Source organism: Thamnophis elegans, chromosome 5 (genome assembly GCF_009769535.1).
Source record: "Thamnophis elegans isolate rThaEle1 chromosome 5, rThaEle1.pri, whole genome shotgun sequence".
Lineage (NCBI taxonomy): Eukaryota > Metazoa > Chordata > Lepidosauria > Squamata > Colubridae > Thamnophis > Thamnophis elegans.
Window position 1 is genome coordinate 28439538 of NC_045545.1, and position 72089 is coordinate 28511626.

Sequence of the window (72089 nt, forward strand, 5' to 3'; positions counted from 1 at the left end):
TGGGCTATATTACATACTAGGCAGACATCTTAGCCATTAGGCCACAGGCTCTTATCTGTTATCAGCCAAGCCAGGGTGAAAGGTATCTATTACATTTTACAACCCCCAGTATGCCCAAATATGGGAGGAAGATCACTACTTCCATTCTCTGTCCTTCGGCTCGTCACAAGAGACCATCCAGGCAGAAACGGCTCTCATCAGCTAGCCATACCCTTACTGGGATTTGATGTTTGGGCATATCAGGGGTTGTGACACTAAATACATACATACATACATACATACATACATACATACATACATACATACTCACTGTGCAGAACAATTGTATTTATAGAGTTGAGCGTTGCAACTAGCTTGTGTTTTTTAAAAAATAGTTCTCTCTTGATTTGCATTCATTCCTGCCATATGACCTACATTTAGTTTAATAAAAAGAAGAACTAGGGGAGACATGATAGCAGTGAACCAATATTTGATGGGCTGCCAGAAAGAAGAGGGTCTTAACCTACTCTTCAAAGCATCTGAAGGCAGGACAAGAAACAATGGATTGGAATTTGGAACTAATCAAATAGAGAAGCAACCTGGAACTAAAGAGAAATTTCCTGACAGTGAGAACTATTAATTAGTGGGATGAGTTGCCTCCAGAAGTTGTGGGTGCTCCAACACTGGAAGTCTTTAAGAAGATTTTGAACAGGCATTTGTCAGAAATGAAATATGATTTCCTGCCTGCGCAGGGAATTGGACTAGAAGACCTCTAAGATTCTTTCCAATGCTGTTACTATGTTATCATTATCCCCAAAATTCTTTCAATCCTGTTCCACTTAGCAAAGGCACAAAATGTAGCATAACCCCACAAGGCTCCACCTTCACAATCACAGATGGATCCAATTTTGTTTCTCATGTTCTTTCCAGGGTGGGCTTCAAAAATTTCAGAAACAGGTTCTCTGCCCAGTTGCTGGGTGGGTGTGATCATGATGAGCATGTCCTAGTCGGCCTTCTGCACCACGGTGGGGTGTGTGCATGTTTTCGCCTTCCCCAGGCTCTGGAGATTTTCCTCGAGCCCTTGGGAGAGTGAAAACTGCCTCCCATGGGCTCCAGAGGCCTTCCAGAACTTCCTGGAGGCTTGTTTTCCCCATCCCCGAGGCCCTGCACTTACCTTGCATCCAAAAGGGGCCACATGGAGACTCCTGGGTGGGGAGGAGTGGGAGGAGCCATCCAGGGTGGTATTTGGAGGTTCTCTGAAACAGCCATAACATTAGCTATGGGTTCTCCCAAACCTGGGCAAACCCGTAGCAGCTCACCCCTGGTTCTTTCCCTCCAGTGTCATTTTTTATGAAGGGCACCCCTCTTGCCATGTCTGAATATAAACCAAACCATTGCTTTCAACTTGGAGATACTTCTCAACCCACAGTGACCATTTCCCATTGTGAAAACTAATGTTAAGAGGTACAAGATTCCAGAAAGTGTTGATGGGGAGGGGGTGAAGGATTTACTGACCACTTTAGTATACCACTCAAGTTCTTGATTAATGCTGCAGGCAGTAGACTGCCCTTTAAACACAACTGCTGCTCTAAATTCTGAGCTTATGTAATGGGAACAGAGAGAAATAACTCAATAAACAAACAAACAAATAAAAACTTGGGAAAACATTCACCCTGCATAATAGGGTGCCTGATATGTTACTTCTGGAAGAAATAGTTATGCAATGGATATCATTAAGTAGACTCCTTATTAATACAGTGACAAATATTTGTGTACATTTTTACCACACTATTTCAAATTAGTGAAACATAACTCATAGATTTTCCCTCCCCAAAAATGAAGAAATAATCAGTTCTAATTCTCACAGCTGGAAAGGACTTTATTTCCATTATACAACTAACTTTCTCTTCAGTGATCCATAACTCATGTCTGGCTTCCCACACTTTAATGAAATCCCATGGAAATAAATCTGGGAGGACCTTCTCCTGTGGGTCTGTTTTAGACCAGAAAACAGGAGGCACCTAAGGGGCTTAATCCCACAGAGATAAGTCTAGCAGAAGAAAAAGAAAAACATGCCAAACAACAACATCCATCTTCTGCCACATTATCACAATTTTAAAAAAACCAAGAATGTGGTACGAAACACTACAAGAATGGCTTTAGAAAGAGATTAAGTTGAAAGCTGAGAATGAGGTAGGAAATCAGAAGCTTCTTACCCTGTCTTAGTGGACATCCATTTTCTGCACTTTAATAATGACACTATTGTGAAAGAGCTTAGTAGCATTTGAGGATTCTGATGTTCCTAAGGATCTGTTCACAGCAGAGTGGGAGGACAGCAATACCCCCTTTCACTCCATGATTAAAGCAAAATTCTTCAAGACTTCTCTCTGCAGGGCTGCCCAACCATTTTCAAAACCTTCCTTGCCATGAACAGTCAAAATTGTGCATGAAGACTGACTCTGAGCCATTTAAAGCAGCTGTGTCATTTGCACAGCTCACTCAACTTCGAAGCTCATCCTAGTTATCTGTGCAGGTAATTGTCTATGCTAGGGGTGTCAAACTCAAGGCCTGTGGGCCGAATCTGGACCATGGGATACTTAGATCTGGCCCACGGGGCCGCCCTGGAAACAGTAAAGGACCAGCCCTCCTGAGCTCTGTTTTCACTGGCGGAAACACCGTGGGCCACCACAGGCACTCCTGACATGAGTAACGTTGTGCTGGTCATGCCTACCATGGTCCCCAGAGGTGAAACACAACCCTCAATGAAATTGAGTTTGACACTCCTAGTCTATGCATATTCGGACAACACTTTCATTGGGTCAACATGCATGCAAATTCAGACAGCTGGGGACAATCACACTCAGTAGGTTTTTTTAATCTGTTGGGAAGGATGCTTGGCTTGGGCTAACTTGCTATGTAAAACATGCCTTTCAAATGCTTTGCCCAGCCTTACTGCTCACTCCCTTGTCAGTACATTTAAGATTGCTAAACGTAGGAGTGCCAAAATGTAAGACAAGCTAGCACTTTATCAAGCATCCTGTTTCCCATGATATTTAACAATGTTGTCAACCAGACTTTGGTATTGGATTATTTTGGCCTGATGCCAGCAACCCATAGCTATAGTTCAACTTTAAAATTGATTCTTGAATTGTGCTCGGTCTGTCAGCTCTCTATATCCAGATTTATCTGGACAATAAGAGGCCAAAGCTCCCAACCCACAGCCCTGGGATTATAGTACAAGCAGAAAGTGCTTTGTGGCTAAAGAAACTCTGAACTGTGAATCTGGCCACAGAACAGGAGAAGTAAATAATGCTGCCACAGCATTCTTGTCCCTCTTTAGAGGTCGATTTTAAAGGCAAGGGCAGAGTATTCCATGAAACAAATAACGGAATAAAGTTCCCTCCAGAGGCCATCCTTTCCTTGGGGTAGCCAAAGGCAAGTAAAATCAGCAGAAAGCCCCAAGTAGCTGGGAATGGTTGCCCAAGAGTGACCTCTGCTGGGTTTAGAGAAACTGCTTTGACTTTAAGCCATGATCAACGTGCTGCATTTCCCTTGCTGATGTCACAGCACAAAAGTTTGATTTTGGGGAAGAGAAAAACTGGAAGACTGCAAGGGGAATGGGACCAAAGAGGAGAAGGAGATTAAAATATGTAAATAAAATGAATGGATGGCTTGTGATGTAAGATATAAAAATATCATTTTGAAATAGGCATACTACACCTGGGCTGAATGGCGAAGATCTTGAAGATTGTCAGTCATTCAGGTAGATGTAGGTATATCTGGGCTGCAGGTATAGGTATACCTGGGCTGCAAAAATCTGAACGACCACAAGAGGGAAACAAAGAGAAAGAATTTCCTGCCACCGGATGGTCATCCAGATCTTTTTCAATCCATATTTTAAAAGTAAGAAAAAAAATGCATCCTTTGAAAAGCCACTTGTGAAATTGCGAAGCTAATATGGCTATAAGTAATTTATCAATCTAATTTCAGCAAGTAATAGTGGACAGATACCTTCACTTTGTTTTAAAATGGATAAATGCCATTGTTTTCTCTAATGTGTCAAAGTACCTCCAGTCTGATCTTCAAATGGTGCAGTCATCGTAATCAGAACAGAGCTGAAGGGATCTTGGAGGTTTTCTAGTCCAACCCCCAGTTCAAGCAGGAGACAATTTGAGACGAATGGCTATCTAGTCTCTTCTTAAAAACCTCCAGTGATGAAGCACCCACAATTTCTGAAGCCTATGTCATGTCACTTATTTCAGTGCTGTTGTAACTTTGAATGGTCACTAAATGAACAGTTGTAAGTTGAGGATTACCTGTATATTAGACATGGATTCACACTTTCACACTTTCTCACTTTGGCGGTAGCTATTTTTCTCTTTGAAATGATATATAACCTCTTCTTGCATTATTGATCCTTAGTGTAATTACCCATTTAAAATATTGACCTTGAAATGTCATAACAAAGTAGACTTTTATCAGACTAAATCTGTTCACATTTGGATGAACTGTAATACAACCAAGCTACCAAGGGAGGAAAAAAATAAGTGGAATGACATATTTGTAAGTGGAGTAAAATATTTGTATACATCTACTCTGCAACACCACAATAGGTTTCCCACTGCTAAAACTCAACTCTTTTTGATTTGTTTCAAACAGAATCTACTGTCCAAGTTCTAAACACTGGATTCCAGTGAAGGTAGGCATGAGGGTTGAAAAAAAGGAAGGGCATGTATTTTTTTGGGGGGGAATGACCTTGCAACACAAGAGGAAGAGCTGGGCAGGCTAGATAACTGGTGTGTATAAGGTATCTCAGCCAAGAGAAGTGGGGAAGACATGGGAAATGTTTCAGAAGGGACCCTTCCTAATTTTCTACAGAGTAAAAGGAAAGGGGATAAATATTTCCAGATTCTGCAAATGTAATCATGCAATAAAGGTAGAGCTAGTACTCTTGGTTATATTTATTGTCTGGACAACCTTGCAGGGCTAACAAGATGGCCGTTATAGCAGTTGAACCAAAGACCTCGGGTAGGACTTCGGTTGCATTGCTGCAACCATCATCTTGCCTTTTTTTTCGCTCTCTATTCCCCTTGGGATCAGCAGTGGGATTCTCTTACCTTCCCTACTGGTTTGCAAATGTGAGCATGCCTTCTGTGCATGCACAGTGCTTGCGTATTACATTGGGGGTGGGTGGGTTGGAGAGAACTAGCTCAATACCACCTCTGCTCTGAATAATGACAATTCTAAATGTAACACTATTTTAAAAATCCATCTTGATCTGATGATGAATAGTATTTAAAGGTTTTCTCCAAAAACCTTGCAAAGAAAATTTCAGGGACCTTAGGAGTTAAGTCTGACTTAAGGCATAACTTTTCTTCTAATATGATAAAAAGCTTTAAAAAAATACTGAAATAAAGTTTTGGGGATTTTTGCTTCAGTACATTTGAAGGGCACCAGGTTAGGTTGGGCTGAATATATATGAATAGATACTATGCAATTCTCTGCAAATTAATAAAATTCTTTGCTTAGTATTATCTGGAATGATTTGCTGCAGTTGTGTAATATTTCATAATTTAGGGCCGGTGCTTTTCTCTTTTTATGTTCTTAGATCATTAAACAAGAAATTCAGAACCAATTTATTTAGAAGTCATACAGTGCTTACAATACACTTTTCTTTACTGAGAGATTTCCCTCCATTAATTGTTATTGGAAAGGACATGATTGTCCTTTTAAAAATGATTTATGAGTGCCAAGTCAGCCCAAGTAAATGGCTATGTCATTTGCTTGTGATAAAATATAACCCAGAGTGTATCCATCGTGGAGACTTTATTCTGAATGCTGCTTATCAAATGTATAACCAGAATTGGACTGAAGCTTGGGTTCAGCCACATTGTCCACAAATACTACCGGTATGTTAAGGGATCTGTAAATAAAAAAAGCAACTCTGTACTGATTTTTTAGAAATTGGAGCATTTTACACATTCAGATTTTCAAAGTCCACTTCAGCAGAAAATCCAGCCTTTTAAATTTCTTGAGTTGCAACTAAAAGTCTATACTCTATCCAATGATGTCTGTTGATTCTCCAGAAATTATTTTGGGGTATTTATGAAGGAAACTAAAGAATAACACTTGAATTCAAGAAGAATCCAATCTTTTTATCAAAAGGACAAATATGTATTGCGATGGGCATTCTTTTCCTTTACATCTCTGTGTAATATGTCACGAAGCATGTACAAAAGAAGCAGAATTTATATCACAAAGACATCATACATATTTTGATATGCGAGGCTTCTCCGGGACTTTGACCATCCACTCATGGCTACTGACTTGACTTTTTTAAAAAAATCCAACTTCACCCTCTCTTTCAGATAACCCCATTCACTCTCAGAAAGAACCTACATCTATCCTTCCTTCTAAATCAGGACCCAAACAATTCTCTCCAAAAGAATGAACCAAATAAAACATTTTAATGTCTCTCTCTGTATGTACATGTGTGATACGCACATGCACACACACTTAAACAGAAATATAGAAAGAAACTCTAAGGATAGAATAGAATAGAATGGAATAGATTGGAATGGAACGGAACGGAACGGAACAGAACAGAATTCCTTATTGGCCAAGTGTGATTGGACACACAAGGAATTTGTCTTTGGTTTATATGCTCTCAGTGTACATTAAAAAACAAGATACTCTCATCAAGAATCATAAGGTAAAACACTTAATGATAGTCATAGGGTACAAATAGGCAATCAGCAAACAGTCAATATCAGTATAAATTGTAAGGATACAAGCAACAAAGTTACAGTCCTGCAGTCATTAGTGGGAGGAGATGGGTGACAGGAACGATGAGAAGACTAATAGTAATAGTAAGGCAACCTTAGTAAATGGTAAGGATAGATATATTGCTACTATATTCTGTTGTAACGTTGCAAATGGCATAATAGAAATAAGCACATTCAATGATAAAACATGCAAATAATTATTAGTCTTATTTGCTTCATAAGCAAAACAAACAAACAAAAAACCATAGACCTAAAGGATATTGAGAAAGAGATCATATCATTCACATTTATATTTGGATTTGTGTTAGTAAAGTTTATCATTTGCCCATAAAATCTATTTATTTGTTTGTTTGTTTATTTATTTATTCCCTTGAAAAATGGTCAGAGGAAAAGACTTGGTTCTCTCCACCATATTCGTGTTATCTTAACATGGATTAGGCCATAATTTGACAGTAATAAGAAAATAAATACTGGAAGGGCAAGAGATTACTAATTTTACTAATCTCTGAAGATTACTAATCTCTGAAGTTGATTTAGATACTTAGGAATCTTCCAGCATCTTTCAGATGCTATCAGTTTAGTCTCAAGTCATAAAGTTCAAAAATATCAATAGGTCATTGTTTTTTAACTCAAAAAAACTATTCTAATGAAAATATTGGACATATTGCTAATGGAAAAAAGTTGTAAGTTTTTGATCGGTTTCAATTTCTAACTTTTCAGCTGAAGGTCTTAGACAGGGCATCCCACTTTTTAAATTCAAAAGTTATCAAAATATAGCTAGTGGCATTGTTATTATTCTTATTTTAATCTAGAAAGAAACAGATGTCCTTTAGGTGGCAAGTGAAGTCTTGGGTAATGGGTGGACTAAGTCCCCAATACCAAGGTTGATAAAATACAATCCTTGTGCTCACATAAAAACTGTTTCAAAACAAACGAATAACTTTTTACACCATGGTCTTGATTATACGTTAGCAAAGACAATCAGTGCTAATACAATTACATTTCCAGATAAAAATCATTAGCTTTTGTTGCAGAACTGTGGTTATTTGTTTCAATCTACCAGTGGTTTAAAACCCCACTCATAGCAAGCTGGTTTCATCTTCTTTTTCTATTGCCATTTCTTCACAAAATGAAAGATTATAGATGTTAGTTCAGGGATGGGCAACTGTGGCAACTTTACAATCTGTGGACTTCAACTCCCAGAATTCCTGAGTCAGCCATTCTATAGTTGCCAGCCCCTGTGTTAGTCCATTGTTATGTGTACAGTACTGGCAAGTTTTATCTGATCATCAGATAAATAATATTTTTAGAAGAGATCTGAACTCTAGATGTGATGGGCAGATGGTTTATAGCTGTCAATCTGCTCTTGATTATTCCCATTAAATGTCCATTCTGGCTCTATATTCACAAACAGAAGCAATCAAGAGATTGGGCTGGACTACCGTCTTTCACATTTTATTAGTTTATCAAAGTGTAAAATACAGAAATACAAAGGAAAAAAAATGAAAATAATGGGAAAATAGGGGAGAAAAAAGTGTGGATATGTAAGTTAGCACCCACCTCTCTCCTAGGAAAATGAAATATTTTAGGAAATATTAAAAGGACAGAATATTTTCCCTAAAAGGCAAAACTCACCCCCCCCCCCCCCGTTTGTCAATGGGCCATTAAGGCCTGGGCTATCTATTCTACATAACAAAGATCTACCTCCTTCACACAGAGCCGTAATAGGAATCCCAAAGCCCTTTCATTACATGAGTCAACCAAGCTTGGGACTCAAGACAGCCTACAGAGTTCCTACAGGCCCCATGGAGCCTGACAACCTATCAGAATACAAGCTCAAATTCAAAAGCCCAGAGAGAGTATAAAACTCAGGCATTCTCAGCATCTCCTTCCTTTTTTTTCTTCTTCACCCAAGATCTTGATGCATGTGATTCTTTCCATCATTAAAACCATCTTTCCAGACAGCCTCCATGTTTCCAGTGTCTTTCTTCCCACTTGGAACTGAACCAGGAGGACATTTCTTCCTACAGGTAAAAGGGTAAAAAGGAAAAAGCATTGACTTCAAACTCTTTTCAGTGCAGTATAATAAAGTAATAACATACCACTGCAACTTTATACTTTTACATAATAATATATGCTAGCCATTTCTATCCCAAGCCTATCCAATCAGCAAAATCATAAAACAAAATTTCATTCTTTCCCCACATCAAGCACAAAGTCCAAAGGGGTTTTCAAGCAGAAATAAAGTTAAATGTCTTCTTCTCTTTGATGAAATCAGTCAATGTAGCTATTTTTGCTAAATCCATCAACTTTTGAACCACATTTGTCCATTGTGGTCCTTCCATTTTTGTGCATATAGTATCATTGCTGCTGTCACCATATATAACATCAAAGTTCCATTTTTTTTCCAATTTCTCAACCCATTAAGTCCCAAAGAAAAGTCTTGGGCTTTATCTTTATATTCACTTTAAGGATCTTCTGTATTAAAATGTGAATCCTGCTCCAATATTTCTTTCCTGGGCAGGACTACCCTGCTTTCCCGAAAATAAGACTTCCCCAAATAATAATCCCAATCGGGCTTTTAAGCACATGCGCTAAAATAAGCCCTCCCCCAAAATATTGCAAACCAGCAGCAGCCATGAAGTGACCACGCTCACCGCCTCCTGCATTTCAAAAATAATAAAACCTCCCCAAAAATAGGGCCAAGTGCTTATTTCGAGGGTCAAGGTATTGGGGGAAACACGGTATTAGGGAGGAACATTTAACATTCCCAGGTTTCTTCACAATAATAATACGGGAAAATATTTAGATTATCCAGTTTAAACTATCAATTAAAAATACACTTGCTTAGTATCCATTTAAAGTTACAATTGTATGGGGGGAAAACACCATCATAAAATTCCTATGGCCACATGATCAACATTGGGGCAATTGGCAACCAGAATGTATTTACAATAGTTGCAGTGTCTAGCGGACATGTGATCACCATTTGTGATCTTTCCAATCAGCTTCCAACAAGCAACATCAATGGGGAAAGCTGGATTCATTTAACAATGGATTGAGTCACTTAACAACCATGGGGGAAAAAGCTTATAACATTGGATGCCACTCACTTAATGGCAATACATTTTTTCTTCCCAGCAGTGGTTATAAGTCAAGGACTACCTGTATGCAAAAAGGGTTTATTGCAACATGATTGTTTCAATCATTTTGAAAATGTGTATGTTCCTTTCATAAGGTCAGAACAAAACTCACTTGTGAGTAGGGGCCTTTTGAATAGTCTGAGTTGAGGAAGCAATTAAAACACACAATTTCATCCCCAGAATACTTTATATTAACCTTCAATTAGTCAAAATGGAATCTTCCAATCTCAAAACAATATATATAGCAATAGCAGTTAGACTTATATACTGCTTCATAGGGCTTTCAGCCCTCTCTAAGCGGTTTACAGAGTCAGCATATTGCCCCCACAGTCTGGGTCCTCATTTTACCCACCTCAGAAGGATGGAAGGCTGAGTCAACCCTGAGCCTGTGAGATTTGAACCGCCGAACTGCAGCTAACAGTCAGCTAAAGTGGCTGCAGTATTGCACCCTAACCACTATGCCACCTCGGCTCAAATATTGGCTCAAAGTTTTATTTTTAAAGTGAAATAAAACATTCAAACTATTGTAAGTTTTAATCTGATTAAAAAAACCTTCAAGATGCTATTTATTCATATTTGCATATTTCTTATCTGCACTAGAAGATATATTGCAAGGAATGGGATTTTTTTTAACAAAACAAAACACGGACTATATGCCATTTTTTTTTATCTTGCAGATCTATTGGGCTTGGAATACTCCAGTAAAACAACAGGATTGATTTTCTCAATTGTTCAATATTGCATATTGGAAGTTTGCATATATAAGTTTCAAATTGAAGGACAGCGAAATTTTAATTCATAAATTGACCCAAGATAAGAGCAGCAGGTTAATTTCTGCAAAGATCAAATTCCTCAGCCATATCCATAATGAATAGACCTTTTTGTTTGCAGAATTTCAAAATCTAGAAATATTTTTTTTAAAAGAACAAAAAAGAAAAAAATAACTCTTTCATAGTCAGAAAAGTTAGAATCAGTTTCCAAGAGACATGTAGCAATAAATTGCTAAACTCTTCATGTTATGATATGCTGCCTTGAGATTTTTAATATCAGTATGGTACACTTATTAGTTTTCCTAATATGCTAGGCTGAAATTCTAAGGCATTTGCATTCAAAAACATGATGTCAGCCTCTGTTTTGCTGCTTGCTTTAGGCTGCCGTTGAAACGGGGAGGGGGGCATTGTATGCGGGTGGGGAAGTGTCAGCACAGGAGTGACTGTAAAAGGGAGGTGTTCTCACCATCTACTGCCCATGCGGCAGATAAAGGATTTGCCACCAAGGCCAACTGTCCAGCCTGATGATAGTAATGTCTCCCACATGACACCTGTGGTGTGTACTGATTGGACTATGGGCTGAGGTTACCAGGGGGAGGGGGTTGGGTCACATATTGATACCTATGCTTATGCGCGCTTTTGCCTCAGACCTTGCTTTGCCTAGCTACTATCTACTCATGACCAGTAAAAGTAGTCTTAATTCTGCAAAATGGAGTTGAGTGGTTTCTTTCTTGGTTACTGAGCGAAGTAGCCCTGACACATTATTATACTTAATTATTGTATAAATGATATTTTATTTACTTGATCTCAGTTTTCCTAAAATTTGGTTTGGTTTTGGTTTGGTTTTAACTTTATTTGTATGCCGCCCTTTTCCCTGGGGGGACTCAGGGCGGCTCACAATTCAGGGGAAGGGAAGTACAAACAAGTTAAACACAGAAAGACAATACATCGTTAAAAAACACAACAGTCGTACTATTCAGGTAGGGTTGAAGTCTTTAGCCCCAGGCCTGTCGGGACAGCCAGGTTTTAAGGGCTACGCGGAAGGTCTGAAGGGTGGTGAGGGTACGAATCTCCACGGGGAGTTCGTTCCATAGGGTCGGAGCAGCCACCGAGAAGGCTCTCCTCCGGGTAGTTGCCAGTCGACATTGACCGGCTGATGGAATTCGGAGGAGGCCTAATCTATGGGATCTTATTGGCCTAGTGGAGGTAATTGTCAGTAGGCGGTCTCTCAAGTACCCAGAACCAATACCATGAAGGGCTTTGTAGGTGACAACTAGCACCTTGAAGCGCACCCGGAGATCAACAGGCAGCCAGTGCAGCTCGTGGAGGATAGGTGTTACGTGGGTGAAACGAGGTGCACCCACGATCGCTCGCGCGGCTGCATTCTGGACCAGCTGAAGTCGCCGAATACTCTTCAAGGGCAGCCCCATGTAGAGCACATTGCAGTACTCCAGCCTAGAGGTCACAATATATACATACGATGAAGCTATTGAATTTATATTGCTGAGGTAATTTATGCAGAGTATAGAATAGTTGAAAATCAAGAAAGGAATTTTGCTGATAAACTCTTGAAAAATGTGAGCTGATTAGTATAGCTGTCATGGGAGGGGCAGATGATGAACTGCATATTACAGTGTGAAAAAACTAACTTACGAACTTGTCTTCAGCATTTTAACACAAATCCGAAAGTATGGAGTTTAATTATGACATAACAAACAATGGAAAAATTAAGCCAGTTCTATCTGATTTGGGCGAACCGGTAGCGGTGGCGGCGGGAGGCTCCACTTACCCGCCAGGACATCATTACATCCCGTTTTTCATGCTGTATGCATGCATAGAAGGTCCTGCGCATGCACAGATGTGGTGTGTGCGAGGGCTCACATTTGCAAACCAGTAGCAAAAGTAGGTTGATTTCATCCCTGGTAACAAGGCATATTTTATCATTTTGGCATCATCGTGGCTGGTTGTGCCATAGATAGGTATGTGTCAGGCACAAAGAATCAGGACCAGAATCATGACTAAACTGGCACTAGATAAAACTTAATGGTATCCAAAGGGGGCTAGACTTTGATCGCTTTTAGGAACACAATGATTCCAATCTAATTCCTCTCTTGATCCAACCCCAGGCTCTTCCTCTTCTTCTCTTACAGTATGATGGGTAAATGTAGGCAAGGTATACACAATGTGGTGCCCCACATGTTTTGAATTAGAAGTCCCAGGATCTTATCTCATTAATCATAGTTGTTGGGTATTGAAAATAAAAAAAAAATCTTAAGAATACTGAATACGGAGGCACAAGGCTTCCTACCTTAGCAGGAAGAGAGATTTCACTGGAGAATTTATGTTGCATGTTTTTCTGATTTAAGTAAAAAACAAAAAAACAAAACAGAAGCAGTCCAAATTAATAAAAAGGCAGTGTAATATTTAATTTCTTCCTAAGAAATAAATACAATTTCTTGTGAAAAGTATTAAACTGAAAATATGTAGACAGTAGCACTCTTGAAAAGTAAGACTCAGAAGCTGGAAGACAATGCTCACAATTCTCTACTTTCTTTGATCTCTAACACAACACACATTCAACTGGAAATCTGAAGGACAGCTATTTGCTTAAATTCAAGATCCTAGATCAGGGGTCGGCAACCTTAAACACTCAAAGAGCCACAAAAGTCCTGGTCGGAAACCCCCATTCAATTTTGGAGCCCACCGGAAGTCCATTTCCCCCACCAAAAAATCTCTTAGTGTGGCGTCCTTTTTCCTCTGCCGACCAGAAGTCTGGTTCCCCCACCATAGAGTCTCCTCCTAGCACAGTGTCCTTTTTCCTCTACCTGTCGTAACCGAAAGCCCTATTAATTGTGGAGCCGACCGGCGACAGGGAGCCACAGTAGAAGGATGAAAAAGCCACATGCGGCTCCAGAGCCTCAGGTTGCCGACCCCTGTCATGACAATAGCTGCATTGGCACTGAAACAAAGTTAATTCAGCTCTTCTTCAGACTTCTCACTTTAAAAAAAAATCACTCCCAAGGCCCCAATCATTTAAGTGGATGTCTGACTCCCCTCAAGGATCTCATTCCGAACAGGAAACAAGTGTCCTTCTTCCCACCAGCTCTTGGAGGAAGATTGGTTTTCTGGTCAACCTTAGCTTTTCATTCTCTACACTATTGTTTCCACACATCGCTCATTTTTTTTTGCAGGGAGTGGGGGGAGCAGCATGTTTCTTTAGTATATAATTGCCTGCTACTGTAACCTGTCCTGTTTGTTTGTGTCTCTTTTGAAGGACTCCAACAAGGGTATTGGGTGTTCACCTTCCATAGAGTCCATTCAGGCTATTCCATTCTTTCCCCCAATTTGAGAACAGCTGCCTGTGGGAGCTATTAAAATTATTCTTTGCTTCTGATTTTTTTCTGCTGAATTTTAACGGCAGCTCCTTTCCTGGTGCTCAACGGAAGAAATGTGTCTTCTGTAAATGAAACACGTTTACTAGGAGTGTTTTAGAGCATTTATTGTGTGCCGTTTCATCAAGGGCATGCACAACTGTCCTGCTTTCCCAGATAAGGCAGGCTCTCTCAGATTCCAAAGTAACAAAAACAGGTCCAAGAAAGAGGCTGGCTGGATGAACAGATATTGGATAGGTCTTTTATTATGCCTGACTTCAGCAGAATATCCAAGGCAACGAGGGTGGGAGGGGGGCCGAGAGAGGAAACGTGAAACCACTGAAAGTACTGTCTGAGTTGTAGTGTCAGAGAGAAGGAGAGCAGACTACAGAGAAAGAGAAAAAAAATGCTTGAAATGTCTGCAAAATGTAACTCAATTATCGGAGATCAGCCATAACAAGGGAGGGATGGGGGGGGGAGGGAAATCGCATAAGACTGTAAGTGTAAGAGCTATAAGTACCAAATAGTTACATTGACTGCATTTATAACCAGATATCTTTTGGCAGGAATATCAAAGAGGCCCTCCACAAGGCATGAGATTCTGGGCTCAAATCCATTCACTCTGTGAATTAATTGACTTGGTTTGAACTCTGCTGTTTTCAGTTGGAGAATTCACTGTGAACATGTTGTACATATCTCGGATATCAAATAGCAAATGTTCTGAAGCCAGACACTGAAAAGAAGCCAGAAAAATTTTCATTAATCAGTACTGTGTGCTTGCTGAGAAAAGGAAATGGGACAACACCAAACATAATAAGGAAAACATCCCTACTATTTCTGTTGCTAACAGTTTCCCAATAATTGTTAGGAGTTTGTGTAGGCATGGACTGTATGCGGTAGCAGGAAAAAGAAAAGAAACAGGGAAAAAAAGAAACTATCTTTCCCCACTATTAATACACAGTTTCATGTCTAGGTTTAAAATTGCTTCGGGTTTAGGACTGAGGTAAAAGGAACGCACAACCAAATCAAGGAGATTATCCTCGATTTATGACCACAACTGAGCCCAATTTTTGGTTGCTAAGTGAAACATTTATTAAGTGAACTTTGCTCCATTTTATGACATTTTTGTGTCACAATTGTTAAGTGAATCACTACAGTTGTTAAGTAAATAACATGATTGTTAAGTGAATCTGGCTTCCCCATTGACTTTGATTGTCAGAAGGACATAAAAGGTGATCACATGGCCCAGGGAAACTGCAACTGTAATAAATATGAGTCTGTTGCCAAGCATCCGAATTTTGATCATGTGACTATGGGAATACTGCAATGGTCGTAAGTGTGAAAAATGGTCATAAGTCACTTATTTCAGTGCCTTTGTAACTTTGAACGGTCACTAAATGAACGGTTGTAAGTTGAGGATGACCTGAAAAGCCACTTGTGAAATTGCGAAGCTAATATGGCTATAAGTAATTTATCAATCTAATTTCAGCAAGTAATAGTGGACAGATACCTTCACTTTGTTTTAAAATGGATAAATGCCATTGTTTTCTCTAATGTGTTAAAGTACCTCCAGTCTGATCTTCAAATGGTGCAGTCATCGTAATCAGAACAGAGCTGAAGGGATCTTGGAGGTTTTTTAGTCCAACCCCCAGTTCAAGCAGGAGACAATTTGAGACGAATGGCTATCTAGTCTCTTCTTAAAAACCTCCAGTGATGAAGCACCCACAATTTCTGAAGCCTATGTCATGTCACTTATTTCAGTGCTGTTATAACTTTGAATGGTCACTAAATGAACAGTTGTAAGTTGAGGATGACCTGTACATTTTTAAAAATTTTAATTTTATTAATTTGTCAGACATGTGCAACATAACAGGTATAAGTATAAACATGCACATTAACAAGGGAAATGAATACAAATAAAGGGTGACAGTAGGACAGGGATAGAAGGCATGCTGGTGCGCTTATGCATGCCCCCTTTACGGATCTCTTAGGAATCGGGTGAGGTTCATGGTAGACAGTTTAAGGTTGAAGCTGTGGGGGTTAGAGGATGCAACAACAGTCAGGTAGAGCATTCCAGGCATTGACCACTCTGCTGCTGAAGTGAATGGAAACAATCCCATCAGTGGTGGGTTCCAGATCCCGTTGCAACCGGTACAGTGCAACGGGGCCTGGCGTCCACCACATTAACTCGCACAGAGCACGCATATGTCCTTACCTCTTGCGACGCCTCCGTGATGCTCTAGCTGCTCAGCGGAGCATTACGCAGGCACCGTGCATGCCTTGCGCATGCATGGAAGCACCAAAGAGCTCAAATACAGGTAAGGAGGACGGGTGGGTGGTGGGCCCTCTGGAGCACCGTACCGGAACGGTACCCGGTGCTCCCTGCAGGCACCAGTACTCCCATACCGGGACATACCGCCTGCAACCCACCACTGAATCCCATTCTTATTGCTTCTGTAGTTTCAATCCATGGTTCCATTTACTCTTGATTCATCTACCCATCACATAAGCAAAGTGACTTCTTAATTTCATGGGAGAAGACACTCCAGGAAATGAAATTCAGGTATATTTCCTGAATAAAGCCTTTGTCCAGTCTCTGTGTGTCTTAGAACATAGAATAATAGCATGGAAAGGGACCTTGGAGGTCTTCTAGTCCCACCTCCAACCCACAGCAGGAAATCCTGTACCACTAGGGACAAATACTGTCCAGTCTCTTCTTGAAAACCTCCAGTGATGGAGTTCCCACAATGTCTACAAAGGCTGTTCCACTGGTTAATTGTTCTGTGCTTTCTATATTTAAATGATACTGGAGACGTGACTTTGTTAAAGTGCAAAATACAAATTTTGATATTTATATTTATTTTCAGAAAATGTCTATTATGCGAGTGTTCTCACCCACCACCCTAAGCAAGGTTATTAGAAATAGCTCTCTGAATACAACACAACTTAATGAACTATCGCTAATGATGCAGCCTAAACTGTGTACATATGCTAGGAAAGTCATTATTTCTTGGCACAGAAGCCAATCGATTAAAAAAAAGGAAAACAGTTACGAATGAATCAAAGTTCCTGGCACTTTCATGAAGCCACATCACACACTCCCCACGATACTTTCCAAAGTTTTAAACAAGTTCTTGCAAAACTGCACAATTTTGGTCATCTCTGTTGTGAATTGAACAATGAGAAATGAGCTGTGTACCCACCAGCTGACCAACAGCAAAATTTAGCAACTTTTTAACCACCTCCTTTCCTGCATCATGATCAAGGGTGGGCTTCACAAATTTCAGTAACAGATTAGATTAGATTAGATTGTTTATTTGCCTGGTTGCTGGGTGGGCGTGGCCATGGTTGGCATGGCCTAGTCAGCCTCCTGCACCATGGCAAAGGCTCTGGAGGCTTCCCCAGGCTCTGGAGGCTTTCTTTGAACCTCTGGGAGGTGAAGTGCTTCTTCCAGGCACCGGGGGCCGGGGGCCCATTTTTGGTCTTCTGGAACTTCCAGGAGGCCCATTTTTTTCCCCTCCCCAAGCCTTTGTGTGGGCCCTGCACTTACCTCAGGTCCAAAATGGGCGATGTGGAGACTCCTGGGAAGGGAGGGGAGAGGTGGGTTGAGCCAGACAGGGGTTGGATTTGGAGGTTCTTTGAATTGGCCATAATGTTCGGTTCCCCCGAACCTAGGCTAACCCATAGCAGCCCACCACTGATCATGATGGTTCATGGAACAGAGGAATAGTACAATTGAAGGATATTGGAATAGTCCAGAAACATCACAGCTAAGGAAAGGAAGAGAACCAGACCAGCCATCCTGGAAAACCTTGTAGAAATAAGGATCTCCAATTAGAAGTAACTGAATTGGAAGGCAATTGGCTCACTGCCCTCCCCATCCCCTCCAAAATCCATCAGAATGGGAACACAAACATCAACATAGGAAATGATTAGATTAGGAATTCTGCACCTTTTTAAGATGTCGTTTCTGTGGTAATTATCTCCTTTGAATCCCTGTGCTTTTGTAACAGACTGGAAAGGGCTCTATTTTTACATGCCAGTCACTCTTGCCAATCTGTAGGAAACTAGAACCTCACTACAAATGGGTAAGATTTATTAGTGAAAAAATTATATAATGAACCGCTTAAGCCATCATAAGTTAGAATACTTTGCAGAACAGAAGAAAATAACTTTTATTGGCCAAGTGTGATTGAACGCACAAGAAATTTGTCTCCAGTGCATAAACTCTCAGTCTACGTACAAACAACAAGATACCAATAAGAGATTGTAGTAGGAAAGATAAGAAGGATAATAGTAATACAGCCATACTATGTACATGAATAAATATCCTTAGATATAAGACAGCACTGTGGTATTTAGGTGCAGCAGAATGATGACACAAGGGAGAAAAACTGTGTTTTGGCATGCAATGCCCTATAGCAGTGTCAATACAATTGTAAACTTTGCCACAGCACAGATGTACTTATAATATTTAGTAACTGGGAATTAGAATTGTAGAAGGCCAATAACTTTTCAATGTTGGCCACCAATTCCATCTCCCTAGTGTGACAATTCCTTCATTTTTTTTCTCCAGGATGTATTTCTTTATAAAGATTTTTTTTTATTTTTGAATAAAGACAACAGACAAAACACACACACACAAAAACACAAAATACCTGATAGTTGATTGGTGGAATTATGCATAATTGGAAATAGTGATATACAAATATAAATGGTTGGTAATTTTTTTTCTTTCACATGGGGATTTTATAAAGGTATACTGTTATCAAATAGACAATCAAGAATGTAGGGGAATTATGATTTATTGGAAAAAGTAATAATACTAATTGTAATTGAACATATACTGTACAATGAAAGTGAGGTATTTAGTTATACTAGATGAAAAATATGTGATGGTAAATGTTATTCGAGAATATAGATGTTAAAATACCTGTAACCAAACGACATGCTATATGTGATGGTGGTTTTTTTGTTTTTTGTTTTTCTTTTGTTGTGTTTGTGTGTGTTGTTTGTTTAATAAAAATAAAAATTTATATTAAAAAAAACAAAAACACAAAACCATCTTCCATTACAAATTGTAGAAAGTGTGTCAATCGGTTACAAAAACTTTCGTGCATACCTTTCACAGTCATCATCTACAACTAGTCTCCCTTTATTTATTTATCAGCACAAATATAACAAATGTAACAAAAAGGTAACAGTAAAAAATATTGGGTTTCTGTCTGGATGGTCTCTTGTGACGAGCCGAAGGACAGAGAATGGAAGTAGTGATCTTCCTCCCATATTTGGGCATACCGGGGGGTTGTAAAATCTAAATAGATACCTTTCACCCTGGCTGGCTGATAAGGAGTCGAGCTCTGTGGCTCAATGGTTAACACATCTGCCTTAGAGGCAATACAGCACAGGCTCGATTCGCAGTAAGGGTATGGCTAGCTGATGAGAGCTAAATAGCTTGAACTAGATCTATACTAGTCTCCCTTTATTTATTTATCAGCACAAATATAACATATATATATATATGTATGTATGTATGTATGTATGTATGTATGTATGTATGTATGTATGTATATATATATAGATACATATATATTACTATCATCATACTTCAACCATTTTTTTTTCATTTTATTGAGATTTATAGGCCGCCCTTCTCCCTGAGGGGACTCAGGGCGGCTTACAATCACAAGGGGAGGGGGTGCAGTACCAAGAGACAAACAATAGTGAACAAAATAAAATAGTAAACCACAACATGCATTCAACAGTCAACACTTGGGCGGGTAAATTGGAAACCTATCCCCAGGCCTGCTGGGAGAGCCAGGTCTTGAGGGCTGTGCGGAAGGTCTGGATGGTGGTGAGGGTACGAATCTCAACGGGGAGCTCGTTCCACAGGGTCGGAGCTGCAACAGAAAAGGCTCTCCTCCGTGTAGTCGCCAGTCGACATTGACTGGCGGATGGAATTCAGAGGAGGCCCAGCCTGTGCGATCTAATCGGTCGGAGGGAGGTGATCGGCAGAAGGCGGTCTCTCAAATATCCAGATCCACTACCAAGGAGTGCTTTAAAGGTGGTCATCAATACCCTGAAGCGCACCCGGAGACCGACAGGTAGCCAGTGCAGCTCGCGGAGGATGGGTGTAATGTGGGCGAACCGCGGTGCGCCCACTATCACTCGCGAGGCTGCATTCTGGACTAACTGCAGTCGCCGGATGCTCTTCAAGGGCAACCCCATGTAGAGCCCATTGCAGTATTCCAGCCTAGAGATCACAAGGGCTCGAGTGACTGTTGCGAGAGCCTCCCGGTTCAGGTAGGGCCATAACTGGCGGACCAGGCGAACCTGGGCAAATGCCCCCCTGGTCACAGCCGACAGCTGATGGTCGAAAGTCAGCTGTGAATCCAGGAGGACTCCTAAGTTACGGACCCTGTCTGAGGGGTATAAAATTTGACCCCCCAGCCTGAGTGTTGGAATGTCAGCCAAATTATTGGGAGGGAAGCACAACAGCCACTCGGTCTTGTCCGGGTTGAGTACCAGTTTGTTAGCGCTCATCCAGTTCTTAACGGCCTCAAGGCCCTGGCTCATCACGTCCACCGCTTCATTGAGTTGGCACGGGGCGGACAGATACAATTGTGTATCGTCCGCATATTGGTGGTATTTTATCCCGTGCCTCCAAATGATCTCGCCCAGCGGTTTCATGTATATGTTAAAAAGTAAGGGGGATAAGACCGAACCCAGCGGCACCCCACATGTTAGGGGCCTCAGGGACGATCTCTGCCCCCCGACCAACACTGACTGCGACCTGTCCGAGAGGTAAGAGGAGAACCACTGCAAAACAGTGCCTCCCACCCCCACCTCCCGCAGTTGTCGCAGAAGGATACCATGGTCGATGGTATCGAAAGCTGCTGAGAGGTCAAGGAGAACCAGGATGGACGCATGGCCTCCATCTCTGGCCCTCCAGAGATCATCAGTCAATGCGACCAAAGCGGTTTCTGTGCTGTAACCAGGTCTGAAGCCGGACTGGAAGGGGTCAAGATAACTAGCTTCCTCCAAGGCCCGTTGGAGCTGAAAGGCCACCACCTTCTCAACAACCTTCCCAATAAAGGGGAGGTTGGAGACAGGACGATAGTTATTTAAAATGGCTGGATCCAAAGATGGTTTCTTCAGGAGGGGTCTCACCACCGCCGCTTTAAGTGCAGCGGGGAAGTGCCCCTCCCGAAGGGAGGCGGTCACGACCGCCTGGATCCAGCCATGTGTCACCTCCCTGCTGTTGGCAACCAGCCAGGAGGGACACGGGTCCAAAATACAGGTGGAGGCACTTACAGCTCGAATGGCCTTGTCCACATCCCCGGAGGCAACATCCTGGAACTCAACCCAGAGATGGCTTGCCAAGTAATCCCCCTGTGTCTCGGCTGGATCTACTGTGGTGGAGTCCAAGTCCGACCGAAACCGAGCAACTTTGTCCGCCAAGAACTGGGCATAGTCCTCAGCCCTACCCCGCAAGGGGTCTCCCAGATCCCTCCTATTAAGGAGGGAACGGGTGATCCTAAACAGGGCGGCTGGGCGTGACTCGGCGGACACAACCAAGGCAGAGATATGCGTTCTTTTGGCATCTCTTAATGCCCGGATGTAGTCTTTGGTGCAGGTGGTCAGAAGTGCTCGGTTCGCCTCGGACTTATCGGACCTCCACAGGTGCTCTAGGCGTCTCCTCCGGCGCTTCTTCTCCCGGAGTTCCTCGGTAAACCAAGGAGGTCTCCGGGATCCACTGGCCCGGAGGGGCCGTAGTGGCGCAATCCGGTCAAGAGACCCCAAGGCCGCCGAATACCAGGCGGCAACCAGAGCCTCCACCAAACTGTGGGCGAGAGCGTCAGGAATTACCCCAAGCTCCGTCTGGAACCTCAAAGGGTCCATGAGTCGCCTGGGGCGGAACCACCTGGTCGGTTCCTCCTCCCTACGGTGGGGGTTTGGCCTCCGGAAGTCAAGCCTCAGTAGGCAGTGGTCTGACCACAACAGGGGTATGATCTCATTACCCCTCAGACCAAGATCACACATCCACTGCTCCGAGAGAAATACGAGGTCGAGCATGTGACCCGCTGTATGGGTTGGGCCCCGAATTACCTGGGTCAAGCCCATGGCTGTCATGGAAGCCATGAACTCCTGCGCCCCATCAGAGCGTTCACCGAGCGATGGCAAGTTAAAGTCCCCCAGAACTATAAGCCTGGGGAGCTCAACTGCCAGCTCGGCTACTGACTCAAGGAGCGAGGGGAGGGATGCTGCAACGCAGTTGGGAGGCAGGTACGTTAGCAGCAAACCCACTTGACCCCTGAGGTCCAACTTTATCAGCAGGGACTCACACCCGACAAGCTCCGGAGCAGGGACCCTACGAGGTAACAGAGACTCCCGGATAGCAATAGCCACACCGCCACCCCTTCCCTGGGCTCTCGGCTGATGAAGCACCTGAAATCCCTCTGGGCACATCTCTACAAGGGGGACTCCTACTTCTGTGCCCAGCCAGGTTTCAGTAATACATGCCAGGTCTGCCCTCTCGTCAACAATTAAGTCCCGGACGAGGGGAGCCTTGTGAATAACAGACCTGGCATTTAGCAACAGCAGCCTGAGACCAGGGTCCTGGCTACTCGCGCCATCTGGTCTTGGAGTGGGACTCAAAGGGCCGGAAGGAGGGATCTCTGTAATGTAGCGAACCCTCCTTCCCCGGTAATGGCTAGCCCTAAGGTCCCCGCCGTATCTGCCTCTCCCTGTCACGACCGCAATGCTCCGACCCACTCCCGTGGCCGTGGTCCCCCCAACCACCCCGGTACCCCCCGCCTTCCCTAGCAGGTCCTCCGAGTCAAGCATACTCAGACACTCACACAACCAGTCCCCACGTAATTATTAAAATACACAAATACAACAGTAATAACAATAAAAGTGGGTCACTCACACACTTACAATCCCATATACTCAACATACTAAAGATAGAAGGAAAAGGGAGGAAAAAAAGAAGGAAGTAAGAAGAATAAAAATTGCGCAGAATTGTTAAAGTGCGAGTTCAGGGAGAGCCAAATAGTTCTCAGCAGATGGCTCTGCAACAGACAGATTCTGGGAAAATCCAGAAAGTCCAGAGTAGTTGAAGGAAGCAGGGGGCTTTCTTGCATACTGCGAGCACCCCCACTCATCTAGTGGTGGCGCTCTCTGAGGCCAGAAGTCCAGGGTGGTATCAGGTAGCAGTGGCCGTGCCAGATGGAAATACAGTCCAGAAGCCGCGCTCAAAAAAGAGTCAGATGTCGAACAGCAGAAGGCCCTGTAGAAGGCCCTGCAGCAGCGGCAGCCAGGTGGGGGGGAGAATTCACCGAAAGGAGGGGCCAAGCCGAAGGGAGAGGGAGGAGGGGGTGCCCAGCCAAGCTGGAATGGCAGCAGATGAGAACAGCCTCCCATTCTCTCCCAGTACTGTTCCTGGCTGACCACCTTCTCCATGGGGCGATGGCTAGCCCGGCGTGAATCTCAAATCCCTCACAAGGTGCAGCTGAAATGCCAAAAGCCGAAAAAGAAAGAAACGTCACCCAGCAGTAGGGGGGGGAGGGCGAGGCTCTCTTAGCCAGCAATTAGAGAGGGCCAAAGCTCCCTCAGACCAAGATTGTAGGTTGGCCTCGTTAAGAAGGCGCCGTTACTGTCTATTGTTCATGTGGCGAGGGGGGGGTGCGGCAGGGGGGGTGCGGCAGAGGGGTGTGGCAGGGGGGGGCGGGGGGGTGCCCAGCAGCCGCTCACCAGAAATTATCAGGCCACTGGAGCAGGCTCCTTCAGCCTCCCTCCAGATGAAAACGCCGCTCTCCCCGATAGAAACGCTGCCTGTCGGCTGAGAAACCACCATCCGCAGGGGGGGGGGAACGCCGCCCAAAGGCCGTCCCACGCTGTCCAACACCGCCGAGGCTCGTCCAAGAATGTCTCCGCCTTTCTCGCTCCACGCCAGCTAGAAACGCTGCCTATCGGCTGCCTCTCTCTCCCTCTCTCGCTCCACACCAGCAAGAAACGCTGCCTGTCAGCTGAAAAGCCACCATCCGCGGGGGAGGGGGGGAACGGCGCCCGAAGGCCGTCCCACGTTGTTCAACACCGCCGAGGCTCGTCCCAGGACGCCCAAGAATGTCTTTCCAGCAGGCAGCCCTCCGGACGCTCTGGATTCCTCTCTCCCAAAGCCTTCCGTTTGAGAGGTCCAGCGGTCGGTAAAAGCACAGACCGGGTATTTTCTCTGTCTTCCAACCTGAGCGGCGAGCTCAGGCAGCCATCTTCCTTCGCACATGCACAACTTCTGGGGACAAACCTTCATTTGACTATAATTTTTTTACATCCTTTTATATAAAATATTCCAGATTTAAAGCAAAACCACAAAATGGCATTCCATTAGCTCTTCCCAATATCATCCAGTAACATTACATCTTTATAACATGTTCTAAATAAAATTGGTTATATTTAATAACAGAGTTTCTAAACCTCCTTTCGTAGTCACCATTTGCAATTTATATCAAATTTCCTCTTATCAAACCAATACATATACTGTATATGCATTATTATCATTATCAATCAATTATTTAACTGTATCCATTTTCACTTTTTTTAATACATAATGCTCTAAATTTAACTAAATTTGACTTAATTTTTTATTATAAGCTTTCATTACATCAATCTGTGTCTTTCCAGTAATAGTGCAGTCTTATGTCTCTTGCCATTTGTGGCATTAGTATTCTGGTTATTTCCTTAATAAGTTTTGTATGGACTTCTCTTCGCAACATATTGCTTATTGCATATCTTGTATAAGCTCGAAACCCTCCATCTGCTTCTTCGATCAGCTTATCTTTTGTTATCACTAGTGCTTCTGGCAAAATGTTATCTCCTTGGATCCATCAATTCTTCTCTTTTTTCTTCTTCTAAACCTTGAAATCTGGGGTATAGCTCCAGTACATCTATCTCCCCTTTCCCCATATTCTACTCTTTCCATTTCCAACCACGCTCAGTTCACTGTCAATATCAGCAATTTTCTTGTCTCTTTATTTATTTTTTCCTTCAGTTTTTAGAATGCTGACCACTTTCTTCATTTGATGAACATCCTCAATTTTTCCATCAAATTTTACTGTTCTATGATCTATGTTCTCCAATCTCTTCTCAATTTTCTCTGTTACTTCTCATAATTTTTGAATTTCAAAGATAATATTTTGCAATGTTAAGGTTTCTTTTTCATATTGCACCATTCTTCCAAATTGTAAACACTGCCACTCTGGAATTCAAAACTTTTTATTAAATTTAAAGCAAGTTCATTTATAATCTTTCAAGACAAGGCTTTGTTTTCACTCCACTCCAGCTGTCAATAGAGCTCCCGAAGAGCACCTGTATAAACAACCTATGCTCTTCTCACTATCACTCTCTGTAAACAAGCTGAGGAACCTTGAAATGCAAGGTTCTGAGTCCTTGGGAGAAGGGCGGCATATAAATCTAATAAACCTAAACCTAAACCTAAAGTCAAATGATCAAAGAGAAAAAAGAAAAGACAATATTTCCAAGCCTTCCAAGCCTCCAGCCTCCAAGTGGCAGTGTTACTTCCAGGATATATTTTTGTGCTGCTGAATTTGTAATCTGGAAACAGCCGTCAGAAATACTACATCTGGCCGCCATCACCATCACCCTTTGAAGCTATTCTGCAAAAGGTAAAGCTTAGAAACCGAATGTGATTTCAAGCAATGTTACGGATTGGATCCTGGTTGCTGTGAAGTCCTAGAAGCACCGAGGCCAGGAAACCTTGCTTTCATTATCAAAAAGACGATTCCTTGCAGCTTCGAATGGCTCCATTTCCTGTTTATCTTAGTCATGGCCTTGATCTAAGCAACATTTACTATTTAGAGATAATGACTTTTTTATTTTTTTATTTTTTTCACAGTTAAGTGGAGCATTTTAATACAGCTGAATTGCTGTGAGCCTTACTGGAACAAATCTATTAGCAGTATGGCTTGAAACAATACACAAAAGAGCCCTGTGTGTGGTCTGCTTGACATGCTTTTTCCCCCTCCTTATGTTAAACAATAAATCTCTGAGTCAGCTCAAACTTGGGAGCTGAGCATCCAAGGAGAGCTGCATTTTATCTTTTATTCATTGGCAGGAGCATAGCTGTAGGAGGTATTCAAATCACACTTTTATTTAAACAAACACAGCTGGATCACATCCTCTTAATATAGCAATTCTCTAATGAAAAATAACAACATAGTAGTTATCTCTTCTCTTTTGTGCAACTCTCAATTTGCTAAAATTAGGCAGGCTTCAATCCTGGGTAAAATCTGGCATGTTTTCATGACCAGCACTCATAGCAACTAACTGCAAAATTATAATGGGAACACAGTTATAATGAGACATGTGAAATACACATCCTTTTGCTGCTGTAGGATGTTAGAAACAATTATGTGGTAATAGCCACCTTTTCTGTGGTTGTCTTTGTCAGGCAGCTCATTTCATGTATTTAATGCTGGATTATTCCATTGTGTGCTACAGTGGTTTATCCTTAACAACGGGAACCAAGAAAATCAATGCAGAAAAACTGGAGTTCCTTGTCTGCATCACTCCAATATGTCACATTTGCACAAATCAAGCTTCCCCAAACCCAATGAATAAGGCTGGCCTTCAGTACAATGGATATCTGTACCATTTGTTTCTTCTTTAGACACCATTTGGTTAAAGCAATGGGTAATTAATTGCAGAACTTTATGGAGAGTTGGATTAAATGCAGCCCGTTGGACAAAAAGTAGCACAGCTTTGGCAAATCTGTGTTTTTGACAGTCCAAAATGATAGTGATGATGCCCCACCTTTTCCCCAGTCAATGCCATCCTTGACCATGCTGGATCTAGTTTAAGGGAAGTCTGTAGAATATGGTACTGTGTTTTCTAGGGATGTAAAAAGCATTTGAAAAAGGTGAAATTGCAGCACACTCTAGGCAAACAAAGCACCTCAATTTGAAATGGTAAATCAGCTGCATCTTATGTAAAACTTATGCACCTGTTTTGAGACCCATCTACAATTATCTTATTGTTTAGTCCTGGTTTATTGAATGTTCTAGTAGAAGCATTGTTTGTATAGACATAGGCAAAGCGAACTGTACATACTCACAATACCAACCTATGCAGGTATGCTTGAACTAGATCCCACTCAGTTCAATTAGTTTGTAGATTAGTATATGAGGGATGCTGTGGCCTCCATCACTACAGTTTCATTTGGACAGTCCATAGCATTGATTGTCCTCAATCTGCCTCCTGTTTGCTTAGGAGAGGTTCTTGATTGATTAAGATCCTTGCCTGTACTGTAATTTCTGCAATTGAAAGACAATGCAACTGAATCAAGAAAAGTATAGTATGCTGTCACCAAGGAACTCTGGAGAGAAAGAGCTGACTATGTTTTGGTCACACTGCAGTTTCCGTGTTTCTTTGAGAAAGTGTCCCACACAAAGTCTATTATAATAATATATTTGGGAAGTAATCAGTGCATGGACTACAGATGCCAGGTCAATCCAAGAAGCACAAATAATATTATGAATAACTGAAAGAAGACATCCTTTGCCATTGTGCTTACCTGAGTACTTAAAACATTGTGAACATCAAATGGAAAAAGTGGTGGTTAAAATCCAAAAAATCGAAGAGGAAAGTGAATATAAAGAAATTAAAATTGCTGATACTTATGGTGATTGGTTTGTTTCTGAAAATGGAAAGAGTGGAATACTGAAAGAGGAATTAAATGTAGGGTAAACTTATCCCAGATGGGAAGATACAGAAGAGGAAAAAATAAAAGAATTTATGGACTTAAAGAGAGAAATCTTATTAGCAATAGTTTTGATAACACCACTGACAATCAAAGATAAGCAGATTAAGGAAACAGAAGAAGGGCATCGAAATTACATGAGAGATTTTATAAGCAAAGAGTTGCTAAGAGGAGTCCATACAAAGCTGATTAAGGAGATGATTAGAGGACTGATGCCACAAATGGCAGAAGATATGACACAGTTTTGTTATTGGAAAGATACTGGTTGATACATGGAAGAGTATAATTTAAATAGCTAAACTTAGCAAAATTTAGTGATAATAGATATAGTTAAATAAATAATTGATAATGATAATAATGTATACAATGTGTAGTGTTATGACAAGTAATAACTGGATATGAATATTGAATGACACCCTGAAAGGAAGATTAGAAACCCTTTTGGATTATATATAAAGGTTAATAATAATAATAAAAAAAGAATTAAGTTAGATTCAGTTAAGTTTTGATTACTAGGGGGAAAAATGATATGATGCAGGATATAGTCAAATAAAGGAGGGATAATGATAACGTATATATATGTATATGTATGGGTACAATATAAGGAAATGAGATGTAAATTGTAAACAATGATTTGGAAAGAAGGATAGAAAACTTTGTTATTAAATATTATGGATGTTTAGCTAGAATAGGATATAAGGGTTTAGTGTCATTGGAGGATTTTAGAAACAGTAAATGAAATGCCAGTATGTGGTTATGTATTAAATCTTGGTATATTTTATGATGAAGGACATTTAAACAACTATAGTCAAATGAAAATGGAGGTATGATGATGGTAACATGTATAAATATCTGAGTTAAAATACTTAAGTTAATATGAATTATGCTTGATGACTGTGGAAAAGATGCACGAAAGTCTTTTGTAACCAACTGATACACTTTCTACAGGAAGATTTTATGTGTTGTGTTTGTTTTGAAAAATAAAAATAAAAAAACTTAAAAAAACATTGTGAGGTTCAGGAGACCCTGAAGCTGTTAACAGGATCTTTCAAGAGCAGAGGTGATATTCATCAGATTCTGACCAGTTCTGTAGAACCAGTAGCAGAAATTTTGAATAGTTTGGAGGACCAGTAAATACCACTTCTAACTGTCCCTGCTCCCATATATTCTCTGCCCCCCTAGTCCCATCTGATTGGGAGGGAATGGGGATTTTGCAGTAACCTTCCTCTGGAGTGAGGAGGAATGGAAATTTTACAGTATCCTTCCCCTGCCATGCCACCAAGCCACACCATGCCCACTAAGCCACGCCCATAGAACGGTAGTAAAAAAATTTGAATCCCACCACTGTTCAAGAGATGTGTGACCCTTTCCAGAATAAGAAAAAAAACCCTCTTTAATTATAATTTAGTTCTTTCTAACAACTAAAGTCTTAGACTTATAACTGTAATGATCTTTTGCCCACTTCAGGGCTATCAATTACTTTGCCTTATCTAATTCACAGGACAAGAAGTACACAAAATAAAATATGGTATCGACATGAAAATAAACCACCTGATAAATGTGTTCGGTGCTTTTAAAGTTCTCTAGAGAAGATCTCTGCACAAAGTTTGGATAAGTTCAATTTCTAATAATTTAACACTTAAAAACAATTTTACCAATGTTCTTGATCTGTTTTGTATTAAACCTTTGGCTGAAGATATCAGTCATTTACATATGAGTGTTGTTTTATTTTATGCTAGCATGTATTAAAAAGAATACAGCAGGGATGGCTACTGGGAAGATATAGAAACACAGAAAAGGAAGCAGAGTTTCAGAAAGCCAGTTAGCAAGGACTCACAGACCAGTGGTGGGATTCAATTTATTTTTACTACCAGTTCTGTGGGCATGGCTTGGTGGACATGGTGTGGTTTGGTGGACATGGCTTGGTGGGCGTGGCAGGGGAAGGATACTGTAAAATCTCCATTCCCACCCCACTCCGGGGCCAGCTAGAGGTGGTATTTGCCGGTTCTCTGAACTACTCAAAATTTCTGCTACCGGTTCTCCAGAACCTGCTGAATTTCACCCCTGCTCCATTCCCTCCCCACTCCAGGGGAAGGTTCCTGCAAAATCCCAATTTCCTCCTGATCAGCTGGGACTCGGGAGGTACAGAATAGATGGGGGTGGTGCCAGTCAGAGGTGGTATTTACCAGTTCTACGAACTACTCAAAATTTCTGCTATTGATTCTCCAGAACTGGTCAGAACCTGCTGAAAACCATCTCTGTCACAGACTCACTATGATCCCAGAGGCCACATCTTAAAAGATAGTCATTTAAAAGATGATGTTTGTGTACACAATGTTTGACAAAGGAGCCAATTCTTCTAGTGATTGTATTCCTACAACCAATTGCACAAAAAAACAAGTAAAATAACCTTGGCATTGACCTTTAGGAATGGGGCTTAGTCAAAATAATTTCTCTACAATAACTAATATGTCTGGGCAAAGTGACAACTGGCAAGCTTTTGGCTATGGAAATGAATCTTCTTTGGAGAACCACACTTATGTTTGTTAATATAGCCTGTCAATAGAATCTATGGGTAATTATTATCACAAGGTTATCCAAAATAGAGAAATAATAAATTTCCAACTATATTTAAAGCACTGCAATTTTTCACTTTTATTCAGTGTTCATAATTTTGCTTATTTTCCAAATAGTCCTGTATTTTACAGGGGTATATTATATTTTACAGAAATATATTGTTTATCTGTATGTGTGTTTCCGCTTTACCTATGTACATAGGAAGCATAGAGAAGGTAATTCTTTCATGTTGAGCAAGAGGAAGGGATGGGTTTAGAACTGAGAAATCAGCTACACTACAAGTAGTTGCCCAAATTTATCAACATGTAGCTACATATTGTGAAAAAGTTTTAGAAGTCCAAGTTAAAGATGGCTTATTTTATCTTTCTTTTATTGGCTCTTCCTTCCTTCCTTCCTTCCTTCCTTCCTTCCTTCCTTCCTTCCTTCCTTCCTTCATTACATTTCAATACCGCCCATCTGGGTAGTTTAGGATTACAATAATATATGTAGTCTCTCTGAATTCAGTTTTCAGAGAGTTTGTTTGCTGGAAGACATTGCCAAAAATCATTATATAATTTATTCTCAAATAGATAAAAAAGCATACCTTTGAAGCTCTCCTAAAGTAAATTACCAGGCATAATTAACTAAGTTAAGTGATATTCAAAGTGTAGATGATGATAGCAATTCTTGAAAACTCATGTAACTGTGTGTATGTTTATTTGAAAAAGATCAGACCCCAGAGATATTAGTTGGCATGATGAACTTACTGGCAGACCAATGTTTTCTTGGCTGAACATCTTTTCAAAGGCAGACAAAGAGGAAAACGCAGTAAACACTTGGTGAAATCTGCAAATTTAGGTTATGTTTGATCAATTTCAACACTGCTGGGAGAACTTTTATCTTGTTTTACAGTACAAATCTGAACGAAAATGGTATTGGCAAGTCAGGATAGGGAAAATTTTAAAGGATACCCATAGTATCCTTTAACAAAGAAAGAACTGTATACTATGCTACAGGAGCACAATATCTCTTTAAATTGGAATTACCTTATCTTGCAAGCATGGAAGTGTGCATCTTACATTTTCTGCATTCTCACTGGATTCAGAGGAGTATTATTGTCGCAATATATTTTTCTACACTCTGCCCAAGTGCATTTTCAGGGAAGGAATAAAAAAAAATCAAGATGGCCATGTGAGAAGGGAAACAATAATCTATAGTTAAGCTTCATTGTGTAGGAAGAGGAGTGGCAGCACCTGGGAGTGCAGTTATAAGAGTGATTAGCCTAGAACCACTACATAACCACAAATGGCATAAGTCCAACCTTCCTTGAATTCTGTTGTTCCTTATCTAATGCCAAGCAGATTTTAACCTGTTGAGAAGATTCCTATGCCATGGGACATTGACGAATGTATCTTGTCTTTTTATGTACACTGATAGCATATGCACCAAAGACAAATTCCTTGTGGGTCCAATCCAGAGGTGGGTTGCCAATTATTTTACTACTGGTTCAGGTGTGCTCATGGGTATGCTCACACACATGCACAATGCTTATGCGCATACGCAGAAGCATCCAGGTGGGTGGGCGGAGCCTCCCACCACCTCTACTACCAGTTCAGTCGATCTGGGTCAAACCGGCAGCAACCCACCTCTGATCCAATCACACTTGGCCAATAAAGAATTCTATTCTATTTAAAACAATACATCTCTTTAATTGGATCTTCATATGTGGACCTGGTCTTTTGTACCTGATCAGTTGATAACACAGAGAAAAGTAGCATCTTTTTTATGCTGTTCACTGGTCGAATCAATGGCTTTGGAAAATAATGGAGACTCTTTGATTTTAGTGTTTAAGTAGAAGTTTGTATCAGTTTAATATCTCAAGAAGCTGATCTAGATTATTACAACTGTAAGTCCTTTTAAACTCTACTGCTATGAACAACCTCATCCTTTGAACAATTGCTCCCACAATTTAGGAAAGTTGGATAATACCAAGTATCAAGAACATGACATGTTCATAAGATGTACATTCATTTAATAAAAACTTTTTAAAAGTGTAATAAATAAGATAGTTTTAAATAATTGTTAATTGATTGTTGATTTAGTTACAAGAATTAGTCTTGTCTTCATATATAACTTGAAATGTCCAGATTAAAGTCTTTCTAGTTCACATAGAAATTTTCTGAAGTTTCTAAAACATAATAGAATGTGGGTGTAAATTTGTACATACATATTCTGTTCAGATTCCAGTGCTATTAATTAAAAGCAATGTTAATATTGATCTGTATTTTTTACTTACCTACCTTGTATGAGGATATATTTAGGAAGTGCATTAACCAGAAATAGGCAAGCCTGCCTATTTCAATTCTGAATGAGATTTTTTTTCAAGGCTCGATCTCTGTTTATTTTCAGCATTTTAAAAAAGTTTTCAGACCTTTAACAAGTGGAAGACATTAAACATACCTACAAGTAACACTAACAAGCTCAAGTGATTGTTTTCTGGCTACCAAAATTGCCGGCAGATATAAAAAGCTGGTATAGTACTTGAAGGTTATATCCAAGCTTAGTTTTTAGGAAATCCCAAAGGAGATTCCACAGCTGCAAAAATGACTGCAAATGACTACATATGCCCTTGTTTTATTGATTTAATATACTCCTCCAATAATGAACAGTGGGCTCTCAGTCAGTGTCGAGGTTGAATAAAATTTAGATTAAGTCTCTTGGATATGCAGGAAGCAAGATATTTAGGATTTTTGAAAAAAAATTATTTGGGTCAAATCCAGAATAAAGTACCATGTTGGTGTAATAAACTACTTCAATTGCTAAACAGATGTACTTGTTGATTTAAAGACAACCTTTAATAGAAGATTCAAGGACTTGCCAAAGGATGGGATATCTCCTTTATCCACTCTCTATTTCCTCTGTACTTTCAACAGGGGCATATCTGCCAAATTGGTGTGCCATTTATTCACTCTCTACTTCATTAAGCGCTAATAAAGCATCTATTATATGAGTTCCAGTTCAGCAATTTATATTCGTGCAGAGTTTCATTTGGCCTTGCTTATAACTCCATGTAAGTCAGTCAAACTCAAGTTTCAGATGAAGCAAAAATTATCAGTAATTTAAGTACAAATTACAAATGTTCCTTTAAAGTCTAATACAATGCTTGGTATTGTTGGCTTGGTAAAATACAATGTTGCATTTTATCTATAGGGAGAAAACCATATATGATTATCCTTGTTTTCTCTAATATAAGCAATCTAAAGTAACAATCAGTATGTAACTTTAATTTTGAACTATCAGACACTGGTTTTTTTTCATGCTTCTCTATAATTTTAGCTCTATATTTTAGTCATTACTGACAAGTAGAGGGTGTATTACCATAATGTGCAGTTTAAATATTCAAGTTTTTCATAACTTGAAGGCAATATTTGTCTTGAGTCTTTTCAATGGTTAGTGACCCCACTGAAATCAACGTCATTTGTCAAATCAAATTAGGCTGGTTGTTAATTTTAGACAATCATGTTCATCTTTTTGATACTTTTAAGCAATCCCTTAGTAAATCCCGGAGACATCTCAGTAGTTTAATATGCTAAAGGAGTACTTCATTCAATGCTGACATTGTCAGAAAAAACATGAAACTTGCTTTAAGGTAAATAATGTTGGGTCACTTGAAATCTATGAACGTTTGACATTTCTTAACTATTTAGCATATCTATATGTCAAATACTATCACAGCATTTTCTTTTCGTTCTAGCAAGTTTGAGTAATCGACACTTGTCAACTTCTTGTTCCTCCATGAAGATTAAAGATCTTTAAAATACTTCAGAAATGAAACACTTTTGTTCAAAAGGGGAGTATTTATTTTCAAAGACCCGGAAATTCTGTGGATAGGAAAGTGAATCATAAAAGTCTGAAGCCTGGTACTTTGCATTTGAACACAGGACAATTAAGACTACAGAGATTTGTCTTTTTCACAATTCCATAAAAATATTTTTATACAAATCATTAAAATAAAAAGAATAGAAGTTGAACAAATTACATATGTTCTGATCCTATTTGGCCCATAGTAGAAAACAATACCATTCAAAACATAGCCAATTCAAGTGAACCACAATATCTACACAAATAATTGTCATTACTATATTATCTCTATAATTATGCATTTTGTAGTTCCAATGGAATTGATGCCCAACTTGGAGGTCCTCTTGAACCCATGACTCTTGCTGGAAGAGTAAGTTGGCAACCATGGCATGGCCGGTTGTGCATATCCCCATCTTGTGCACCCATTGTGGACCTTGTTACTCATACCTTTGTTACCTCTTGTTTGGATTCTTATAACATGTTTACATGAGTCTGCTTTTGATGATTACTCAGTATCTAGTCTAGAAAGCAGACCTTGTAGCAATTTGGGATGCATTCATGGGTGGGATCCTACCGGTTTAATAACTGGTTTACTGAGTGCGCACTTTGTGTGTGCGGGCTTGCGCCTCATGCACGCTGTACCCATGTGCACGGTTTACATTGCTGCTGGTGAGGAAAACAGTTGAGGTTTGGCAATCCAGTCTGTTGAACTGATCAGCTGGGCTTCAGAAAAAGAAATATAGCTGAATATAGTGCATGGGGGGGAGGGCGGGGAGTTCCACTTCAAAGTCGGAACGAACCGGTTCACTCCCAGCTGATAGTCAGAGCTACTAGTTCATCTGAACCGGTCCAAAACAGTAGAATCCCATCCCTGGATGCATCTCCATACATAAATGTTTATACATACATACATACGTACGTACGTACGTACATATTCTGTAAGATGCCCTGGTTATCTTCTCGAGAACCATACATACTTAGACCCTATTATTTGTGAAGTTGCCTTTCTGCAGTTGTACCTGTTGATCAGAGAGGATAGACATACTCTTGGTTATACCTATTTAACACTTACCAATACTGGTAAGGCAAGAGTCTCATATTAAGCATGAAGAGAATGTTTTGTTCAACATAAAACAGCCATAAGGAAAACTCTGGGTCTGATTTATACATAAAATGCTTGAATATGTATTAAGAATCAGAACTTTGTCTAGGGCCAAAAACTTCAATGCCTAATTCACATAGAATTCAAATATTCTCCTAGTCCAACTGCAGAAAGCCACAAACTCCAAACAACTTACTGTTTTGCTATGAAAAATGAATAGGAAGAGGGAAGGAAGGAGAGATATTCCACGCCAAAACCAATCCGTTCCACAGCCTCCTAGTTAGTCAAGAAATGCTTCCCCACATGAGTCTGGCTGAACCTGAGAAATAATAAAGAGACAACATTGACAAATAGCAGAGAGGAGCTGTGCAATCACTTGGTGTGAAGCAGGGGTGGGTTCCGGCTGCTGCTACTGTTGGTTCGCTCAGGGATGCACCACATGTGCCTGATGCACACACCTGGTGTGCGCTATGGGTGTATGTGCAATATTAAAAATGCTTCTGTGCATGTGCAAAAGCCAAAAACAAGATGACCTGATGCACGCTATGCGAGAACCGGTTCAGAGGCGTGGCAGGTCTGGGTTGCTGCATTTCTTCTTTAAGTACTTATTCCTTATTCCTTAAAGACCAACATGATCACTGAACAAATAGGTTTTCCAAAAGTATTCTTAGGGTAGGCTTCCTTTTCAGATTATGCTCTGAAAATGAAAGAAATAAAGGAAATAAAAATGATAAAACAACATGGACACAAATATTGAAATTATTATACACCAATGAATGTGGCTCTGTGTTTTCATTCTAACATTTAGTCTTTTTGTCTAACAAAACATGTCTCAATTTCTGGCATGGTTCTGAACACCTGTTCATATTCAGTTGGATCAACTGAAATATTATTCATTCAAAATTAAATTCTTTTATTACTAATTATCACTTCATTCTTCTAACCTAGGTCAATGCCATCATAAACACTTGAGATATTTAGCATTATGAAGTGTAGAAAGTTAGCACCCACCCTTCTCCTAGAAAAATGGAATATTCTAGGAAATATTAAAAAGGCAAAATATTTCCCCTAAAAGAGAAATAAAAATCTTGAAACAGAAAGTCAGCCTCTGTTCCCTGTCCCCAGCAGATATTTTGGTGCCAGACTATCTACAAAACAAAAGACTGGGTCAGCCTATCTACAATAAAAATCCTTCACCTTCAGGACATAATAGGATTAGCCCTCTACCCATCTAGCAGCAGAGATCACCATAAGGTACCTGGGAATATTACATCATCCCAATGTTCCACCAAATTTGATTCAGACAAACATGACTCCATATGGGAGCCTGACTACAGCAACCAATAGAACACATATCTTTCACAGGAACAGGAAGCACAAGGACAAGACCCGAGAGAGAGAGAGGGGGGGGGGGGGAGAGGGAGAGGGAGAGGGAGAGGGAGAGGGAGAGGGAGAGAGACAGAGACAGAGACAGAGACAGAGAGACAGAGACAGACAGAGACAGAGACAGAGACAGAGACAGAGACAGAGACAGAGACAGATATATATATATATATATATATATATATATATATATATATATATATATATATATATATATATATCCTCCATGTGGTCAGCTACCCAGAATCACACATGCTTGGTGTTCTGCTTCACCATTAAACCACCTTTCCAATCAGCCTCCATGTTTCCAGTGTCTTTCTCCCCACTTGGAACTGAACCCAGATGGACATTTTTTTTCCCAATAGAAGGATCAATATCCTACAAAGAGGGTGTGTCACAAGAGCAATGGATACATTTTTAAATTGCCACTTTTATAGCTGATTGGCCAGCTAGTCCACTGAGACATTGTATCAATCACCAACCAGAATGTGTGGGAAGGGATTAAGAATCAAAATATTGAAAAGGGATTCCAATGTCTGAATCATTTTAAATTATTGTTGATATAAGTTGACCAAGACCAGGGCCAAAAGGTCTGCATGAAAGTAATGAATCCAATCAGAATGGAATGTAAATGATGGATTTTAACCAGAGATTTATATAGTCATCAGGGACTATAACAACTGATCCGTTTGTTACATGAAATCCCGATTTATCATGTTAATATAGAAATTATTCTGGGGTTTTTTGAAACAAAGTGGGGGGAGGCATATTCCAAATGTCAACAATCTTTTTTTAAGGGAGAGAAACATACACTTTTAGAAATAATTGGAGCAGAAAGAGTGTCAGACACCACTAACATATGCTTATTTTTCCCTTCTGTAACTGCAATAGAGGCAAACATTTTTCTATGCTCTGCTGTCTCTCCCCTACTTTTTATATAGATATTTTTATTCACACTGTGTGACCTTGCATACTAAGTTCCAGGATAAATTGAATGATTGACTTAGCAGAGCCTAGAAAATTAAGAACAAGAATGCTGATGGATTCATTTTTCCTGCAGGACAAACAGAACCACTATAATAAATTAATGCTTGATGTTTGACAATAAATCAATAACCACTTTTATCTTCTAACTAAAAGATATTTTATGTGGCCTCCCCTGTCTCTCATTTTCAAGTGCCGGGGAAAATAGAGATACTGAACACACATTCTGAAAGCAAGATTTCCAAATGTCATTGGTGCAAAATTCACATTTGCAAACTACACATGCTCTTCTGATATTGGCAATGAGTTTGACAAATGAAAAAAGTCACTAATATTTTGACACCTTCACTGCCCAAGCATGATACCAGCTGGCGTGAATCGGAGTATTCATTGTTCTGCTCTATTTTAAAGACTGGTCTATAGCCAATGTCCTGGACCAGCTCCATTCATTAATTTCCACGCGTGAAGTTTCAGCTAACTGTAACAGCTATTTTTTTTTTTAAAAAAAAAATGGAAACAGCTTCAAATTTGAACAGCATCATTCAGATTACTGGAATTCAAGTAAGCATTTTGACTCAAAGCCAGTTCTTCCGAGCTGAAATATTGCTTTTCCATCAAATATTATCACTAGCTGAAGGATTTACGAATAGAGGGGTTATTTTGGTTGCTTTGCAAAACATTCTGTTCAATAAACATCGGAAATAAATATTAGTTCTTTATATTGATTAGTCGCTTGTCAAGCTTTAAGTTGTTTTGGGTTTTTTATTTTTGTTATGGGTATGCAAATACCAAAATATTCATTGCACACACAATGCCAGGAAAACAAGCACATGTATATAAGTGATGAACTGCATCCTACTGGATAGTTGGGATGACAAAACTGAAACTGATTGTCTGGTTACCATAAGCTGGAGAAAAGTAATGGCATATAGACACAAATGCTCAAATACACAGACAATCATCTAAACCTTTTCACAAATTAAAAGAAAATTATGCTTACCTTGCTAAGGCTTCCTTTATTATGCCTGTGAAGAATTTTATATAGCATTTTTCCAAAGTCAATAACCAGATTTAAACCCTCTGGCTTGTAAACCCACTGATTAAAAAACAGATTGCCAGCAGTCATCTGCTATTGTCTAGCTTCTTCGATTCTGTATCTGGTTTAATTTATTTGATTGTCCCATACACTATTCATGAGTTCTATAATATTCCAAACTTTAATTTCAGCAGATTAATTCAGGCTAATTATTCAACATATGAAGGAGCACATGAGAATTCTACTGTATGTATCGTCCTGAGGCACAGGCTACAATGTCGAATCATTTTCTGATTTCATGTGGAAAACAAACTAATTATGTGGAAATATGATAATATATTGCGCTGCAGGGAGCAGCCCTTTTGTCTATTTTGAAATGTTTGCTCATGATCAGCTGCCTGTGTTATTTCTTCCAGGACAAGATGCCCTTTCATAATGCATAAACATTCCTGACTGGTCCGTGAATTTTTTTTTAACTTCATGTAAAGTTGATTTACATAATTTAATATTACTTTCTACTGATGGAAGCAAACAAGGCACGTACGGAGTCAAAGAGCTGAGTTAGCTCCAAACTGATAAGAATCAAGAGAGTTCACTACTGAACCTGATGCGGTTCTTCCACCTCCTGCATTGTACATCTTTCTTTCCTTTATGTCACTTTGCTAAAGAGCAAATTACAGCATCTCCTGATAATACTCCGTAAATCAACCAGCAAAAATGAATTGCCCCTAATTTGCCTCACAGTGCTCGCAATCCCTCTACTTACAATAAAAACGCTGAGCTGGAGTTATGGGAGCAGGAATTCCAATGTCAATTGGATGAGCAAAGTGATGTTAATGGCACCTTCCTTGTTGGCCACTAGAAGTCCTGATATACATGATGAGTTTGTATTTTGGTGCCACAAATCATTTATGTATCACAAAAGGGTTTTCAAAAGGCATTTAACTCGGAACCAAAGAAAGTTTCCTTTTAATTCTCTGATGGACAGATTAGGTTTTAGATCTAAGCAGAAACAGGGCTCCAGGTCAAAGGAGAAAGAGCACAGGACTTCCTCTTGAGTCAGAAAGTTTTGAAAGTGACCCCTTGGATGATAAAGGAATGGTCTTGATTTATTTCCTTTTAAAAATAGGAATTTTCAAAGCATCAATGATTCTTTCGAGGTTAACAAAACAACAATCCTGTCCCAGTTGTTGACGTTATTTGAAAACATAAGTTGTTTAAAACACTTCTTTATTTTTCCTATGTAAGAAAAGAAAAAGATAATCTGGGTGAGGTCAGAACAGCTGAAGGACAGAAGTGAGCTCATATAGGAGAGCTTTGGTCCAACATTGTCTTTTTTCCTGGGAAAACTATTGAATTTTCCTGAACAGCTTTGGGGGGGGCGGTGTATGTCTAATGTCACACATTTTGTTTGGGTTTCACGTGTTGCAGGTTTTCTAATTTTATTGCACGTTTGTACCTCATTAGCTGCTAAGAGTCTTGTGACAGTGGCAGCAAACAAATTTTAATAATGAATAAGGAATCCTAATATTGACAGACTTCACATACAAATTCATTGCTGCAGATCAGTTGAAGATTTCTCCTTCTAGTATTCTAGGATGATTTTACTTGAACTCCATGCTACTCTAATCCCTTATTAATAATTCTGTTGATTTTAGTCCAAAAATGTTGGAACAATTAGACAAGTGCGAACTACCAGCATAGCATTTACAGCAAATACTTATTAAACCTTTTCTAAGGCAATCAAAAGCATTGTTTCTTTATTTTAATTTCATTCAATTTTCTATAGAAAATTAAATGTTGTGCTATTTAAAACAGTTGTCCACGGGCTTATCACAACTGGATATTAAAAGCCATTGTTCCTGGGGTTGCATACATAATTAATAAAAGTTTCATTTATAACCTTCAACTATCTTTAACGTCATGGCTGTTGCAATCTTTACCTAGGAGGAAGAGGTAGAAGATTAGCAGACTGCATCCATGAACACCAACTAGAAGTTAGAAGACACAATGAAAATTCTTTAATCACACAATGTAGGAATATACTTAACCATTGTTTCAACTGGGAAACTGTGACCATTCTAGATGAAGCCAAGTTCAAAACTACTGCAGAATTCCCGGAAGCCTGGCTCTCTGACAAATTGGCCATCAATAAATATATAGACATAAACAACATCTACATATTGGGTAAAAGAGACAATAAACAAACCAAAAAAAGGGAACAAAAAGACCAAAATGCCTCCCCACCAGCAATCAATACCAAAATGAGCATAGATTAACACCAAGACTAATCTCAGACCAAGAAACAATATCCCAATCAAGGAACTGCTAAACAAGCTAATAGTAAATAGTCCAATCAAAGAACCATCAACACTGACAGGACAAGCCACTAAAATACAGACTGAGAGCAGACCCTACTCTTTGCTAGCACTGATGATGTTTGTTTGTTTGTTTGTTTGTTTATTATATTTATATGCCGCCCTTTTCCCCCGAAGGGGACTCAGGGCGGCTCACAACTCAAACCAGGGAAGGGGGATACAGACAAAAATTAAAAACGACACATAACAATGCATAATTTAAAACACACGACAGTCATACCATTCGAGACGGGGGCAACAGCTCTTTAGCCCCAGGCCTGTTGGAACAGCCAGGTTTTAAGGGCTATGCGGAAGGCCTGGAGGGTGGTGAGGGTTCGAATCTCCATGGGGAGTTCGTTCCAGAGGGTCGGAGCAGCCACAGAGAAGGCTCTCCTCCGGGTAGTCGCCAGTCGACACTGGCTGGCGGATGGAATTCGGAGGAGGCCTAATCTGTGGGGTCTAGTGGAGGTAATTGGCAGCAGGCGGTCTCTCAAGTACCCAGGTCCAATACCATGAAGGGCTTTATAAGTGACGACTAGTGCCTTGAAGCGTATCCGGAGACCAATAGGCAGCCAGTGCAGCTTGCGGAGGATAGGTGTTACGTGGGTGAACCGAGGTGCACCCATGATCGCTCACGCGGCTGCATTCTGGACAAGCTGGAGTCTCCGAATGCTCTTCAAGGGCTGCCCCATGTAGAGCACGTTGCAGTAGTCCAGTCTAGAGGTCACAAGGGTGCGAGTGACTGTTGTGAGGGCCTCCCGGTTCAGGTAGGGACGCAACTGGTGCACCAGGTGAACCTGGGCAAATGCCCCCCTGGTCACAGCCGACAACTGGTGTTCAAAAGTCAGCTGTGGGTCCAGGAGGACTCTCAAATTGCGAACCCGAGGGGTGTACTGTTTGACCCCCCAGCCTGAGAGATGGAACACTTGGCCAATTAGTAGGAGGGAAACACACCAGTCACTCGTTCTTATCTGGATTGAGTACAAGCTTGTTAACCCCCATCCAGTCCCTAACAGCCTCGAGGCACTGACACATCACGTCAACCGCTTCACTGAGTTGGCACGGGGCGGACAGATACAGCTGCGTATTGTCCGCATACTGATGGTATTTTATCCTGTGCCGTCGAATGATTTCACCCAGCGGCTTCATGTAGATATTAAACAGGAGGGGGGACAGGACTGAACCCTGCGGCACCCCATAATTCAGGGGCCTAGGGGGCGATCTCTGGCCTCCGACCAACACCGACTGCGACCTATCCGAGAGGTAAGAGGAGAACCACCGTAGAACAGTGCCTCCCACCCCCACCTCTCGCAGTCGTCGCAGAAGGATACCATGGTCGATGGTATCGAAAGCCTCTGAGAGGTCAAGGAGCACTAGGACAGAGGCATAACCTCCATCCCTGGCTCTCCAGAGATCATCGATCAATGCGACCAAAGCGGTTTCCGTGCTGTAGCCAGGCCTAAATCCCGACTGGAAGGGATCTAGATAATCAGTTTCCTCCAAGGACCGCCGGAGCTGAAAGGCTACCACCTTCTCAACAACCTTCCCCACAAAGGGGAGGTTGGAGACTGGATGATAGTTGTTTAAGACAGCTGGATCCAAAGATGGCTTCTTCAGAAGGGGTCTCACTACCGCCGCCTTTAGAGTGGGGGAAAAGAACCCCTCCCGAAGGGAGGCGGTAACAACCACCTGGATCCAGCCCCGTATCACCTCTCTGCTGTTAGCGACCAGCCAGGAGGGGCACGGGTCCAGTACACATGTGGAGGCACTTACAGCTCCCATGGCCTTGTCCACGTCCTCAGGGGTAACAGCTTGAAAATCAATCCAGATTCTCCCCTGGTGCCTCAGCTGGCTCTGCGCAATTGGAGTCCAGGTCCATCCAAAGCCGAGCAACTTTATCCACAAGGAATTGGACGTAATCCTCAGCTCTGCCTTGCAAAGGATCGCTCGTATCCCTCCTATTTAGGAGGGAACGGGTTATCCTGAACAAGGCGGCTGGGCGCGACTCAGCGGAAGCAATCAGAGAGGCAATGTGTGTTCTTTTGGTCGTCCTAATTGCCCAAAGTTAGGCTCTGATGCTGGATGTTAAAAGCGCTCGGTCTGACTCAGACTTACTGGATCTCCATCGTTGCTCTAGGCGTCTCTTTCGGTGCTTCATCTCCCAGAGTTCCTCAGTAAACCAAGGAGCCCTCCTGGATCCACTGCCTCGGATCGGCCGTAAAGGTGCAATCCGGTTAAGAGCCCCTGCCGCTGCTGAATTCCAAGCAGCAACCAGAGTCTCTGCCGGACTGCGGGCAAGGGTATCAGGAACAACACCAAGCTCCGTCTGAAAGCCCAAAGGGTCCATAAGTCGCCTGGGGTGGAACCACCTAATCGGTTCCTCCTCCCTACAGTGGGGGTTTGGTCTCCGAAAATCAAGCCTCAGTAGGTAGTGGTCCGACTATGACAGGGGTAAGATCTCACTACCCCTCAAACCAAGATCACAACTCCACTGCTCCGAGAGGAATACGAGGTCGAGCATGTGACCCACCGAGTGAGTCGGGCCCCGACTCACTGTTACCTAGTTACCTCTGCAAGAAAACAACCAAACTCAAAGAGCATGAAGTAAAACATTTAACATTGGATATATTAAAGGATATTTTTGAACAATGGAGCCAGAAGTTAATTTTAAGAGTGTCTGCCTCTATAATAGACTGTGTTTAAAAGATGTTGGAGACAAGGAACTACTTTTATCATAACAAGATTGAGACTGAAAGTAGATTTAAAAATAACAGGCTACTGGAATGACACAGAGAAAGATGTTACACTGGTTATAGAAAAGAAACCAGCTGATGTCTTAATAATTAAAAGGGATGTGTAAATAACAAATTAAAGCAGTGACCTGGATAATTTGCCTACAGTGAATTTATAAAAGAGGCTTGTTAAAGTTTTGAAAAAATTTGTGAAAAGGGACAAGACATAACAAAAAGAAATCAAGTGTTAGGATCTTATTTGAGGGGACTAAAGATCAGGATTTTTAAGAAAAAGAATGGAATATAAAGTTGATTTATTTGATCAAGGTTAAAATAGATGTGTTTTAACCTCTGGTAAGCCTTGGTGGACTTTTACCCTACATTAAAACTGAAATGATGAGACTTTAATACTTTGTTTATAGACATGATGGGATAGAGGAATGGTAAGAAGATATTGTTGTATTTTAAGAGAAAGTGATCTTACTAAAATTGTTTGTTTCTTTTGATGAAGGGGAAGTAACTTCTTTATATATGACTTACTTTTTCTTTACTATTTCTTTCTCTTTTCTCTTTTCCTTTTCTACACCTTCTATTTTTCTTTTTTCTTTTTTAGTTTGCATTTTTATTGTTGCATGTAACTTTTAATAAAATTACTCTTAAAAACAATCTTCTCCCATTCATTATTAAATCATTAATAATGATTTCAAAAAGATGGTACTGTCTCTGTAATACATTACTTTCTGAACAGACCAGTTATGTTGAAAATGTCTATTGCAAAAAATCTTTTATTTATATAGAGGACTCAAATAAATACTAAGGGCTTTATATTTTCACCACAGACATTCATAAACATTCCTACAGCGAAAATGTTTCTGCTCTTTTTGCTTGCTAGGCATTACAGGAAGTTGAGTCCCAAAGGCAAACTTTGAAATTAACTTCTAGAGTAATTAATACTTAAATGGTAGACAGCTCCATCTCTTGAGAGGACACTAAAGAGTATTGTTATAATCAATTCTACCATATTTTATTGAAGCAATAAATGGTTACATCATGTTTAAATCATAATGCTTCTCATATGCCCACAAAGAAGTAAATATGAAGCCTTATAAAATGGCTATCTTGTAATCCGCCAGGGATGAGTGACAGACCTCTCCTGTTTGCCCTTGATATAATATTGGAGTTGGTTTTACAGGGTCTTTTTTTTCTTCCTAGCATTTTCCCACAAGTGCAAGGCAGTGGTGGGTTCCAGATCCTGTTGCAACCGATATGGTGCAACGGGGCCTGGCGGCCACCACATAAATACACACAGCACGTGCGCACATGCACGCACTACGTGCATGTGTCCTTATCTCCTGCAATGCTCTGCAATGCCTCTTCAACGCCTCCGCAACACCTCCACGATGCTCCAGCTGTTCGATGGAGCATCACGCAGGCATCGTACACCATGCACGCATGCACAAATGGCCCGTTTCCTTCAAATACAGGTAAGGAATGAGGGTGGGTGGGTGGGCTTTCCGGACCACCGTATCGGAATGGTACCCGGTGCTCCGGGTACCAGGTCTACTGTTTTGGGGATCAACTGAATGTTGATCCCTTGCATGCAACAGGAACTGAGCAATCAACTTGTCAAATGAATCTAATGTTCTGAGCTTAGAAAGAAGGATTCACCCAAAGTCACCCAACCAGCTTTCATGCCTAAAACAGGACTAGAATTCACAGTCTCCTGGTTTCTAATCTGGGATCTTAACCATTAGACTAAACTGCCTCTCTATTAATTTATCTTTATTTTTTTTCCCCTTTACATCAGTGGTGTCAAACTCATGGGCTGCTGGCTGGATGCATCATACGCTGGCCACGCCCACCTCCAGTTTAGCGAAGGGGAAAAATTCACAATATGTCATGTGACAACAATGTGACGCTGCAAGTTTGACACCCCTGCTTTACATGGCACTCAGGAAAAGACTTGTTAAGTTACAAAGATGGGCTTAATAAGAACACACATAATTAAACAAGCATTCATATTTCCTTTAAGATTGGTGTGATAATAAAAAGAGAGAAAACACTGTAAGAACCATCTTCTAAAGGCAAATGTAGATACTTCAATGTTTTTATTTATATTTTCAATTAATTGTGAACCGATACTCTATTAATTAAGCATTGAGATTGTCCTCTACTTCTCAGGTTGCAAGTTTCATTCGCCAGTTTCATTTGCCTATGAATATCTATAGGGATTCACGTCATCACAATCTCTTACCTCTTTATACAACTGAGAATTGGTTCAGCCAGCCGACAATCTTAATGTGGCTTTTCCTGTTATCACCTGTTATGCAGTGAAGCAATGTGCAACTCTAATAGATAAAGTTGCAAGTTGGTCAAAAATAGGAAATACATATTGAATCCAGGGATGAACATTTGTCTCTTTCATGTTCAATACAGCTCAAGCTTTGGGAAGGTCTGCCAGCCCCCAGTCCACCAAAGATATGTATTAGCTTGGCGGTTTGCACACCTGTTCTCCAGGCAATAACAAAGGCTCACCACAGTGGAAGCTGTGTCACACCGTACATATGCTGCTTCTGACATATATAACACTTCTTTAAGGAAACACATGGCCCCATATGTCCCAGGAACTTGTTTGCATTCTGCTGTACTGGAAAGGAAATGTGCTTCAGAATAAATGGTTTTCTCCTTTGCTTTTTTGCTTACAAAGAAAAATGGTGGTTGCTCCTCTTTACAGTCAATTTTCCTATAGTAACTGTATTTGTATTACATATACAGAGAGAGAGCGGGGAGGAAGGGAGGGAAGGAGAGGGAGAGGGAGAGAGAGATCTCCATTATTTAGTATTTGACTCAGTTGGGGTGGGTGGGGAGAGAAAGAAAAGTATGTCTATAGGAAAAACAGATTGTTGTATGAAAATAAGAATCCTAGATCAAAATGCCTTAAATAGATTTCAAGGTCCATGATAAGCAGGACTACCAGTATATCCTTAGAAGAGACTCACATGTTAGGCCTCTGCCAGTACCAACCAAGTTTACAGTTAGAATAAAGAATATTATCGCCTAACAATTTAGAGCATGTGTCTTATAATGAATGACCCTTGTTACATTCTGCATTCTGGCTACAATTTAAAAAGTGTATTATTGCAGCTGGAATGCATATTATTTTTATATTTGCCCATCCTGGCCCAGTCTTTCCCCCTGTCCTGCTAGTTTGTAGGTGGCTTAAACAGGTTCTGGTAACTCTTACTTCTACAAGTGTTAAAGACCTTCTTAACTGCTGGATAAAAGTTGGGACATGTGGTTGAACTGCACGACTGTGACTTAGATATGTGTTTGAAAAAATACTTGCAGAGCATGCCAGGAAGAAGACTAGAGGCAGAATCCTGGCTAAACTATTTATTTCCTGATGAAGAACAAAAACTACCATAGGGAAAATACATTATGATGGGATTTCCCCCCCCCCCCAGTTGCCATTAGATCCAGATCAAACTAAATTAATCCTTTCAAAAATGTTAATATGGAAGATTCATTATTATTTTGTACTTTTCCCTCTGAATGCATTTATGAATAAACCTTTTTCAGCAGTTTTATAGGAGAATTTCAGGAACTTTCCCTTCATTGCATGGCAATGTCCTTCTGGGTCTGGGTTCCATAGAAATCATGGTCTCTGGCAGGGTTGGTATACGCTTGCCTTCCTTACTGGTTCGCAAATGTGAGTGCATGCACCACTTCCATACATGCACAGATCCTTCCGTGCATGTGCTTTTGGCAAAAAAAGGCCCTAAATGGGATACCATAGAGCTGGGAGCACAGATCCTTCCGTGCATGTGCTTTTGGCAAAAAAAGGCCCTAAATGGGATACCATAGAGCTGGGAGCTGGTGGGCAGAGCCATCCACAATTTCCACTACTGGTCCACGCATCTGGTCCAAACCGGTAGAATACCACCTCTGGTCTGTAGTCTTCTTTATTGTCAGCAGTACAGGAAGAACAGTCTTCAGAGAATCATCTTTCTTTAACTGAAATTTAGCTAGGGTTCTGGGGCACTCGGATATGGTTAATTTGTACCATTTGCTCAATGACAAAGAAAAATGGATCTCCTTGAAGGATGCAATATTTTGTTACATAGTGTGTCAGCTCTGGCATGCTTAAGGGCCCAGAGCTGTCATTTGGGTGGGTGAATGGCAGTGGTGACCAGAGAACACCCGCGGCATGTGGATTCTACCCACCTAACAAGCCCTGTGCATAGATGGGCTATAACAATGACATGGGGCTTCCTGCCGAGCCTAAACTCATCTCATGGGAATTTTCTCGATGTGGCTGCCACTTAGGAGCTGCCAGCCAGCTGAGAAGCACATGACATCATCTCAAAGAACTGTTGGATGTATCAAACTATCCAAGTGCAAAACCCACCAGAAAATAATAAATAATTTAATTGTTTGTAATTATAAGTGCTTATTTTGTTACGCAATGGTCCATGACTACAATAAAATAATTCATTCAGGACTTGGAAGCCATGTTGTACCTCATCTTGGCTCTCTCAATGAAAGGAGGTCTTCCTTCTAGACCACATCTCACAACCAAGCTTTCATGATAGAGATTTAACTGATGAAAGGCAAAGATATGAGGACTCATAAATTCCTATCACCCTATCCCAAGCTGTACTCTGCTGAGACATATTTGGTTAGAGTTTTATATGTTGCCTTGGAATCCTACTATTTTTTTCCTCCTTATAACTGGGATGAATGTTGCACTCTGTCACATCTCAGTGGGTATCCTGGTACAACCCACAATAACAGCAACCACAAACTGATCTTTTGTGTGTCTACTATGAAGACATGACAAGAAAATTTCAAGGAAAGATATCAACAACAGGTTAAAAGTGTTCTACATTTCCTAGGAGTCTAACGTAACTTATTACCTTATTTTTATTTCCATTGACCCAAATGGCATTATAACAAAAATAACCATACTTTAAACTTTAGCTGAGCTGAACCTAGTCGCAATTTGTCTCAAATATTTTTTCTGGCTATCCCTGTTGAAAAGTTTGCTGACTTGTTTACCTTTCATTTCCTTCTGTGATGATGTCTGATCTCTGATTGGATGGATCAACTATGTAATTAATCCCTTGAAGGAGACAAGGCAGCAGCTGCAGAGAAAGGAAACAGTGTTCATCAAAGTCCGATCAACATACTATCAATGTCAGTTTGTTCTGTAAAATTATTAGCCCACAAAATAACTGGCTGAAACACATCAGGTGTGTTATGATTTTCTAATAAAACTTGATTGATACAATTATAGGCTTCATCAATTATGTGCTGATGATAAAATATCATCATATTTTTTAATGTTTTGACATCCTGAAGTAGTGTTGGGGGGGTCAAGTAATTTCTTACCATTAACTATTTTCTATGGCCAAAAATGATCCACATAAAGATTTGGTTCTCCAGATCTTTGACCAAAACCCAGAATATATTAGCCTAGCCTGTCAACAACTGGCCCTAGGGTGCCATGTATTATTTAAAAAATAAAGTCTGAGAAAAACACAGTTCCCACATCTCATATGGAATTGTGATTCATGAGCAATCTTTTAATTTAACTACACACTTGACTTGATTGTATTATTCATTGAGGCTCCATGAATAGAGTCCATTATGTCTTATTTTATTGTCAAGAGGACAAATATTTTATTACATAATAGGGTACTGTGTCATGTAGGCTATTTAATTTCCTTTCAGAAGTTGGTGAAGTTTTCAGGGCCTCCAAAGACAAAAAAGGAAAGGACAGTAGGGAGGGAAAATCCTCCTCTAGGTGCCCTTTAAAATATCATTTATTGTCTTTACATCACATTTATTATATTAGCCCACCGAAAGTAAAATGAGGTCCCGTATTAATTTTGTCAGTGAACTTTATAAACAAAGCTAGCTGTGATTTGGAACAGAGAGGTTTATGAATAGAAGAATGGCATCATTTTTTTTTAAAAAAAAACCTTCCCTACTCCTGAAAAAGAACACTTCTCAATTTTGCCAGTACACATTGTTCCATCCTTTGAATCCAGCTCTGATTTTTTAAAAGTAAAATATTACGGTAGAAACAATGTGCAAATGCTTACAGAGACCTGTGTATTCTTTGTAGATATTCACTGGTCCCACAACATTTGATCAGGTCATATTAAAAAGAAGGATTTAATCTAAACAATCAAACCAAATCAAAAATAGATGCTCCAAGTGCCTTCCAATAAATATCGTTTCATCACTGCCTTGATCCTGCTAAAGCCGAAGCCAAGTGAAATTTCTGAAAATTATTTTGTAATGTTTACTCAGTGAGATCATATCCCCCCTTTCCTTGATGAAATACAGGTGCAAAGACTAAACACAGGGGTCCCAAAGGGGCTATCGTCCAACCATTTCCCTTACAGCAGACGTAACAGCAAGAACAAAATTCAGCCAGCCAAATTTTGCATGAAAACGGGAGGGGGGGGACCCGCTACTAGAAAAACGAAATAATATAGTAATCTTCCCATCCCACATAGCTTAAAAATAAGACAAAACAAAACAAAAACACTTTATTTTTGAAGCTCAGTTTCAACAATCCAACAAGCAGCGGATGGGTCTTGCAGGAAGTAGCAAACTTGCCGAATGATTGTCAATGTATCTGCCAGTGTCAGTTCACAGACCAGATGGTAAAATGCCTGGTTTCATTAGGGCTAGGAGGAGGTTCTCGTGAGCCCTGAAAAGAAAGGAGGTAGCACCCTCTAGCACTGAGACTTTGCTACCACTCTAGTGACAGCAACTGTCAAACCACAAATTAAGAGCAGAAAGCTCTTCATTCTTCCTTGGAGGTTTTGTTTTGGATTCTCTTTCTCTCCCCATAGCAGAGAGGATTCAATCCCCATCTTTGCTACTCCCAGCAGCACCGGTAGGTGCACCATCCTGGCTGCCTCAGGTCCTCATAGGATCACACCTCCAACTGGCAATTTTACATATCAGAATAGGAATCCTGAGGAGCTGATCGCCTATGCAGATCAACAGAAGCTAATTAGCATTTAGTCACAGCCATCCCAAACTGATTGGCAGAACAGCTGTGGGGAACAAACAAAACATGCTGAGTTGCATATTTGCAAGGCCACCTGCCACTTGGCAGAAGCCAAAATAGGGTAAACTATCATTTCATAATAACTCGGTGCCAACCTTAGTTTTAAAGCAATTCTGAACAGGCGTATTTGGCTAAGTGTATAATTAGTACTTGTTTCACCTGACACACAGTTCAAAAATAGACTATACTGCCTGCCATACCTGTTAGTTTGACATGCTGATGTCTTAATTGAGATTGACAACTTGCTAAAGTGGCATTTTATGGGTATAGGCAAAACGTACTCATCTTGAAACAAAAGCACTTCTGTGTTGCATATATACTTGTAAGTCATTCAGAGACCAAACTCCTCTACGTTCAAGTATTCAGTTAAATACTTTTGTGGGATCATGCCTACGATACTTAGGTAGCTGAGATTAAAACATGTCAAATATACAGATTACTAAAAAACAAGAAGTCTATAGAGGGAGAAATATGTTGGAAAAATAGACAGGACATTATAATTATGGAATCTAAAGGTACATGACATCATATGATACAGATCATCATAATTCTATGAATAAAACTACTGTATTTTGATGAGAGATAATACTGCTCATGTTACAAAATGTATTTTATTTATTATTTTTACAAATATCTCAAGGCAGTGAAGATATCCAACAACTTTCCTCCTCCTATTTTCCCCACAAGAACCCTGTGAAGTGGTTGGACTGAGAGTGAGTTTCATGTCTAAGGCAGGATTAGAATTCGTGATCTCCTGATTTCTAGTCTCTATAATAAGTGCCTTAACCACTAGACCAAATTGGCTTTCCTGATTTCTACATCTCTTTATTTATATCTATACATTACATTTGCATTCTATAAAATAAGCATATTTGGAGGAAATGGCAGCCCATTTGATCTAATGGTTAAGGCACCAGACTAGAAACCAAGAGACCATAAGTTTTAATCATCTGGATGACTTTGGACCAGTCACTCTCTCTCAGCCCCTCAACCATCTCACAGGGTTGTTGTTGTGGGCACAAGGAGAAGGAAGAATAACAATAGCACTTAGACTTATATACCACTCCACAGTGCTTTACCGCCCTCTCTAAGCGGTTTACAGAGTCAGCATCTTGTCCCCAACAACTGGCTCCTCATTTTACCAGTCTTAGAAGGATGGAAGACTGAGTCAACCATAAGCCTGATGAGATTCGATCTGCCAATATTGCATTTTAACCACTGTGCCACTAGGCAATATTAGGTATATTCTCTGCCTTGAATTATTTATAAAAATAATAAAAGCGAGAAATAAATAAATATGAGAAAATGAGCTGAAAAAAAGCTAATTCATGGGCAACCTAAATGTTAAATTTGCTTGTGTTTTCCAAGCTTGTACAAATTGCTTACTAGATAATTGAGACAAATGCTGAATACCTTGTTATCAGTGAAAACTCATTTTGAAATATATGTTAAATACAACATTTTCTTTATATTGTTGTAGAAGTATCTCCATGAGGTGACAATGCCTATTTGTTCTGTTATGTAATGGAATGTTTTTCCTGAAGTCATAACAAAATCTTGTCATTTCCTTTCAACTTATTTTTCTAAGAAGATGAAGCCCATCCTGATAATGTGTCTCTACCTCAGTGAAATCATTTCCACAGGCAAGAAGCCTATATACAGTATATATTATATTACATACAGTATATAGATGTTTTGTTCATAAACTCCATCAGTTCTTTAAGCTCTGGTAAGTCAAGGTTCTAGGACCAATGAGGCCAAAGGTATAAAATACTTTAAGGCCATTTAAAAATACTTGGGGTGAAAGTATGTTAATCTGATAAAGCCTGTTTTATCTTCTGGAAACAAAGACTGAATGGCATGAGTGTAATGTTTAAGTATGCACTAACGTTAGTGGATATCTGAACATACTTTATACTGATTTGAATCTTATTGTTCTTATTAGAAGACATGGATGCAATGGTGTGTGAGCAAAGTACATTCTTTTTATTAGTGTTATTTTTTTATTTAATTCAATGTTCAGGTTCCCTGACCCTACAATGACTCTAATAGCTTACAAGTAAAAGGGAATTATAAATTATAATACATACATACATACATACATACATACATACATACATATATAATAATTATATATATATATATATATATATATATATATATATATATATATATATATATATATATATATATATATATATACGGTGTCGCCCGCATGGAAGCATGAGGCATGCATGTACATGCGCGCAGTGCGTGCATGCATTGTAGCTGCCAGCGACGCTTCTGCAAGTGTGCGTGGAAGTGCCGAAGGCTTTAAAGGACAAGTAAGGAGCTCGGGTGGCTGGCGGGTGGGCGGGCGGGCCCTTTGGAGCACCGTACTGGAACTGTACCCACCACTGAACCAAAGGGATTCAACCATCATCATATCCCAAGGTCTGGGAGAATAATCATGTTTTTAACAGTTTGTAAAATGTCAGTAAGATGGGATCAGTTTGAAACTCTGGCAAAACAGCATTACAGGTAGTCCTAGACTTACAATAGTTCACTTAGTGACTGTTCAAAGTTATTTCACTGAAGAAAGTGACTTATGACTGTGTTTTGCATGACCATTGCAGCATCCCCATGGTCCCATGATCAAAATTCAGATGCTTGGCAAACTGACTCATATTTATGACAGTTGTCGTGACCTGGGATCATGTGATCGCATTTGCAAACTTCTGACCTGCAAAGACAATGGGGAAGCCAGATTCAATGTTACTAATTTAACAACTGAAACTCAAATGCCTTGGCCACCTAATAAGAAGGAAGGACTCACTGGAGAAGAGTCTAATGCTGGGAAAGATTGAGGGCAAAAGAAGAAGGGGACGACAGAGAATGAGGTGGCTGGATGGAGTCACCGAAGCATTAGGCATGAGCTTAAATAGACGCCAGAGATGGTAGAGGACAGGAAAACCTGGGGGAACATTGTCCATGGATCATGATGGGTCGGACATGACTTTGCAACTAACAACAACAATTTAACAACTGCAGTGATTCACTTAAGTTCCATGACAAGAAAGGTTGTAAAATGGGGCAAAATTCACTTAACAAATGTCTCGCTTAGCAACATAAATTTTGGGTTCAATTGAGGTCATAAGTTGAGGACTACCTGCAGTAGAAGTTTTATTACTGAGAAAGACTCTAGGTGACCTCACTGAATGGGTTGAAAGATACTTAGACATGCAGGCAGTCAAGTAGCCAAGTTCTATGCCATGAAAAACTACATTGGTGATTCAACCAGCACCTTGAATTGCATTCAGAAGCTAATTGGCAATCAGTTTACAAAATGGTAATGACACATGTAGATATCAGATAGCAAAAGAAACTATCACTGTCCATGCCATTGCATTCTGGACTGGCTGTAACATCCATGTTCTTCAAGGTGATCCCCATTTAATGCACATTGCGGTTATGCAACTGTGAGGTGTCCAAGGTATGAGTGAAAGGATTCTGGTTCAGGAACAGATGCAGCTGTCTGACTAGGTGAACCTGTGCAAAGGTCCATTGCCCACAGTTGTCATCTGCTTTTTTTGAGCAGGAGTTATAAATCCAAGAGGATCCTCAGATTGCCTACTAGTCTGACATAGGAATTTACCTTGGGAGACAGAGTAATGAGAGACAATTAACATTCTGTTAATGTAACTTTGCAATAAAATAGAAATAGCTAATCTGTTCATGTTTCCTGTCTATCTACCTTGTAAGGCTGACAACAATCTTGCAAGGCTGAAAGTACTTCTGTTCTTCCATCCCCTTTACAGCCCAAGAAAATAGGGAGGGGTTTTTTTGAGCCTCTTGTCCTGCTCACATTTCTGTTGTGGGCTAAGCTGCCTTCCCTTGATTGCATCTCATTGCCCTGTCTTCCAAGGCATTCTCATATACCATTTCACACCTTGAAGATTAAAGATGGAATATTCCCAGAAACGAGGGTGTGTGTGTAGGGAGGGGGCGCAAACAATCCTTGGTGTTGTCAGGATTGAGTCTGAGCCGGTTACTCCCCATTTTATGCCCACACAGCCTCCAGGCATTCAGCCAGAACTTCGACAATGTCACTTGATCAACCTGGATCCAAGATGTATAATTGGGTATCATTAGCATATTGGTGATATCGGACTCCAAACTGACAGATAACCTCACCCAGATGTTTCTTGTTGATGCCTGTCAGGAGATTGACAAAAGAACAGATAGATATTAATTTTTAAAATACATGCCTGAATACTAGCAAACTATTCTTCTTCTATTTTTGAATAATAGTGAACTACAATGTTATTGTGCAGGTTATAGATATTTCTAAAAATCCTAATATTGTGGATTTGTTGGCATCAAGACAAAGTAGTCATAAGACTAAACATTTGATTAGCAAATAATTGTTGTTAATTTTGTAGAAACAGTTTGAAGTCTGTGCTTAATTCATTTTCATATTTACCTTATCTAAGTTGTTCTTTTTACCAGATCATACAATTTTTTCCCCTTAGGAATTCTATTTTATCTTCTAAGAGAAGCAATCTTATTGTCCAGCTTGATTCATGGATCTTTTGAATACTGCAACAAATGGGCCAAATATAAATAAAAATTATATAATTATTTTGTCCTGAATGTGACTATTGTATATTAAGACAGAAAATTAACTATTTGATTTGGTTGAACCAACACATCTAACAGAAACAAAGCACCTTGCAATCCAATTTATGGATCAGCTCAGCCTTATAATTCCAAAAAAATCTTTGTTGTTCTTTTTAAAAATCTTAGAAATATTTGTGCTCCAAATCAAAAACAACATTTCCCCAATTAATTCAGTTTTGTTAAATACATTTGCTGGAAACTGAAGGTTTACAGATATTTTTTTCTACTTTCTTTTTTCTAACAGTTGCCACTTCAATATAATGAAAGAGAATATTTTTCACAAAGGTGTGCTTACTTATCTAGGTAAAGGTAAAGGTTCCCGTCACACAAATTTGCTAGTCATTCCCGACTCTAGGGAGCAGTGCTCATCTCCATTTCAAAGCTGAAGAGCCAGCGCTGTCCAAAGACATCTCCATGGTGATGTGGCCGGCATGACTAAACGCCGAAGGTGCATGGAACACTGTTATCTTCCCACCAAAGTGGTTCCTATTTTTCTACTTGCACTTTTACATACTTTTGAACTGCTAGGTTGGCAGAAACTGGGACAAGTAACAGGAACTCACTCCGTTACGCGGCATTAGGGATTTGAACTGCCAAACTCCTGACTTTTCTGATTGACAAACTCAGTGTCTTAGTCACTGAGCCACCACGTCCTTGGCACTTACTTATCTACTATATGGCTAAAGGTTATTTGCACACATCCTGCTTTGGTTGGATACTAATCTCTTAGACGACTCCCTAGTATTGTGCATTTCAATTAAATGCCAGTTGAAAAAAAAAGATGTCTGAGGGAAAATATTACTAGAAAACATTCATCCTGGGCTTTTTTCGTATTGGGAAATGTAGCCAGAAAAGGAGACTTCAAAATGAAACTCTGATGAAAAATTTCCCATTGCATCCAGTTGAGAAGAGGTCTTGGCTGCAGTGTATTTTAGGATTCCATTAGTGCTCGCAGCAATAATTTTCCCCATAACAGCTTTTGTTGCATTTTTATGATCTACACAGATGCAAAATTCCTGTTTTCATCATTATTGAGACCATTGGTGGGTTCAGTGATTTCCTTAATTACACTGTTCCTTCTTGTTTGACAGCTTGATTGTTACCTTATGGTATAAGAAAATGGTGATTCTGAGGGAGATATACGCCTAGTAATGGCAGTGGAAATGATGTCCTTGCAACTGGGTCTTGGCATATGTTTGTTTTAATCCCAGTATGAAGATTGTTCGCTTGTTTTAAAAATGCAACCTACACTGAACCTTACGTTTGTTTAAAGATATACAAATGAAGCATATATAACAAGAAAACTGGGGAAATTTGAGGAAAATTGGAGAAATTAACGGAGGTATCAAAATTTCTCTATTATTAATTCCAATATGTAGTAAATATAAATGAAATGGTCATTTTTTTCTACATTTCTTCAGTGGGCAGAGAAATTCTCCAGCAATGCCTCAGGATCATAACTCCCCCTTGTGGATCATCCTCATGTCTCACTTATTATGCACAAAGATAACTCAGTCATCATTTTTAAAAGATAACTGAATAATAGAGTTGGAAGGGATCTTTGGTCTTCTAGTCCAAACCCCTGCCTTTATAACAAGGACTTCATCCCAACCCCTGACTTGGGATTAATGAGGGTACACAATTCAGTGTAAAAGTGGTTTTTCCCTTACCAAAAATGCTCTCTGGACTGTCTAGGACCTGACTGGAAGAGGAAATCTGGAAGATGACATCCACCCCATATATGGTGAGGATGCTAGAGACAGCATGATCAAACACTGTGACTCAGTTGGTCATTCAAAGTTGTTGTGGATGATTTCTTCTCTGTGCAGTTGCTGGAGAGTTGCTGGAGATTGAACACCTGGCATTCTCTCCCCCCCACCCCCCCTCTCTCTTCCTCTCCCTCTCATATATCTAAGATTATTACAACACATAAAATAAGATTCTACCCAGAGGGTTATAAATTGTGAGGTATAGCATAGAGGCTTAAGGGACAAAGAAGGAACCCAGAGGAGCATTTTCCCTATGTTGTTGTTGTTGTTGTTGTTGTTGTTGTTGTTGTTGTTCTTCTTCTTCTTCTTCTTCTTCTTCTTCTTCTTCTTCTTCTTCTTCTTCTTCTCCTCCTCCTCCTCCTCCTCCTCCTCCTCCTCCTCCTCCTCCTCCTCCTCCTCCTCCTCCTCCTCCTCCTCCTCCAGGGGTGGGCCATGTTGGGTGTGACCTAGTCAACCTTCTGCACCATGGTGGGAGGGGAGCATTTTCACCTTCCCCAGGTTCCAGAGGCTTTCCTCGAGCCTCTGGGAGAGTGAAAACTGCCTCCTCTGGGCTCCGGAGACCTTTGAGGAGGCCCGTTTTTCGCCATTCTCAAACTTCCACACAGGCCCTGCACTTACCTCACATCAAAACAGACCGTGCGGAAACTCCTAGGAGCGGTGGGGTGGGAGGAGCAGGGCTGGATGGAATAGGATGGGCAGGGCCAGCCAGGGTGGGATTTGGCGGTTCTCCGAACTGGCCATAATGTTAGCTATGAGTTCGCCTGGACCCGGGGGAACCTGTAGCAGCCCACCCCTGTTTTTCTCACTCACTCCCTCCATACCTCCATCCCTCCCTAACTGGAATAGGGTCTTTTGGATGAGCAATAGATCTGTCAGCCAGGATTTTTTGCTACCTGGTTTTCCTGGGCGTGTCGCTAATGAGGAAGAATTTGCTGGCTTCTTTTGCTGAGTGGAATTACCACAATTGCACTGCTCCTCTTTTGTGTCTGTATACATTATGCAATTATTTCTAATGCACACATACAAACAGAAACAAAATGGAATAGAGGATGGGTAGAATATGAGACTTGGTCTGGCCAAAAATGATCCATGAAGGAAATTAGCTTTAGGAGGGGGAAAACAAATAAAGTTGCAGAGGTTCAGTATCATTGAGAGCTTTCTAGTTTAGGCTTCTGTGATCTGATTTCAAATGAGTGATTTTGATCACTGATGAAGAGTTTTGGGGGAGGCAGTTTATATAGGTTGAACAGCCACAGGAGATCAACAGTTTTATGAAAAAAGTAATATAGACTGCCTTGTGGAGATCTTATCTGGATTCCTGCAGGCTAAACTCAGACATTTTAAAATGGCCATACCTGAGAGTAACTTTATTTTCTTTGGTTCAAGTATATATGTGTGCATCCAAAATCAGTACAGAGAAGGATTAGGGTGGGAAGGAGAGAGTCACACTCTCATGCTGTAACATTGACCTCAGTGAGGATTACAGTATTTCCAAATAAACATGAGAAAACCGATCTGTAAATGTAACCCTGGGAAAGAGAGGAGAAATGAAACAAATCATGTTAACAATTTATTTCTCTCCCCTCCTCCCAATCCCTCCCCCATACAGGGAGACAGAGAAACCTAATAGGTGACCCACCTACCTTGGAACCAAATATCTTTTGCCTTTCTGGGAAAACCATGGCTCAGTACATTGTGCTTTGAGATCCAACCAAGAAAGGGATTGCAGATATGTCACCAAGTCTCCTGTCCTTCAAGCAATCTGAAGCTATGTGGTAAGCAGCAACATTGGCAGCATACAAAATCCAAAGGTTTTCGTAGAGGGCCAGTTTGGGAAAAGCATGCCATCCAGAACTCCAATCTAGAGGAATTCCTGTAGGCCAAGTTAAGGAAGGGAATCCATGCAGAAATGCCAGGATTAGCTTGGAGAACAGGTTGCCTCCTCTCCCCCCCCACCTCCCCTGGTCTCCCTGCACCATTAGCTTTACCACATGGCTGATTAGTATTCGGGAGGACTTTAATTTAAAGCAGCTTTCCCCAGTAGATGTATTTGGTTCCATTTCCTGTAATTGAGGATGATGGGAGGTTTTGGCCAAGTTATTTGGGAAGTATCATCTTGGGCAAGATAAAAACAAAGTTTGGGTGGAATGTACATGTATCAGTGTGTGCATGCCAGTTGTAGAGAAAGAAGCCAGCATTAGAATAACCACAGACCAGGGCTTTGAAATATCTGTCCCATTTTTTACATATTGCCTGCCAAGTTTTGCTCTTGAAGTCGCAAGAGATTACATAGTCCTAGAAAATGAAATCAACACTAAGCATTGGAAATGTGCTACTGCAGGGCTGTCCAATCTTGGCAACTTTAAGACTTGTGGACTTCAACCGGAGTTTCCCAGCCAGCTGGTACAACTTAGCCAGGGTTTTCGGCTTGTAAGGAGGGCATACTTGAGATTGGAGGACTTATATCTTCCTAGCTTCGTCCAGGAGTAAAAGCTGCTGAAGTGCAGCCAATCTTGCCTTAAAAAATTCAGGAAGGCCTATTTTGTTTTGTTTTTAAACCTAAGAATGTTGATTTCTATAGTCTCCTGAAATATATTCTTCTTCTTCGCCTGCAGTATGTACAGCATTTCACATGACTAGGACTGTGGTATTGAGGGGATCATTGGGTTTTTGGTCTTTTTTCTTCATAGTCTATTGATCTCAAAGGAGACTGATAGTGCTTTTGCAAAAAAGAAACATACACATAGGTGACTGGCCACTGTGGACAAAGGACTCAAAGATCACCTGTCATGCATTTGTGTAGAGTAGGGGTGTCCAATCTTGGCAACTTTAATTCTTGTGGACTGCAACTCCCAGAATTCCCCAGTCAGAATTCAGGGAATTGAAATCCATAGAGCTTAAAGAATAATATAGAATGATTGGTATTGTTTTTCCACTGGTAGAGGTTACAAGGTGTGAGACAAAGACGCCACCAAATGCTGCCTTAAAACTATCCTGTATTAGGAAATTTAAGTGCAGCCATATTGCCCAGCTTCACTGCTGATGTACTTTGGGGCTCTGTGCAATTCATTTCCACCTACTTTGCTAAAGGTTTTAATTAGTAAAATGGAGACTGTTGGAATGGTACATAGACTTTAACCTATCTCTTGGCAATGACATTAGCAATAGCAATAGCAATAGCAATAGCAATTAGACTTATATACCGCTTCATAGGGCTTTCAGCCCTCTCTAAGCGGTGTTACAGAGTCAGCATATTGCTCCCAACAACAATCCGGGTCCTCATTTTACCCACCTCGGAAGGATGGAAGGCTGAGTCAACCCTGAGCCGGTGAGATTTGAACAGCCGAACTGCAGAACTGCAGTCAGCTGAAGTAGCCTGCAGTGCTGCATTTAACCATTGCGCCACCTCGGCTCATTTCACCACATACTCAATATTTTTCCCTCTGAAAGAATGTTAATGTTAAAGGGAATATTATTTTACAAAATTATGATGCCTCATCCCAAACAGATAGATAATTTTCCACAACAGGCTCATGTAGAAATTAAAAGTTAGAATCAACAGCAGCAGAACCGCACAAGGGACACTGTCCTTGCTCCTTGCTAATCACTTGATTACAAAGGAGTGGAATCACTGAGACATTGCGACTCCAATTCTCTAGGTTCTCATGTGATCCAGAATGAAAGCATGCTCAATGGTATTGAATGCTGCTGAAAGGTCAGTAAGGACTGGGTGAGGGTTTCATGGTCCTCACCTCACTCATTCATCTTCTAGAGCATTCATCTAAATCAATTTTATTGAGGGCTGCATCAGGGTTGTGTTTGACCTCGGTGTGTGTGTGTGGTACGTGCCCAGGGTGGGCATGTAAGTAAGAATGAAAAAAAGGTTGGGCAATGCCTACTTCTTGGCCCCAGATAGCTAAAAATAACTATAATATCATGATCTAGGAGAATCCCTGAAACATTTTTTCATTGAAAAGAAAAATTGGCAACCATATTTTTCAATGTTTTTAAGAAGACTGAGACAAAAAAAATCATGCTGCTATTTTCCCCATTATTAATTTATTGTACCAACTTTATAATCTCTCCAGATTAAAGATGTCTCTCTCTTCTCCAAGGTATTAACTGGAGTCCTCAGAAATGCTTCTTCCTTCCAATATTGATTAATCCACTTATGTATTTCAACTCTTTCCCTTTCTCTGTTTATTGCCACCTACAAGTTTTCTACCTAATCACTGTCTCTCTTCTGCAAACAATTGTACCGTGTAGATTTGATTGACCCGTTCTAATGGGTTGGCACATCTAAGATGCTGCTGATTTAGGATGCTAGATGGATATTTATGGCCAGATGTCCCACTCTTTCATGACTTAACTCTTCAAATCTTCCTTTAGATGTCATGGATGTTTGTTGATTAACTGGTAATCTTCTGAGGAGGCCTTAAACTCATTACATTTCAGTATAAATACTACTTTTATATTAATTTTAGGTGCCAATTGGATTATTTCTGTTTGGCATATAGTAGTCCTAAAACCAGATACACATACCTTTTTACTGTAAATGCCAACTGGGACCAGCCTGTAGATTATAATAGCCTTCCTCAAACTGATTCCTTCCAGGTACATTTGGGATGAGTATTCCAAAAATGGTCAACTATTATTTTGTGGCTGGGAATTCTGGGAGTTACAATCCCAACATAATTGCAACATCTCGGGTAAAAGTAGGGCTAGAATGTTCTTTTCTGCTATTTCAATCTCCCACCCCCCATCCCAGCATATTAAATGAAATGTGTTGAATATAAATATAAAATATAAATTCAACACAAAAATAATTTGTCGCAAAAGTGACTCCCTGCGAAGGCTCCTGGATTGGGGCTGAAAGGTGAAAGTGGAAGCAGTATGTGCCGTCCCATAGTTGGGTAGACCAGGTTGCCCTTATAGACAGGTTTCACTGGAAAAAAAACACTTAAATGAAATGTGTTTTTAAACACATCTAAAAACTTTTTTGTTAGTCCTTCACTTTTGTTAGTCCTTTCCATATTCGGAGTCCATAGTGTGCCATCAGCACCTTTCCTTACTAGTGAGACACCCTGTAATGGTGAAAGTCATTGGAGGGAAGATTTAAAAAAAAAAACCCAAGTACTACTACTCATAAAAAATCCATTCCAGAAAAAAAAGTAATGTTTTTTTTATAGCCCTCATTTCATCCTATGCATTTGAATGTCTTTCCTTTGCTGCATTGACTCGGTGGAGATTGATGATTTATATTCATTATTGTCCCAGTTCTACTTCAGTGTGCCTCCCCCTCCCCCTTATTTCTTCAACAAAGCCCCTTTATAAAAGTTAATCACTTTCTGTATAAGCAATTCCAGACTAGTTTATATTCTGTTGTTAATGGGGAGTGATGCTCTGAAAGTTGGTATCCATTGCAAAGCAGGTGTGAAGACAGAGGAACAAGAAACAAAAGCATTTAATGCATGAAAAACTCTAATAATAGACAATGTATTCACCTGGCTGAGACTGCATTTGCATTTGAGATGAGTTCATTGTTATTTGGCAATCAGCTTATTGTAGGTCCCAGAAGAAGCACATGAAACATCCAAGTTGTGGCAATAAGGTTTTGCTGATATTAGTTACGTTATATGGGACAGCAGAGAAAAGCTCCGGTATGGATTAAAGCCTTGATTCTCCAAGAAAACTTTCACTGTTTTTGAAATATTCTAAGTTTGTAGCTGTGAATGTACATATTTGGTAAGAATATACGCCAAGTACAGCTGAAAACTCACTTTAGAATGCAGTTTTATATTCTGCAACAAGAGATAGATCAGTTAAGTATATGGTGATTATCCTAGCAAACTCTCAGCAGTAACAACAGAAGCAAAACTAATCAATGTTTTCTAAATAGAATCATCCATCATGACTAATGTTCTCTTGAGCACAGAGATTAATAATAAAAAAAACCCTACAGTTTAGCCCAATTAGCCATTTGGTTTAGTTTATTGGCAAAGTATTTATTTCAAAATAAAATTCAAATTAGCTAGTCTACGAAACTAGTGTAGAACGAATCTAAACAAAATCATCGGGCAACAAATATAAACAGAACATGCAAGTGTAATTACTAGAGCATCGAAGCCTCATGGAATCAGGGGGCATGCGAGGCTACTGTATTTAATGGACGAGATGACACATAAACAACAAATTGAGATGAGCTACTGAGATCATATCATGAAAGTACTACTGCAGCCAAACAGATTTTTAATCCATTTCTGAATATGATTTAGGACCCGAGTACTGAAATACCATATGTTTCTAAATGCATCTATCCATATGTTAGCATTTTCTCTTGAGGCAAGTCAGTCTCCACTTGGCTGCATTTTGCACCAAATGAAATTGTCAACCATCATCAAGGGCAACTCCTCAGAAAGATCATTATAATATTGTGTAATCCAGGGGGTTACTAGAATATGGATAGCCACTGTGGAGTGGCTATCTTTGTTAAGGAATGGCCAACAATAAAGAGGAAGTAAAAGCTGTTGTAGGTCTTCATGCCTACATTAACCATTCAAGTTTCCAGGGAAAAGACAGAACTAAGGAACATTCCCTTACAAGTTCCCCACAACCAGGGGATTTAGTAAGGTGCAGCATTTTATTAAATATGTTTTTTAAATGTCTCTAACTCCAAGCAAGCTTGTAGGAGTTTTGAGCATAGTGTTCATATCATCTTCCCCACCTTAGTTCACAAGTGGCCAGCATGTCTTTGAACAAATCTGTCATTAATTGATCTCCACTAAGATGGAATTCTAGTACATATTTCCTTTTATGGGCTTAATGGCTATGTTTTTCAGACAGTAAGTCTGCTTTTGTAAATGGAATTATATCCACAATTTGTATGTGTTATATTATCAAAATCTCAAGTTCTTTGAGCACAGGTTTCCAGCCTTGCTTCTTGAAAATGATAATATCAGGTTAAAAGAGGAAATAGATACAACATTCTTTTGCCATTTCAGTCATCAAGTTATTCAGAGAACGAGATGATTGATGAACACTGTGGATTTGATTTCTTATGAGTAGGGAGATCCCATCTATCTTGGGCAACTGATCTTCACTACTACACCACCATATCTTGGCCTGTCTAGATTTCATCTTTTTAGTCATTACAATTTATTGTACTGAATCACTGTTTCATGATTTATGCTGCTTTTCTTAAATTTTATATAAAAAGAAGATTAGACAGCATTGGCAGATTATTGATGTTACTCTTCAAACCTTTGGACAATACATTCCTGTGACTTCAGATAGAGGTTAAATAATACTGAGTACAGGATGGCTCCAGTTGTATATTTAGAATGCATTTATTAGAAACCTTGCAGTCTCTTTTCTAAACGTTGGCAAAGTTCCTGGTTGAAGAAGATTGATATATGGCAGATATGTGGGGTATAAATTACAAAGCAGAGCTGGTCAATGTTTTTTTTAAAATCTTCCCACATTAGTTCATTTCTGACCTTATGCTTACTTTGATGCCACTGTAATTTTTTTTCTCAGAATCCAAAATTTCACTTCAATTCACATCACACATCAAAAAGAAAGAATATAATCAAATGCAGCCTTAAAAGAGTAAACTGCAAAAATGGAAGTTGGAACTGGTTTTTCTCAATGTTTTATTTGAGGATGCATATGGAACAAATGGTTAGGGGTGTTAGAAATGAAGTTTTTTTTAGAATTATGATATTGCTTGAATTGTTTCAACTGATGAATTGTTAGAGAATACTGAGAGAACAATGGGAATTGATAGAGAACTATATCAAGAGGCAGATAATTATTGAGATAAATAATTTGATAAAACAAAAGCACACAGCCCCATTTTGCTCCAACATTCATTCAGAAAAGTAACTTCTCATTCAGTCAATACTTTTATATTCATCCATATAAGAGAGAATAAGTTTAATTATCTGAGTTTTGTATGCTATCTTTCTACTTTTATTTATTGTTACATGGGATATTTAGAATTCTGTCAGTCAGTCAGTCAGTCAGTCAGTCAATCAGTCAGTCTGTCTGTCTATCTATCTATCTATCATCATCTATCTATCTATCTATCTATCTATCTATCTATCTATCTATCTATCTATCTATCATCTATCATCTATCTATGAAAGACAAGTAAATCTAAGCCTTTCCTTCATTTATTTTAACAAAGTTATATATTTTGAAATGCTAGTAGATGAGTAAATGTGTAACTATTTCATCAATGATAAAAGTCATTATTAGGATTACTATTAAATATATATATCACTCTATGTTCAGAAACAAGCTATTTGGGGACTCTCATCATCATTTCATAAAAAAAGAAATTTGTCTTTTTACATTAATTAATAAATTAAATTAAGGAAGAAACTAATCTTTTCCAAGATATTTTTATCCTTCATTTAGGACCAGGGTCAAAACAAGATATTGTAATCTCTTTAGGTTCTTAACTTGGTATTCTTGCAACATCTAATACTTTTACATTTTCTTACCATTGCAGAACTGCATTCCCATTAATCAAGAGGAAAATTGAGTAAAGTAGTACAAGCGAGGTCTTATTTAAGCGTGTGAAAAAGCAAATTCATTAGTAAATGGCAGTTCTACTAAAAATCTTCTGGTGGAGGAAATAATGAGACACACTGCACTTCACACGGTTTCCCTTTGCCAAAAATGTGACACCGTGTGATACAATAAATGAATGCATAAATAGTTATTGTTCTGCAGGGGCAGTCATAAATCACCAAGCAAGCTAGAGGACTTTCCTTCTCTGATTCTTTTTTCCCTCCATTTTTTTCTCTTTTGGTCAGGCTTGAAATGTGATCGAACCTCAGTAATAGTATTAGCAAGAGCAGCCCCCACTGCTCTTTAGTGGTTGCATTAAAAATGAGACAGAAATCAGGAGCAAGTCATTTTAATAATACCTTACTGCACCCAAAATGTGAAGCCTCAGCAGTAAAGTTAGAATGAATAGCCGAAATCTACAGGAAGAAAAATTCTGAAAAGTACAAGCGAGCTATTCTAAGGCTATTAATAATGAAATATTTAAGAATCAGTGAGATTTGTCACCACGCTGCAATCAGCATAGCATTAAAATAAATAAGGGTATGTGTTAAGAATAAGATATGCTATGTAACTATCTTACCTTTTTTAATGGGATCCCTACAGCTCATCCTACTAGTTTAAATAATGTTCAGCCTTTATGCATAATGATATAAAATGTATTTTGTGTAGCACATAACTGAACTACAAGTATTTCTGGACAGTAAGGTTGATATGTGTTCCTTCTTTAAAAGTGGTTCTCCTTCCTTGATGAGTATAAGACTCGCAGAATACCTTCATGCCAAAAATAACAGTAATGCTTAGCAGTGTTTACCAGTTTTATGTGCTTCCTTTGTGAAACCATTTCCCACTGAATCTCTGAAACTGGATTCTGACATCATAAAATCCAGCCACTGGGATGTATCAACCATACTCATGACTTACTGTTATATACTGTTATGATACTATGATTCTGTTATATTGCATTCAGTAAACCACAATGGAAGAGCTTAGGCAGCCTCACTTCACAGTAGACATCCTTTGGATTTGGCTGCAACTCAAAGCTGCATTCATAGATATAAATCTTATTTACATGACCCAGCTACCACTAGCCACAATTCAGCCATGAGCATGAGCATAGCCTTCTTCACCATTTCACATTCTCTCTGTGCTTTATTTTCTAGAAGCTGTCTTCTGCAAAGTCTATGAGTGATAATTATTTCTAGACAGCTAAGTTACAGGCAACCCTGAGTGTTTTTTTTTAAAACCACTTCCTTCATGGGTACTCTTTTTGGCTTTTTCCAAAAGTATTATTTCACCAGATTCACATTACTTAGATGAAGGGAAATAAATAATAAACGATGGTTTACAACGGTGGTATTTGGTGTCAATGGTTTAGGTTTAGGCTTAAGTTTATTGGTTTTGTATGCCGCCCACTCCCGAAGGACTCCGGGCAGCTCACAATAAACAGGGGATAGAATAAATAAGACAATACAAACAATTTTAAAATCCACAACAGTCACAGTTAAGACGGGGCTGGGTGCTTTAACAGCCACAAGCCTGCCGGAACAGCCAGGACTTAGTAGCTTTACGGAAGGCTGGGAGGGTAGTAAGGGTCCGGATCTCCACGGGGAGCTCGTTCCAGAGGGCCGGAGCAGGAACAGAGAAGGCTCTCCCCTGGGGGGTCGCCAGCCGGCATTGGCTGGCAGATGGAACCTGGAGAAGGCCAAGCCTGTGTGATCGAATTGGTCTTTGGGAAGTAATTGGCAGGAGGTGGTCTCTCAAGTACCCAGGTCCAATGCCATGTAGGGCTTTATAAGTAACAACTAGCACCTTGAAGCGAGTCCAGAGACCAATGGGCAGCCAGTGCAGCTCGCGGAGGATAAGTGTAACGTGGGTGTACCTAGGTGCACCCACAATCGCTTGGGCGGCTGCATTCTGGACTAGCTGAAGTCTTCAAACACTTTTCAAGGGCAGCCCCATTACAGTAGTCCAGTCTTGAGGTCACGAGGGTGTGAGTGACTATCTGAAGTGCCTCCCGGTCCAGATAGGGTTGCAATTGGTGCACCAGGTGAACCTGGGCAAAGACCCCCCTGATCACAGCCGATAACTGGTGATCTAAAGTCAGCTGTGGATCCAGGAGGACTCCCAAATTGCAAAACCTCTCTGAAGGGCATATAATTTCACCCCCCAGACTGAGAGATGGAATAACTAGCCAATCTTTGGGAAGGAACATCAATAGCCATTCGGTCTTGTTGGGATTGAGTGCAAGCTTGTTCGTTCCTATCCAGACACTGACAGCCTCCAGGCACTGGCACATCACTTCTACTGCTTCACTGAGTTGGCACACAGCGGACAGATACAATTGTGTATCATCCACGTATTGATGGTATTTAATCCCGTGCCGCCGTATGATCTCACCCAGCGGCTTCATGTAGATGTTAAATAGGAGAGGGGACAAGACGGAACCCTGTGGCACCCCATAATTGAGGGGCCTCGGGGTCAACCTCTGTCCTCCGACCAACACCGACTGCGACCTTTCCGAGAGGTAGGAGGAGAACCACTGAAGAAGGGTGCCTCCCACTCCCACCTCTCGTAACCGTCACAGAAGGATACCATGGTCGATGGTATCGAAGGCCGCTGAGAGGTCAAGGAGCACTAGGATAGAGGACTGACCCTTATCCCTGGCTCGCCAGAGATCATTGATCAGCGCGACCAAAGCAGTTTCCGTGCTGTAGCCAGGCCTGAAACCAGACTGAAAGGGATCCAGATAATCGGTTTCATCCAAGGACCATCGGAGTTGAGAGGCCACCACTTTCTCAACAACCTTCCCTACAAAGGGGAGGTTGGAGACCGGACGATAGTTGCTCAAAATGGCTGGGTCCAGAGACGGTTTCTTCAGGAGGGGTCTCACCACCACATCCTTTAAGAGGAACGGGAAGGATCCCTCCCAGAGAGAGGTGTTAATTATCATCTGGAGCCAGCCGCGTGTTACCTCCCTGCTGATTGAAACCAGCCAGGAAGGACACGGGTCCAGTATACAAGTAGAGGCACTCACCGCTCCCATGGCCTTGTCCACTTCCTCAGGCGTGACAAGTTGAAACTCAATCCATAAACTCCGCTCAAGACTTTCCCCCGGTACCTCGGCTGGTACCGTGCAATTGGAGTCCAGGTCTGTCCGAATCCGAGTGACTTTATTAAATACTGAACAAATTCCTCAGCTCTACCTTGCAAAGGTTCATCCATATCCCTCCCTTTCAGGAGGGAGTGGGTTATCCTAAACAAGGCAGCTGGGCGCGATTCAGCGGACACAATAAGAGCAGCAAAATGCAAACATTTCGCCGCCCGTATTGCCACGAGATAGGCTCTGATATAGGCTCTCATCAGTGCTCGGTCTGACTCAGACTTACTGTCCCTCCAGCAGTGCTCTAGACGTCTCTTTTGGCACTTCATCTCCCGGAGTTCCTCAGTAAACCAAGGAGCTCTCCTGGATCCGCTATCTCGTAGAGGCCTCAAATCCGGTTTAGAGCCCCCGTCACTGCTGCATTCCAAGCAGCGACTAAGACTCAACCGGACTGTGGACGAGAATGTCAGGTATCACTCCAAGCGCCATCTGAAATCCCATAGGATCCATCAGGCGTCTGGGGCGAACCACCTAATCGGTTCCTCCTCCCTACAGTGGGGGATTGGTTTCCAAAAGTCAAGCCTCAGTAGGAAGTGATCAGACCATGACAAGGGCAGGATCTTAGTACCCCTCAATTCTAGATCACGCTTCCACTGCTCCGAGAGAAATATGAGGTGAAGTGTGTGACCTGCTGAATGAGTCGAACCCCGGATTACTTGGGTCAAGTCCATGGCTGTCATGGAAGCCATGAACTCCTGCACCCCATCAGAGCGTTCACCAAGCATAGGCAGGTTGAAGTCCCCCAGCACCATAAGCCTGGGGAACTCTACCACCAGCTCTGCTACTGACTCGAGGAGCGAGGGAAGGGCTGTTGCAATGCTGTTGGGAGGTAGGTACGTCAACAGCAAGCCCACTTGACCCCCAAGGTCCAACTTCAACAACAAGGACTCACACCCGACAAGCTCTGGAGCAGGGATCCTATGAGGAACTAATGACCTTCAGACGATGACGGCCACTCCCCCACCCCTTCTCTGAGGTTGCGGCTGATGGAGCACCTGAAATCCCTCTGGGCACATTTCAGTGAGGGGGACCCCTCGCTCCGGGCCCAGCCAGGTTTCAGTAATACATGCCAGGTCTGCCCCCTCGTCTACTATTAGGTCCCGGACGAGGGGAGCTTTATGAACCACAGACCTAGCATTTAGCAACACCAGCCTGAGACCAGGGCCCTGACAATTCTCGCCATCTGGCCCTGGAGTGGAAGGGGGGATCGCTGTGACGTAGCGGACCCTCCTTCCCTGGTAATGGCTAGCCCTGAAGTTCCCGTCATACCTGCCCCTCCCCATAATGACCGTAATGCTCTGGCCCACTCCCGCAACCGTAGACCCTATTTCCCCTCTCATGGCCTCCGCTCCTTCCGGCAGGTGATTTGAATCAGTCATACTAGGGTGGGAGGTAGGCCTGGGCCCCCCTACCACTTCTGCAATCGTACTCAGTGGAGGAGGTACCAGGTTATAATCCCAATCCTAACATACATACACAGCCACTCACCCAGACAGTCCCCACATAAGTCGATTAAAACACAAAAACTACAACAATAATGAGATTAAAAAAGTGGGTACAGACATCAAACAGGCACACCATGCACACCACATTCATTAAAATTTGCGGAGCACTGCACTAGTGTGATATAAAAGTGATGGTATGAAGGAGGAGGGAGAGCTGCTCTGTTCCTCTCCCTTCCTCTAGGTCCCAGAAAGACACCCAAGGCCAAAGGTCCAAAAGTCAGTATTGTGCAGGGTGATTGTAGATGGAGGGGGGCAAGGTGTAGACGCCCAATGTTAGCAAGCAGCAACTTTCCAGTCTCACGCCCTCCAGATCAAGGTGAAGATTAACACAATCACCTATAATGGGCCACGTGCAGGGGAATGCCTTTTCTTCCCCCTCTCCTGAGGATCCAAAAGGTTCAAAGTCTGGGGGTCCAAAGTCTGGGGGTGGCTTGAACAGATCGAGAAGGAGGAAGGGAGAGTGCCGGTCTTTAAGATGCCAAGTCCTCACCCCTAAGGCTGCCATCCTCTATCGCTCCTGACCCTAACCTAATCCTAACCCTAACATTAACCCTAACCCTAATCCTAACCCTAACTCTAACCCTAACCCTAACCCTAACCCTAACCCTAACCCTCACCCTCACCCTCACCCTCACCCTGAACCTAACCCTGACCCTAACCCAACCCTAACCCTAACCCTAGCCCTAGCCCTAACCCTAACACCAACCCTAACCCTAACCCTACCCCCAACCCTAACCCTAACCCTAACCCTAACTCTAACCTCTATCAGTCCTCCATCAGATGGACGTTGCCCAAGTACCTATACCTATCTATAAACCTATCTATACCTATCTATACCTATACCTAACTATACCTAACTATCTAAGGGCAGTAGCGGGTAGCAGGCGGTCGGAGGAGGATGGTTGTTACAGGCCAAAGCAAATGGTTGCAGGCCAAGGCAGTGGAGAGTCAGTGCTGGGTAGGGAGATGGTAAAGGCTCCACAGCAACAAGGGGGGGCAGAAGGGGCAATGTCCAGCACACAGACAGAATGAAAAGACAAGGCTGCGTTGGCAAGGAAGCAAGTAAGATGAAAAAAAGGGGGGGCATCCAGGCCTCTCCCCTCTCCTATTCCCTGGGCTCCGAGATGCCAAACGTTGTAAACGCTGCTACCGGCAGCGAGGCGCCGCCATCTTCCTCTCCGCACCGAAGTATAGTCCGGGCCGCCAAGATGGTCACGGCCAGGCAAGTAAACGTCAATACTGGGCAGGAAGGATTTTACATGCCCAGACCCACAGAGGGGCGAAGAGGAGAGGCTGTGACCATGGGCGAAGCGAGCAGAATGGAGAAGGGGCATCCAAGGAAGGCTACGGCGACGGCGAGCACAGCCAGCTGCCTGATCCACCAATCCCGAAAAGTCCCCGATAAACCCCCACCTTTCTGGGGTGATGATAAGGATCCCCAGGCTCACCGCTCAGTTGGAATCAAGTCAAAATAAGATCAACAGATGCCAGAA